This window comes from Stenella coeruleoalba (genome assembly GCF_951394435.1).
Source record: "Stenella coeruleoalba genome assembly, chromosome: 6".
Taxonomy (NCBI): domain Eukaryota; kingdom Metazoa; phylum Chordata; class Mammalia; order Artiodactyla; family Delphinidae; genus Stenella; species Stenella coeruleoalba.
The window spans coordinates 125148824-125215555 of record NC_137151.1 but is presented as its reverse complement, the minus strand read 5'-3'; the positions used below and the strand labels follow the sequence as shown (position 1 = coordinate 125215555).

The following is a 66732-nucleotide window of genomic DNA, read 5'->3' as shown; positions in this document are numbered from 1 at the left end:
AAATAAGATCCCGCACGCTGAGTGGTGAGGCAAAAAAAAAAAGAAAAAAAAACATATCGGACAGAAACTATAATAATTGAGGTTTAGGGCTTCCCTGATAGCGCAGTGGTTAAGAATTCTCCTGCCAATGCAGGGGACACGGTTTCGAGCCCTGGTCTGGGAAGATGCCACATGCCGTGGAGCAACTAAGCTCGTGTGCCACAACTACTGAGCCTGCGCTCTAGAGCCCGTGAGACACAACTACTGAGCCCACATGCCACAACTACTGAAGCCCATACACCTAGAGCGCATGCTCCACAACAAGAGAAGCCACCGCCATGAGAAGCCCACACACCGCAATGAAGAGCAGCCCCCGCTCGCCGCAACCAGAGAAAGCCCGTGCGCAGCAACGAAGACCCAACGCAGCCAAAAATAACTTAAATAAATAAATAAAATAATTGAGGTTTAAAAACAATAGAGTTGCCAGGGATTGGGGGGAAGGGAAGGATGGATAGGTAGAGCACAGGGGATTTTTAGGGCAGTGAAACCATTTTGAATGATACTATAATAGACAGATGTAATTATACAGTTGTGAAAACTCATGTACAACACCAAGAGTGAACCCCAATGTAACATGTGGGTGACAATGATGTGTCCACGTAGGTTCATTCGTTGTAACAAATGTTACCTTTGTGTGATCTCGGTAGTAGACAAGGTTAGACATATAGGGACAGGGTTATATGGGAACTCTGTTCTGCTCAGTTTTCCTGAGAACCTAAAACCGCTCTGAAAAATAAAGTCTGTTTTTTAAAAAATCAATAGAGGGACTTCCCTGGTGGTCCAGTGGTAAAGAATCCACCTTCCAATTCAGGGGACGCGGGTTCAACCCCTGGTCAGGGAACTAAGATCCGTGCCGTGGGGCAACCTAGCCTACGTGCCACAACTACTGAGCCCGCACGCCTCAACAAGAGAGCCCACATGCCACACACCACAGAGTCCACACGCTCTGGAGCCTGCACACAACAACTAAAGAAGAGAAAACCCGCACGCCACAACTACAGAAGCCCACACGTCGCAATGGAGGATCCCACATGCCGCAACGAAGACCCAACGCAGCCAAATACATAAATAAATATTTTTTAAAAATCAATAGATGGGCTGAATAAAATAGGCATAAAAAGTGAATTAATGCCCTAAATGCCTGAGCATAGGAATTCCCTCAGATTATTGCTCAAAAGCATAAAGAGATGAAAAATATGAAAGAAAAGAAACATCCATCTAATAGTGATTCTCAAGTGGGAGTGGCTTTCCCACCAGGGGACATTTGACAATGTGACAATGTTAGCCGTTGTAACTGAGGGTTGGCGCTTCCGGGATCTAGTGAGTAGAGGCCATGTATGCTGCCAACCACCCTACGATGCACTGGGTAGCCCAATTTGGGGCCAAATCTGGCCCCCAACGTCAAGAGTGCTGTGGTTGACAAACCCTGTTGTGGTTCCATATTTCCACTTGGTATCATTTCCTTCTGCCTGAGGACTTTGTTCAAGGTTTCTAGCAGGGCTAGTCTGCTGGTATGACTTTCAGCTTTTGTACATATGAGAAAAATCTTTATTTAGCCTTCATCTTTGATATCGTCCCTAGATATAGAATTCTAGCTTGAGTTTTTTCTTTCAATAAAGATTTTTCTCCACTGTTTTCTCGCTCACATTGTTTCCAACAAGAAATGTGCGATCACCCTTTATAAATTATGTGTCTTTATTTCTCGACTGCTTTTAATATTTTTGCTCTGTCACTGATTTTAAGCAACTTAGAATGTGATTTGATGTAATTCTCTTCATGTCATTGTGCTTTGAAGCTGGTATCCGTGAGTTTGTAGTGTTTATCAAGTTGGAAATTTGTCAGTAATTATATCTTCAAATAATTTTCTCTCTCCCCTGCTCCTTTGGGAAACTCTAATTACAAGTTGATTGGGCTGTATGAAGTTTTCCCACAGCTCACTGAAGTTCTGAGGGTTTTCTTCCCAGATCCCACCCCGTTTTTCCTTTTGTTTTTATAGTTGCTATGTCTTCAAGTTCACGAATCTTTTCTTCATCAGCATGTGATCTGTTGTTAAACCCATCCACCCAGTGTGCTTTCCACCACACATTTGTGTTTTTCTTCAGGAGGCTTATTTTGTGTCTTATATTTTCCATCTCTTTACTTAACATGAATTATCTTTTCTCTACCTTACGGCACTGTTTTAATGCTCTGGTCTCTAACATATTTGTCATTTCTGGGTCTGTTCTGACTGATTTTCTTCCCCTCTAGGCGTGGCTCTTGTTTTCTTGCCTCTTTGCATACATTGAAAATTTGTATTGATTACTAGGTATTGTCAGTTTTATCAATACCTTCTAGGGTGCTGGGTATATAGTTTAATTTAAAATTTAAATGAGATCCTTGTAGGTTTAATGCAGTTGTAAGAATGATACAGAGTCCCTCACCCAGTTTTCCACAATGGTAACACCTCCCCACACTATAGTAACCCACTCTGTAAGTCTTCGTCTTTGGGTGTATTAGACCATTTACATATAATCATTAAATGGTAATACATCTTAAATCTACCATTTTATGATTTGCTTTCTATCTGTTTCATCTGGTTCTCAACTCTGTTTCCTTTTGCTTGCCTTCCTGTGGGTAATTGAACATTTTTTAGTTTTCCATCTTAATTTCTCAATAATGTTTAAAAACAGATATAATTCACATACCATAAATTTCACTCTTAAAGTGTAAAACTTAGCATTCACAAGGTTATGCAACTACCACCATCTAATCCCACAACATTTTCATCACCCCAAAAAGAAACACTGCACTCGTTAGCATTCAGTCCCCTCTTCCTCACCACAACCGCTATCAACAAGCCACTTTCTATCTCTATAGACTTGCCTTTTCTGGGTGCTTCATACAAATGGAATCATACAGCACGTGGCCTTTTGTGTCTAGCTTCTTTCAGTCAGGAAAATGTTCTCAAGGTTTCAGTCCAGGTTGTAGCATGTATCAGTAATTCCTTTTTGCTGACGATTACTACTCCTTTGCCTGGCTACACCACATTCCGCTTTTCCATTCATCACTTGATGGGCATTTGGATTGTCTCCAGTTTTTGACTATTATAAAGGACGCTGCTCTGAGCATTCATGGACAGGTTTTCACGTGGAGATGTATTTTCAGGTCTCTTGCTTATATAATTAGGAGTGGAATTGCTGGGTGATATGGTAACTTTATATTTAACCTGAGGATTCCAATTTCTCAGCATCCTCAGCAACATTTGATGCCTGGTTGTTTTGATTTTAATTAAAAAAACTTTTTTTAAAAATTGTAGCCATCTTTGTGGGTGTGAAGTGATCTTGATTTGCATTTCGCTAATGACTAATCGTGATATTGCAATTTACAGTACATATAGTTCACCTTTGTCCCTGTTCCTAGTACACAGAGGAGATTAATCCAGTCCTGTTGCTACATCTTAGCCACAAGCACGAGCCCCCTCTGTCCTGTACTCCTCTGTCTGCAGACGGCTTTTGTCTCTGTTGTCCTCGTCTGCGTTCTGGGAGAATTAATCAAGTTTGTCTCCACGTCATTGCTCTGTTTTCCCAGGATCGGTCCTGCCTGTGCTGTTGTGCATTTATTATTATGGTTATAGTTTCATTCTCTTGCCATTTCATCTTAGCCTGTAGTCTCCTTATGAATTTTTGATTCCGGGTCAAAGGTGCCATTTACTGCATTTTCCTAAACATGTGGACTTCTTTTCCCCTGCAAAAGTTTCTTTAAATCCTACACTTCATTCCCAGCGTCATGTTTATCCTGAGTCTGCTGGATACCGTTCCTTCTTTTTCTGCAGGATTTTCCGCGGAGCCGTTTACGCAAGCTAAGCAAGCAGTTCAGACGTGGCGTCTGTCAGCTGAAGGGCAGGTGGTCTCCCGGCCCGTGTGGCCCGGGCCTGCCGGCGTGCCCCGTCTCCGGGCAGGGGCCTGTCCTGAGCAGGCCTGCCTCTGGTGGACTCATGGTCTTAAGCTCCTGCTACATCTACTCAGCGTTAGGTCATCACATCGTAAGAACCTACTCAGTTACTGCCGGATGACTGAGGTGAGGCCGTGGGCTCCAGATGCTGACCGACGCCCGGGACAGGCAGAAATACATGTGAGCCCGCGTGGACCACTTCCTTGGTGCTTCTGGAAGCCTGGGCGAGATGAGGACACTCCAGGAACTGCCCATCTGCCTGTGAGACAGGCTCCACGGGGGGCACCACCTGAACTGAATCCTGAAAGGAGCCCCAGGAGGGAAGCTCAGAGTCTGGGGAGAGTGGGCCTCACCACAAGGTGGGAAAGCACTGCTCTGAGGCCAGGGTCCCCGGCACAGTGGCTGGCAGGGTGGACAGGCCCAGTCACAGTGGGCTCCGTGTGCCAGGCCAGGTGCTTCTTCTGGATACGTGGGAAGACATGGCACGGGACGGGCTGCTGTAGGAAGCCCTCCGGCAGCACGTGAGGCGGCCGCCCCACGTGTGCTTTGGTCTCGGCCGGCTGTGGCCGTGCCTTCCTCCGCTGCTGCTCTCCTGCAGAGACTGTGGTCCGTGTCACACCCGGTCACTGGCCTGGTGAGACACCAGCGACCACACTGGCTCCACAGTCACAGCACTCGCCCGGGACACAGGCTTTCTCTGCTCCGACTCTAACCTGAGGCTGAAACTGCTTCGGAACAGGTTGCAGCAAGGCTCTCTGTCCCCAGCGCTGCCCCCGGCTGTGGCTCCCAACTCCATCCTGGCTGCGGGAAGGGAGGACGCAGGTGAACAGGGGTACTGAGGGTGGAACAAATTTTTAAAAAGAGCTGTTTGGTAATGACTGGCTTAAGAGACAAAACAGTCTTTGGCCATCAAGCACCACGCATCTCCTGGGAACGATGCGTCATGCGGAAGGTGAGGGCTGACACCGAGGCAGTGAGGATCCAGCACCAAAAAATACAATACAGACGAGTGAGTCCTGCCAGGCGGACAGGAGACCCAACAGGCCTCACTCGGGTACCAGAGCAGGGGGAGCATCCCTGGATGTGACCTGTGGGGGGCCACGCGAGGTGCCGGCCCACGCGCAGTCAGTGCTAACCCTCTCTCCAGGCCCCTGGCCCCGGCCCAGCATTTGTCCTGGACTGCAGTGCACGGGGCCTGTGCGTAGTCTCCCCTCCAGCGCCGGGAACTCTTGGGACGTGGATTATTTCTTCCAACTGGCCATAAGTTAAAAACCAAACCAAACCAAAAGGAACAGTGAATTTACCGGGAGGGCCCTGGCCCAGTGCATTTGGTAATGAAAGTGAATGAGACCTAAGATGGATATTTAAAAAGAGATTAGAATTCAGTTTATACAGCTTGACATGAATAAACAGACATTCTTAACAATGCAAGGTCCCCAAAGGCCTCTATCACGGAGTTTTTTGAAGAATTTTTTCAAACTACAATTCTTTCAATAAATCAATTTTGGTAACCCATAGAACCCCAGGGCATGAGCGGTAACTTCAGCAGGTGATACGAACCCCTCTGCAATGGCCCCTCCAACCTGCTGGATTCGCTTGAGGCAGGCCATGGGAGCACGGGGAAGAAGGGTGTGACAGGTTTTCTCATTTTCCGAGTTCTTCTTTGGCAAAGGAAAACATTATTTTACTAAAACTATGTATTAGCATCTTACTAGACACTTTATGAAGAATAATGAACTTGTAACAAACCTGACTTCCCATTTTTAAGTGGATGGAAGTGAAACAACCCCGGAACAGATGGCAGCGCCTGGGAAAGGGTCTCCTTAAAGCTGCCATTGGTGGTTAACGTCTTATTTATTTATTTATTTATTTATTTATGCCTGTGTTGGCTCTTCATTGCTGTGCGCGGGCGTCTCATTGCGGTGGCTTCTCTTGTTGCGGACACGGGCTCTAGGCTTGCGGGCTCTAGAGCGCAGGATCAGGAGTTATGGCGCACGGGCTTAGTTGCTCCACAGCATGTGGGATCGTCGCAGACCAGGGCTCGAACCTGCATCCCCTGTGGTGGCTAACATCTTGTTGGACTTTTTTTTTTTTTTTTGCGGTACACAGGCCTCTCACCGCTGTGGCCTCTCCTGTTGCGGAGCACAGGCTCTGGACGCGCAGGCTCAGCGGCCATGGCTCACAGGCCCAGCTGCTCTGCGGCATGTGGGATCTTCCCGGACCGGGGCACGAACCCGTGTCCCCCGCGTCGGCAGGCGGACTCCCAGCCACTGCGCCACCAGGGAAGCCCCTGGGCTTTTTATATGAAGAGAATTCTGCTTGATCTGATAATCAAATCAGCAGAAAGTCCAATGGTAACAGGAATTTGGTTTTTTTCACAGCTGTTCTTTAAAGAAAGAAGGGCGGGGCTCACGGAGCAACCCAGGGAACAGTGGGATTTGTCCCCTGAAGACATGTAACACATTGTGGTGATCACCACTGCCTGGGAGCTTGCCCTCCGAGATTACTTTGCTAAAGCTCCAGCATCTGGCAGGACTGCTGAATCAGCTTCTGCTGCCCTAAGACAGAGACACGCTGCCTCCGCCCCCAGACGTCCTGAGAGCGGCCTGGCTGTGGCCAAGCCACGGGGAAGGGCGCTGGCGCCTCCCAAAGTTGTGAAGTCTTCCTAGACGAGTGTGCAAGCCCCGGGTAACGAAGGGCAGAAGAAGACGTGCACGGACACTTTGGAGCACTGAAACCGGCAAACACAAAGGGACACGTTCCTCTCAAAGACTACATTCAAAATAGTTTAGCTACTGCAAATGGTCTGAATAGGGGAACGTTTTAACATGAAGTTTGTACTGCAGGCTTCTCCAGCCACGTGCAAGGCCTGACTTATCTGAGGTCGGTCGATCAGACAAGCAGGCCTCTGAGGCCCTCAGTGCTTGGAGGTGAGGGCAGGTAAAGCAGGGCGTCTTGTGAAGCTACCCATAACCCACGACACACCGCTCCCTGGGGCCAGCGTTCTGCAACAACGCACAGTGGCTGAAAAGAACACACAGGAGGTGCGAAGACCAGGACTGCAGGGAAAGAGGAGACACAAAGCCGGGAGGTCAGTGCTCAACACCCAGGTTACACTCGGCCCAGCTCCTTAGAAAGGCTGCAGAGGAGGTAGCCTGCAGGTGGTGTGTTTGAGGGAAGGGGAGAGGCGAGATGTGAGCCTTCTCCTTCTGAGAGGGCTACTCTGGGGAGCTGTTTCCTTCTAAGTGTTCCTGAAAAACACGCAGCTGACATACCCCATTTTAAAGAGTAGAGTCGTGGGGATCCACCTGACCTTCAGAGTCAGAGCTGTGCCACAGCGTCATGCCCCAGGCCTGCCCCACCCCACCCAGCCCCAGGGCTAGTCTGGCTGGCCAGACGCTAGCATCCCACCCCAACCCCCGCAAGTTAGAAATCATCAACTGTCTCTGGGCTGGTGGGGCACATGGACGGCAGCCAGAAATGTTACTTTGGCCTAAGAGTGGGAAAAAGACCCCAGGAAAGCAAAAGTCCTGGAGGTCAATGTCCCGCAGCCACCAAAAGGTGCCACGGGCCCCGCTGGCCAAGCACCCAGCACAGTACCACTGGCCCACGGAGATGGGCCAAGCTGGGTGGGCTCCTTAACAAGATGGGAGGGGGCAGGGAGGTAAAACGCCTCTGAGATCGCCACTGGACAGAAAGGGATGATCGTGACGTGGAAATGTCATTTTTGAAGAACTGCTTGACCATGTATTTTTCTATACTGTGTGAGGTCAGAATTAACAAGGGATCCTCTCCCTTGTTTTCTATATTGTGTGAGGTCAGAATTAACAAGGGATCCTCTCCCTTTCAGTCTGGCCCAGAGGGCAAAGTCTTCACCTGCATCACACACGTTTCCATTTCACTACGGGCGCTGCCATCATTTCTTCCACCTCTGTCCGCACCACCAGGGGAGGGTGCCGCCGGGAGAGCTGGGGGTTGTGAAATGACTCGGGCTAGAGCTGGCAGAGAGCAGCACGCCCTGGGTCACAGGGGCACCAATCAGGCGTGTCGATGGCCAGCTGCTACCCTCCTGACCCCCTAGCAGAGGATGGCTCTGAAGCCAGTTGGTGAGTTGAAGTATGTGAACTGGAGCGCCCCTCCCAGGGTGACTGTGCCTGACAGGCTCTGGGCCACAGAGACGCCACCATGCCCTTAACCAGCCCCATCCTTCCTGCTCTGCACACCCGACGGAGTGGCCCGTCAGCCAGGGTCACCCTCCGGTCTAATGGGCATGATTGCTGGTTACAAATGGGAAGCATGGCCCGAATTCCTCCCCCGCTGATCTCCAGGACAGACTGATCTCATAATCTGGGATCACGTCATAAATTAAGAAAAACGAGCCAGACTGGTTAGCTGGTAGACGGGGGAATCCAGAGGCCTAAGGAGGCTGGCTGTCAGGTACACTGGAGCGTGTTAGGTGAGCGGCAGACAAAACCATACAGATAGTTATTCTGCATTTGATTCCAAGGGTTCAGATGTCGAACGCTGTAATAAAGCCGCTCTCCTCTCCTCGGTGTTCTGACTCTGAAGTGCACTGCCTGACCCAGGAATGGCTGAGTGACGCCACTGATTCCTGGCCCTCCAAGGCCTGGGAGACTCAACCCTGAGACGGGGCCCAGAATCAGAGAACTCGGAAGGCCACATGGGTGGTCTCAGTGGCATCAGACATTGTTTGGGCCGATTCCTGAGGTATCTCTCCTGTCCCCAGAACACGAGGGTCTGGCTCTCTTGCGCAGTGGCTCACAGACACATGACGGCAGAAACACCAAGCCCCTGGCGGGGCTGCGCTCCAGCCAGTTTCCTCTGGGCAGCATGTGAGAAAGGGCTCCCTGCTATTATTATTATTATTTTTTAGTTCATCCAGATCTAGCTTCAAAGGGTCCCTAAACTTCTTTGCCCCATCTGGACCTGAAAACAGGAGCTGATTTTCACAAGCCAAATTCTCGTTGCATTTGGACAGAACGAATACTGTGTCTTTTATATTTTCTTTGTATTTCTCTTCAATAGTTGCTTGACCCAACATCTTTCTGTCTGCTCTATACAATGAAAATACAAACTAAATGAGAATAGAAAAAAATAATTAAAGCATTAAATTGTACAAATTACAAATCTGTTCCAAAATATACTTACATTAAATAAAATACGCATTTCAGTAAGAGATCTACAGTGAACGACCATATGCATTCTGGGAAGCTTCACGACACCTGGGCAGGGCCAACATTCGTGGAAGGAGCGAAGGGAATTCGCATCCAATCACGGTTTGCAGCGGGTTCTGACCGCCGTCTGCGAGCTACACTGAGCACATCATTAGCATCGCCTGGGCAGGGACTGACTGGGGAAAGGGGAGAAGCAAGCTCTAGCCTCAATGCTGAGTTCATCACAACTTCTCGAGAATCTCATTAACAGCCTATACAGTACAGTTTCAAAAAAGTAAACATGTTAAGGTAAGCAGACAACTCTTTAGGACCCGAAGCACATTTTCTGGCTGTATTTATGCGGAACTCTCTGTCTACAATGGGCGGTCGTGAAGAGGTGCTTCCTCGGGACGGCATGGTCGCGGGACTGGGGCGGCCCAGCAGGACTGAGGGGAGCCAGGGACGGGAGGAGACTCCCTTCTCGTTTCAGCTGGAGACAAGCTGGTAGCGCACAGTCCACGGCCCCGCAGCCCTCTCCTCCTGTCATCTGGCGTAGCGCTTAATGTAATCTTCAACTTTATTCCGGAAGTCCTCCTGTGGGGCAGAGGGGAGGAAGGGGGGGTGAGTCAGCGCAGGGCGACACTTCAGGGACAAGCTGCGTGCCCCCGAGCCAAGGGCCCCCGCCAGCTCTCGGGAGGGCGTTAAGGGTCCGGCCTCCAATCCTCCAGTCGCCAAGGTGGCAGGAGACTCAGAGACCCACGGGGCTGAGTGCCACCTCCCTGTCACTCTGGGTGCCGGGAGGGGACACAAACAAGCTTTGGGTGGACGGGAACCGAAGACCCTGCGTTGTGCGGACGGGGAGAGTGAGATCCACCAGTGTGGTCAAGGTCACGATGCGGGTCCGGCCGGGACTCTGGACCACAAATGGGCATGAGCCTTGGCTGCAGCTCTCAGGAAGACCCTTGTGTCCTGATCTGTCTCCCCAGGACCCTGCTACCTATGGCCCAAGTGCAGCCCGCCATCAGGGTGACCACCCTGCCTGAGACGAGAGGTGGGCTTGCTACAGAGGGCGCTCCTTGGGCATCAAGCAGAGGCCACCTGGGGGCCTGGGCTGATCCCTCAGGGGTAAAAACGCTGTATGGATGCAGGTATCTCCCAGGCTAGCGCGAGAGGGAAAGCCACCTCAGATCTGAGCCAACGCCCCAAGTGTGTCCCCAGGTCTTTTCTCTCTAAGGTCAGGAGCAAAATTCCCTGGCCTTACAGGACTGGGAAGGGCCCCTGGGACTGTCTGAGCCACGAGTGACTTGGAGCCTGTCCACCTCAGAACACCCGTCCGCATTTGGTGGCGGGACGGCCTGTGACCTGAAGGCGGGCTCTCAACCCTCTCACCCCCACCCACAGCTGCACACAGGGTCCCAGGCTTCAGTCCCATCCAGCAAGAGGCACAGCCCCGGGCCCTGCCTGCTGCAGGGGCCACCTGGGAGGCATGGGTGGAACGGGCCTGCTCTCCTCGGCCACGCTGCAGTCACTCTTTCAGGGTGGGGCGGGTTCAAGGAAAGGGGAGAAGGGGACCCCTGTGGTCGCCACCAGGCGGCCCAGGACTGTGCTCAGAGGCTCCCTCACAGCTGTCTGCCCGCAGCCAACACGGGCTGCACAGAAGCCCTGGCTGTCTTCAGCAAAACTCTCACAAGGTCACCTCCACGGTACCCAGCTGCCGACACACCATCGGCTCCCAGGCAGCCGCGGCCAAAGCTCCCGGGATGTGGAGTGACGATCCCACAGACACCCAGGACCACAGGTGCCTCAGCTCAGCCTTAATCACCTTTGCTCTCGTCAGTGAGAAGACCACGAACCCTGGGGCCAAACCGCCTGGGTTCAAATCTTGGGGTCCGCCCCTTCCCGGCAAGTCTTTCACTTCCTGGTGGCCCTGCTCCCTCAGCAGCAAATCAGGGGCAAGAGTCCCTCCCTCGTGGGTTGTCAGGGAAACAAGTGTGTCTGGGAGCAGGTATGACACTGCCTGGCACCTGGAGGGCCACGCAGGGCTGCTGCTACACCATGTCACCACTGCCCTCCTGCTGCCCTGCCCCAGTCACACGGGGCCTCTGAAGCATGGCTGAACACCAGGAGCGCAGTCCTGCCTCAGGGCCTTTGCGCTGCTGCTGAGGCCTCTGGAACGCTCCCGCCTGAGGTCCACTTGGTTCACAACCGGCCTCTACTCACATCTTACCAGAAGGGCTTTCCCTGAGAACCCGACATAAAGCAGCAACACCCATATCTGCGAAGCACAATAAAATGGTCTGCCTGTAAGCTGCAAGTCTCTTCCTATTTCATACAAAGAGCAGGAAACACCCTTCCGAGAACAATAAAAAATAAACAATCGTAACATGTTTTTTCTCCTCCTGGCTCTATAAGGGTGTTCCCTCCCGACAAGGTTTAGTCTACAGGGGCTACAACTGTTAGTGCTGAGTGGGGACATCCTTGTTGGGCACAATGACAATGACAGGTGGAGTTAGAACTTGAACAGAGCCTCCTGGGGGCCCGCCAGCAAGGCTTGTCAGCACAGCAGACAAACAAAGGCTCCTCCCCGCCAGGGCCGCCCCGAGGGTGTAGATGGCTGACTGCCAAAGGCCGGCGAGGCGAGACTGAAGACCTCGGCCACCTCCCGGCCTGCTCAGCAGGACGTGGCCTCCTCTGCCTGCCCGACCAGAGGCACCCGCCGACCCTCCGGGGCCACCGCCTGGCTCTCTGCTCCCCGCGTGCCGGGACACGTGCCGGGGGCCCTCCTGCCTGCCCTTCGGGGCCCTGCTAAGGCCGGCTGTGGTGAACACCACACGTGGCACATTTAAAACGCCCGCGCGCTCTGGCACACGGTAGGTCTTACATGTACAGAAGCAGCTGACCTCAACATTAAGCACGGTATTTAGAACCAGCTTGATGGCCTTTAGAACGTCCTACGTTCAGAGCCACGTCAGCTGATCCAACAGCGTTAGGTGGCTGACTCCTGGGCAGGGCAAGGATTCACAGGGAATGTGGCTCAGAAAACGAAACGTGAGGTCCTGTGACTAAACGGAGTCAGCGCCGCAGAGCTGTCTGCTTAGGCCCGACCAGCTCCGAACAACCTCCAGCAGCCTCACCTCGGCCACACTCGGCCGCCTCCCGGACCCTGTGCCTTGTGCCCGCACACTGTAAGGATGTGTGTACGAAGGGCATTTACTGCAGCGCTGTCTGTAGCTGGAAAATAATCCCGTGGAAAAACCTGAGTGCCCAGCCATAAGAGAATGGTTGAGAAAAGTACGGTAGAGCCACACCACGGGATATTATTCGACAGCTCCTAAAATGAACGAGTGAGAGTTTATGCACTGACTTGGAGGGAAAAAGCGAAAATACACGAACAACGACAACAAAACAAACACGACCCCATCGCTGTGGGCTCGCGTGCGCCTGCACTCTGGGAAGGTGTGGAGGACGGTCAGCCCGCTGGGTGGCGGCAGAGGTGGCGGGGGTGGGGGGGTGGGGGGCGGTAACACCCTTGGTTCGGTCTCCCTTCTGTGCTCCTACGCCATCACGCGGTAAAGCGACGGCCGCCTGCTGTAGGTCATCATACTGAACTCTACCAGGAAACCACACCTAAAAACACTTCTGTCTGACCTCGGGTCAAACACTTTTCTGAGACCACTCACATTTATTATAATACATCATTCATACATTGCTTTAAATTCTAGTCCCATTTAATTCAATGAAGGATTTAATTCTAGTTAAATTCTAGTCACCATTCTCAGTTTCATACTTATTTAATCAAGGGGCAGTAATTATCTTTTCACCAAATACATCAACCTAGAATATTCCTGTTACTAGCTTACCTTGTCCCGCAAATGATGTTCTGCAGCTTCAATATTCAGTGGGTCATCAAAATTCAAAAGATCCTTAAAAAGAGAGAAACTCAAAGTAAGCAATGGAAAGAATCTGTTTTTCTGCTGTTGCACGTCTTCATTTTATGAAGCAGGCAACAGAAACCTAATCAGCAAATGACAGAACGACCCAGAGCTGAAAAAACTCCCGAGAACTAAAGTTCCTTTTGATGTAGGAGCACTGAACGTGAGATACTTTTTTCAGATGGTGATTAACGGTCCACTGAAAGAAGGCAGGGATATGTTTACCCACGATTATCCAACGTTTGGTGAGGAAAGAGTGACCACACTAATTTCTAATGCTAGTTTTGATACTTGGGGAATGACAAACCACTCTTATTATGAGCATTTCTAAATAAAAAATCCTGTTAATTTTTCCTTAAAAATTCATTTTCTCCTTTATTTTGTGATTAACAACTCTGTCTTCTAAGTCTATGTTTCTATTCTGACTTTGCCTAGATTCTCCCTTCACCTTTAACTCACCTCCACAAGCACGGCACTCACAATCCAGTAGGAAGGACGTCTGCAACCCGACCTAACAACGTAGGATGGTGCCACTGTGGCCAGGGCTCCCTGGCCCCAGGGAACCAGCACCAGACCCTTTCCACCTTAGAAGAGCCCTGGAATGCTACTCCCCCCACCCCCAAGAATGACGACAGATTTTAGATTGAAGACCGTGTCTTTCCTTTATACTACCTAGTCCTCTTCTTAAAGGTCAGGGTAGAAACATTTGTTATGTTGAGTCACTGCTTTCCAAAGCCACTGATGGATCATTGTAAAGACAACTGTTATTTCTCCTGAGGAGCAATGTTTAATCTGGGGATTGTATTCCTGATTTGGAAATAAATATGGGTGTGACCAATATGTCACAAATACAGCCAGGAAAAATTCTAAATCTCTATGATCATTAACAGCTGGGAAATTAGTTCCAAGTCCCAGAAATAGGCAAAAATATAAAGCACGTATTATATGAGAATCCCGGTGCATATAAAGACTCACACCAGACATACAGAATTCTTCATCTTCTTTACCATGTATTTTACCTAAAATGAATATGTGAGTTGGAATAAACGTTATAGACTTCATTAGCAAGTTTGATGGGCTCTTTAGAATTTGGAAGGTTTGGAGTGCTTGGAGAGATGGGGACCCATCAGATGTCCTTCAAAAGAGAAGCAGCACAACTGCCAGGCAGGTTTTAAATCACACTCCAGCCTCTGCATCTCCAGAAGTAAAACTTCATTCACGTCAATGGAGAAGCCAAAAACAATCACAACAGAACAGCTGAGACCAGCAGAAACCTGTCCAGATGGCCCGGTACCCCTTGGGTATTGCCTTCTCCTGGAGATTACAGCAGGTCCCGAAATCAGGAGGTGTTACCGGACCACCCGGTGACATCAGCCGAGAAGGCAGGGGGGGCAGGCACTTAGGGGTCTCCTCTGGGCTCTGCTCTGCTGTCTTTCACTGGCTGAGGACGGCAGGGTGAGGGAGCAGTCCCGTCGTCCTGGGGGCTGTCCAGGATGGCTCGTTTTCATGGGGGGACTTAGGTTTTACCAAAAGTAGCAGAGATTTTTTTTTTTTTGCCCAGAGACAGATCCCTGAAGCTTATTTCTTTCAAAGCTTCTTTATGATCAAAAAGCCAAAACTCAAAGTAACGAATAATACTATATAAAACTCCAAATACCAGCTTTCCCCCTTTCCCCTTCTCCTACACCTCTTCCCGCCCTCCAGCCCCTGCCTGAGAGGTGCTGTTCTCTGAGGACAGCAAACTTCACTGATTAAGAGAATAATTCTAAGGTTCTGGGTTTGTGAAAAGCCCAAAGGTTGGTGACTACACACTCCTTCTCCCAAACCGGGCCCCTGGGAGCGAAGGAAGCTGTGGACTGGCTGCCGGTGAGAGCGGACGGTGTGAGGTGGGCCAGGCGCTCCCAGAGGGGCCTGCGTGGAGGAGACCACAGCGAGCGGAACTGGCCCACGCCGGCCCCCGGGAGCGAGGCGGCCACGACAGCAGGGCGGAAGTGGGGACGCTCTGCTCCCGCCCCTCCCAGCCCCAGGACCTCCCAGAGTGTCACTCCAAAGCCCCCTCAGTTCTTGTCTCACTGCTCCTCTGATTCACAAAAGTGCCAAAGAAAAGGGGGTTTTAGTGCGCCCACACCGCTGGTTTTGATCCCCTCATGTTATCCTTGATGCGATCTTTAAAACCAGGAGGCAGAGGAATCAAGAAAAACTTGGGATTCTGGTCAGCATACTTACAGTAAACAAAGAGTTTAATCCCCAAACAACATCCTGAAATGAGAAAGAAAGACAAAAACAAGTTTCAGGTGGGGATGGTCTCTAAGAGATGAACCAGTTAAGTCAGCATATAGTGGAAGAGGTTAGTTTTCTGCAGGAGTTATTTTAAAAGGTAGGGCCTAGGGCTTCCCTGGTGGCGCAGTGGTTGAGAGTCGCCTGCTGATGCAGGGGACGCGGGTTTGTGCCCCGGTCTGGGAAGATCCCACATGCTGCGGATCCTGTGCTCCGCAACGGGAGAGGCCACAACAGTGAGAGGCCCGCGTACCGCAAAAAAAAAAAAAAAAAAAAACGTAGGGCCTAGAAAGTTAATCTCAGGCTCCCCCTTGCAACCTGGGGGACAGCATCCAGCGCAGCAGCTGTTACCAGCCATTGCTCGCTTTTTGTGCACTTGGCACAGACTGAGACCTACGAGTGGTTTTAGGTGGGACAGCGTTTGTAATCCATGCCTGACTGAGCCAAAGTGGACGTGTGTGGAAAAACGTTACGAGAGAGAGAGGCAGGGAGACGGCACGTGTGATATGCCACACGGCTCTCAGAGCTTCACAAACAGGCTGACTGGAGGCCCACGGCCCTTTCAAGTTGAAAGGTGGGACCATCAGTGTCAGAGCAGCAGGACGGTCACCAGGGAAGACGGTGACTGGCTCAGAAGACCATGCCTTTGTGCTGAAGTGCAGGCTGGGAACACGGCTGCCCCTAAACCCAGTCCCAGGCGATCGCTCTTCTGGGCAGGATCGATCCCTCAGCAGACAGGCAGAGGCTACAACCGTGTGGGACCAGTTCACTACTCAGGCAAAGAAGATGGCAAAAGTCAGGTAGCTGCTTACTACTAGGTGAACACTGCCCAAAAGTCCTGACTCCTTCTGATAAAAGGTCAGGCATGGGGAGAAACTGCAGGTGCCTACGGACAGCACCATGGAAAAGCCCTGAGGCGAAGCACAGCCGGCGGCCTCACGTGGGTACCCACGACACGCACCCCCGAAACCCACTCAAGCCATGTTGGAGAAGCAACTGGGGCCACTTATTTAGTCCCTGTGGCTCCCCTTTCCACCCCCTGCCCCAGCAGAGGGGCCCCCGTGCAGCACACCTGGCTGCACCCTGCCACCCCTCCTCTGTCCAGTGTAACTCAGAGCAGACACAGAACATCCAGCCTTTCCTTCCTCCGTCTCTACCCACGCCTGGCGAGTCTCCACTGCTTAAAGGGGGAGACAACTATCAAAGACTGGGGCGAATAGCAAGACGAGGGTAGAAACAGTAAACCACCGAAGCACAAACCGTAAACGGTAAAGGGAAGAGGGGAGAGGAGATGACTCGACACCCTAATCCCCGCCCCCAACCGAAGAGAAGTGGGGGCAGAGGAGCTGAGCAGGGCCAGCGCCTGGCCAGCAGCCCCAGGCAGGCGGTGGCGGGTGGGCAGCGTGGGCCCGTCCACCCATGCAGATGGGACAGCGTGGACATCGCTGTCCTTACAGGAGGCTGGCTGCCGATGGAGGGGCATCCGGGGAGTTGTGGGCAAAGGACACGCTACCTTCAGTGTCCTCGTGGGGGCCCAGCCGGTGCCGTCAATCGAATGTTCTCTCAGTAAACTGAAACAGACACAGAAAGGCACAGCGGTCAGCAGGGAGCAGGCTCCAGTCCCGCGAGCTGCTCAGCGTGATTTCTGTCGGAACGGAGGTGCACGTCTCATGCAGTCCGTCTCTCCTCTGTGGCTCCACAGTTTCCTGTGTCGCCACAGAAGGCCTTCTCTGCCTCACGCCTGTATGGGTCCTCCAGTCTAATCGCGAGTGTTATTTTTATGTATTGTACACTCAGCAGGGGAAAAGCATGCTTAAATCAGAACATACAGAGCGCATCTGTCGATTTAACATTCAGAAAAGGATGGTGACAACAATGACAGCGGAGCTTCCTGCTTGTGTGTCAGCAGGACCCAACACTCACCCAGTGCCCCAAGACCAAAGAGGGAGGGGTCCCGTGCTACGGAGGAGAAACCAAGGCGCAGGGCAGCACCCGCCCCAGGGCACGCGCCCCCAGCTGGAGCTGCAGACTCACCCACGTGAGCACCCAGCACATGATTTTAATAGCTGTGTAAAAAATAAAAGCAGAGGAACACAACATTCTGGAAGGTGCTCACCCCGGGTGGGAGGACCACGCTCAGGGAAGGTCACGTGGGCTCCAGGGGTACGTGATGTGAGCTGACCGAAGAGTCATTTTCATGACTGTCCTACCAACGGCAAACGCACAGCATGTACTCGCATATAAATAAGCATCCCACACTTTGAAAAGTTACCACTTACTGCCTAGTTTCCTTCTGGTGAAAAAAGGAGCCTGGCATTGTTGAATTACATCACACTGCTGCTTTCACCTGAACCTAACAGCTCCTAAGCTAACACGTCAGTGTCAGGCTTTCCAGGTCATACTTGTTACTGTTAAGAAAATTTTTGAATCAGAACACGTTCAAATTCACAAAAATCAATGACGATCAGGAGAAAACACAAATATGCAGAATTTGAATCAATGCCATAATCTTAATTGCCCATGAAGATCAGTTAGAGTAAATAAAACTAACCTACAGCTTACTTCGAGCACCAAAAAGAAAACTCCCATCATGCACCCTAATCCTATCTGCCCGGGGCACGTCCTTCCACCCTGCAGAGGCATCAGTGAGTTGTTGAGATAAAATCTCTACAACTTTTGAATAACTTTTTGGAACCAACCGCCCAATCCTGGTGCTTTATATGATCCAACGAGAGACTTCTTTACTAAGACGGGGAAAGAATTATTTCTGATCTAGCTTATCCTTTTCATTTATAGACCTTATTGCAATTTTAGCTATACCCTTGTTTACTTGTTTAGTGCCTGTCTCCCCACCAGCTGGCAGACCCCATAAAGCAGAGATCGCAAACTGCTCCCCACTGTGTCTGGGCTCAGCCAACATTAGCTGATGGAAGGCAGGCGGGCAGACTGGGCGACCAGTCAGCGCCCTCTGAGCTTCCCCGTCAACAAGCACAGACAGAGCAGGACTGCCCCTGGAGGCCAGGTGTGCCCATGTCTGGGGGCCGCAGATCTGAGCAGGGTGACACCACGGAGGTTCAGGCCCAGCCTGAGCAGATGGCAGTCCCGAGGGAGCTCAGGTGACAGCCACGTGGCCATCAGAGAGGGTACAGGCAAGGGGACAGAGGATGCCCCAGGGACTACACTGGAAACTCAGGTTCTAGGAGAACAAAAATCTGAAGTGCAACTGCCGGGTTCATGGCCCTGGTCCCTCCAATCCCACAGACATAGCACTGCTGGCCCTGAGCCAAGAGCAGGGTGTGGGCCCTTGGTGGGAGCAGGGCAAGTCTCACTAAGAGAAGCAAAAAGCACCCCTGTGACTAGACCAGACCCCATGGAGCGCCAGGCACATCATTTCCTTTATTCAGGAGATGCCATGTCCAAAACCATCGCTGGACACTGTCTAGTTTTTCACAAAGAGGTAGTCTTTGTACATAAACCTGGCACACTACTTCCCTCAGTTAAATTCCCAGAGGTGCAGCTGACAGGTCCGAGGGTATATACAAGTTAAATGTAGGCCTTATGGCTGAAGGACCAATGAAAGGTGTACAGGTACACGCACTCTCCAGTGGAACGAGGGAGCCTGTTCTCACACACCCTTTGCTTTTGTATCTGCCAGTCTGAGAAGTGGTGAGCGGCGTCCCCTTGCTTCCACGTGTCCTCTGATCACCAAGGAGACTGAGCATCAAGCAGACGCTCACCACCCGCTGTGTTTCTCCTATGAATCACCTACTTGTAGGCAATGCTCATTTTCCGGTGGATATGTCCCATCGTTTTCATATTGATTGAAAGGACTGTTTACATACAAAGGATGTAATCTTGCTGATCTTTTCTCTTTCAATTTTGTGCTTTTGTATTTTTAATTTTAATGTGGCTAAACCTATCAATGATTTTCCTTTAAAGTTTCTGTCTTTTGTAGCAGGCTACAAATTTAACCAAATTTAACTACAAATTTAGCCAAATTTACATTTAACCATCTGTTAAATTCCTATTATACTTTGCTAATAATCTGATTTCTCAGAAGACTGCAAGAGTAGAGAAATGCCCTCTCTGGACCTAATTCTGACCGGAGAAGGGGACGTGACAGGAAGTGGAGTGTGGGGAGCCCCCAGGAGAGTGGGCACAGGTGAAAAGCCTGGGGAGACAAGGCCGGACCAGAAACCACTTACAATCTGGACCTGAAGATCATAGATTTTTAAAGTTTCAATATTTAAAGGACAGATACTTAAAAGGGAGGATGACTGACTTATAAAGTGTATTTTTAACTTTTTTTTTTTTTTTTTTGGCGGGATCGTGGTTCCCCAACCAGGGACTGAACCTGGGTCCTTGGCAGTGAGAGCGTGGAGACCTAACCACTGGACCACCAGGGAATTCCCGTTAACTTGCTATTAAAAAATGAAGCTGATATGAAAGAACAGGGGGCTCCACATACAAACTAAAATGGGGAGATGAATCCTAGTGGTTGTCCTCGCAGGGAGGAGCGGTCACAGTGCACGTGTGGGGAGAAGAGGGTAAAAGGACAGGACACAGAGGCAGGGCCTGCGGAGGGACTAGCTCACAGTAAGAAAGCAAAGGACACACCGGAGAAACCCTGTCTGCCTGCCTTCCAGGTTCCCGCAGTCCCGAAGCTGGCAGTGGTGGGGCTGGGGCTTGGCCCGGGGGTCCAGCACCAGAGCCTCTACAAGTTAACCTCACTGCCCTACCAGAGAAAGCGCAAGACGCAGAAAAATAAAGCCCACAAGCTAAATTTACTAAAAAACGACAACAACCAACACTCTACGCAACTCCTCCAGTTCTCTACGTTAGTGACCAGCAAGCTTAGGCGGCAGGAAGTCACTGACCCCTGACCATCTGCCATTGGAAGGGTGGGGACCCAGGCACGACTGGGAAAGCGTATCCTGCTACGAAAGTGCTCCTATGCGCATCCAGACGATTTGGGAAAGAGGACATTTAAATACAAGTGCTTGGGTCTTCTGAAGCCTCCCGTCCACATCCCCCCACCCTGGATTCCATTACTCATATTCTCCCCTCTTAGCTAAAATCAGCCAGACGGAGGGAAAAGGGTAAGGGCCCTCGAGGGGGGCACCTGGGTGGACCGCAGAGTGCAGCCGAAGCCTCCCTAACATCGGCCCAGCCTCAAGATCTCCTCTCCGGGGAGATACCGTGTAGAAAGCCCATCACTCACACACGGTGCTCACAACACGGAAGACGGGAACGCAGATAAACTCACCTGAGACATATCTCGCCTGTCTCTGTGATGTTGGGGTGCCAGATCCTGGTCAGGCATCTCACTTTAGGAGGCTGCAACACAGAAGGAAGAGATCACAGGCTCTCCAGAGCCTTCCACGTACCCCGCCCAGGGCCTTGTCTCACCACTCACGTGGCTCAGCAGGCACCGGCTCCGCCACCCCCGCAGCAGTGTGTGCACACTGCATGCACCGCGCCGCTCGCACGGGTAAAGCCTGCCCGCGCCCCGAACAGGACCCCTCTGCAGGCCCCGGGGCTGCCGGCGGCTGGTGCCGGCGGCCGGGCTTCTGCGTCCTCTGACCCTGCCTGTGCAGGAGGAGCCACGGCGCCCTCCGGGAGGAGCTCTGCAGCCTCCAGGCCCCACTGACGCTACGTAGCTGGGCTACGGCTGAAATACTGCCCCTCACGGCGGCACTGGCCCCCTCTGTGCGTGTCTCTGAAGGCGCTGTTGTCATTTACTTTCTTCTCGGTGCAAGTCCTAGCCCACTTTACACTTAAAGGAGGAGACAACGCACACAAGCATGGGAATGAGGCACATCAGCAGTACTCAGGGTGAAGCATGTTTGCATAAAACTGTTCTTTTACTATTACTCTGTTTTAAAAGCAATCCATACTCACCTAAGAAAACAACAAAAAGGAAAGCTATCTGCACATCTACAGATATAGAGAATATAAAACTCTCCCCAGAAATAACCTCTAGTAACACCTGATGCACATGTTGGAGCCTCTGTTCTAGGCGACACACAGGTGCGTGTGATGCACATTCATTTTTCTTTACGGAAGTAGGGAAATGTGCTATACGTTTCTTTTCCACGTTTATTTTTGTCACCATTTCAGATGACTTTGGGCTTTTGTGCATTCCACGGTACAAACACTAGTATTTAACAAGCCAGTTCCCTATCACTGGACGTTTCGGTTGCTTCCCACTTCCACTACAAACCTGCTGGATCAACGCTGTCTTCATTCGCATCCATGAGATATGTCCCCAGGATGAAGGCCAGGAAGGGGAGGGGCTGCCAGAGAGCAGGCTGCGCACTCAGCGCCAAGTGCCCTCGCCTCCAGAGAGGCCGCGAGCCCACCCACTGCAGCGGGTGCGCCTCCTCCCCAGGCCCAGTTCCACCGCGAGGTGGCCTTGCTTTGAGGAGCTTGACAGTCGTCTCACAGAATCTCACCAGACAGCTCATCTCACAGATACGAAGCCTTCGTCATCAAATTTTTATCCTTGATACCAATCTAGAAAATCTTTCACCATCCAGATCTCCTCCTGTACTATTTCTAGTACTCTAATAGTTTCAGCTCCTTATTTGTATAAAACAAACATATTTTTCAGTACCCTCGTAAGTTTTCTTCCTGATTTCAAAACACCATGACATCAGAATGTCAAATATGTCATGTCACCTAGACTCCCCAAAACGATTAATCCAACCATGCAGATGTAGGCGTCTGAGGATTACAGAATTTAGGTTCACAGTGAGCTGAAATCAACTGAATACGCTCATTTGCTTTCCTGCAAGTAAACAGGAATGCATTCGACAGAAGGAATGCTAGCACAGCCTGCACTTTCAGCAGGGCCTTCAGGCTGAAGAGGGAAGGTCAGCGTCACTGGCGCTGTACATATTGGTAAATCTCTCTAATGAACACTGAACGCAGGTAACCTACTGGGTAGAGCGCATCACCAACTCAGGATCTGAAGGGACTGAAGGCTCACCCCCTCCCTCCTCTGAGGCCCCAACACACAGTCACCCCGCCGAGTGTCCACGCGGCTCCAAGGGTCCGACTGCACTTGCCCCTCTCCTCCTTGTCCCTTCACACCGTCCACAGTTAGATGTTGGTGCAGCCGCCCCCGCGGCCAATGGCCCTCGTAACAGCGGTACCCCACAAAGAGAGCAAACCTCTGCACCAGAACTGTGGTCCTGGATTCTGACACACACTTTCTAAACTGAACCATTCTTGTAGACCCTTACCGCCCCCAAAGCAAGACCAAGAAATACCAGCTCCACCTCCTACCTCAGTGGTGGCATGACCAGCCATCCCATCACACAGCTAAGGGTTTAGTATATGACAAAGACTGCAGTGCAAATCAATGGGAAAGCAGGGATTCTTCAGTGGACAACTGGCTAACCATTCGGAAAAGTACAGTTAGATATTCACTTAGAGCTTTATTCCACATAAGCGACACAGAACTCTAAGAGGACTAGAAGGAAACGTGGATGAGTTATCTTGGGGTCTGAGGCCTGATTTAAGCATTTCACAACATGAAAAATTCAAGAAGGAAAAGTAGACTTGACTGCAGTGGTGAAAAAAAACACAAACTTTTATAGAACAACAAAAAAACTGAAAAACAGGAAAATGTTTACAGCACAGCTAAGTAAACTAAGAAAAAGTTTCATATAATTTCTATATAAGAACTCTTATAATAAAAAAAAAATACCTCCAAGGAAAAAAAGGGCTAAGCACATAACAACAGCTCATAAAAGACATAAAGAGCTAATAAGTAGGAAAAAAATTTAGCATCCTACTTATTTAAGAAATGAAAATTCAAATGACATTTAGATACCACTTATTTCCTCCCAAAATAGCAAAAAGAAAAAAAATAATGAAAATATCCCACGTTGGTAAGGGTTTAGGAAAAAGGGAATTTTCAAACACTGATGGTGGGGATGTCAACTGGAAAAACTCTCTGGAGGGTAACTGGATAGTACTGATAAAAAGCCTTAAAATTAGCATCAGTTACTCAGTACCTGTAATTCCACTTCTAAGAATTTATCCAAAGACAGCGGCAGGCATGCACAAGCTGCTGTCTAGGACATGTATCACAGCACTGCTTATTCCAGGGGTCAGTAAACTACAGCCTATGGACCAAATAAGGCCAGGCCTGTTTTCACGTGGTCTATAATCTAAGCATGGCCTTTACAGTTTTAAAAGGTTGTTTTAAAAAAAGAATATACGACAGAGACCATATATGGTCCACAAGGCCTAAAATATTTACTATTTTGCCCCTTACATAAAGTCTGGTTCACATAATCAAAATATTGGTCAGCCAGTGATTGACTATAAAGGATTAGTTTAAAACCATGATACATCATACAATTAAGTGTTCTTACTAATGATGATGTCATTATATATTAAGTGACGTGACAACATACGTTCTCACGCTATGATGACATACTGTCCTATCTACGATGTTACCAAGCTACGTGCAGCGTGACCCCACTCGTCTGTGTGATTATACATTGTGCACACCATACATCAAAAAGCTAACGGTGATCATCTCTGGATGGAGAGATAACAGGTGACTAACATTCTACTTTTGCATAGTGGTATTTTCTCAATTTTCCACAGAGTATAATAAATTACATAAAAAGAAGAGGGGTGACTGGGTATTCAAGTGTTACTTGTGGTACCTCCGGTTCTCCTCCTTCTGGAAACGTGGCAGGGCAGCCCTTCCTGACCCCTCTCAGGGCTGGTCACGGTCACATTACTCGATTTGGTTGCATCACATAACCTCACTTCCAGGGGGAGAGAAAAGCCGCATTCCTTTCTCCTGCTTCAGCACACGGTTTCCTCTGACCACTCACAGCAAAATGCCATGGGAGCGTCGTGAGGCCTGGGACATCACAGCCAAGCTGCCATCTGCACTCAGGCCTCCTCCGGGCATCCCCATCACATTGGTTCGTCACTGTTTCTGTGTCCAGAGACTGAGCTTCGTCAAAGGCCGCTCGACTCTCATCTCCAGCCTACAGTGTCTGACACAGAACCCAGCGCATTTCAGGAGCTCATTAAACGCCAGTCAATCATTGCAGCCTACTTCTAGGACTGAGAGAGATTACGAGGCAGCTGGAGACTGCGAGATAAAGTTCAGGGAAAAAAGGACAAAGATCCCGAGGAAATCTGCCTTTCAGCTGCTGGGGCGGAGGGGTGTGAGGGGTGAGGGGGCACCAAACAGGTGTATTCTTTCTGTTCTAAAAAAGTTTATTCTAAAATAATGATCTACTTTACTGCTTAAAAGGTTTTCATTCACAACCTTAATAACTGACCTTAATTATAGGAACTATAAGTGTTAGGGGTTAAAAACAAATTCCTCATGAAGTAGAGAAATCATGTAAATTACGGCATTAGAGCAAATGAATCCTGAGAAAGCTCCGCAAAGCCCTTTCAGGCTGACTTGCTAAAAACTGGCTGCATCTCCTCATCCAGATGGAACATGAATTCCTTCAAGTCTGCCCTCATAATCTCTACCCATTTGCCTGTAACCTTTCATATGCTGGTTTAATCTGCAACGCCATAAACGTGTTGGGGGGCAGAGAGCATGCCAAGCACTGGATGCCTGGTGTGGCAGCCCCCGCCCAGCACTGGAAATACAGTGAGATTAAGACACCTCCAGACTCCTCCTTCAGGGAGCAGATGGTCTAGTGAAGAAAGACGCTAAGAAGAATTCTGTAGATAAAGCTTAACCGCAGAAAAGGTGAACAGAGCTACCTCTGTATCACTGCAGAACCTTACCTCACGCACCCTGGAGGCAGGGCAGCCCTGTGCACCCTGCGTGAGCTTGTGACCCTCACTGGCCTGCTGGTAAGGCAGCTGCACCACCTCTGCCTGGATGAGAGGCAGAGAGGCCCTCACGGCAGCAGGGTGGCGTCTGGACACAGCCCCGAGGGCCTGGCCTCCCAGGGCTTCCTGGCTGGAGAACATGGGTCTCCTTCCCGATGAAACAGGACTAGCCCATCATTTAGAAATTTTCCAAAGGAGACAGAAACTAAAACCTAGAAATGTAAGGTCTTTATATGCCACCAGTTAATACAGGAAAAGTGTCTTGGAGGCTCAGCGGCTTTCTATCCTCTGTTTATTTCATTTCCTACTCCTCTGCTTCTTAAACGGGGAGTATGACAAACATTTTCTCACTACCAAGCGGCCACCAGGTGCGGTGGGAAGGACACACATTAGGAAGCCGGGCAGCTCTGGACAAGAATCAGCTTTGGCAGTTGAGCCACCTAGACCGGCAAAGCCAACAAGTTCTTAACTTTACCTTTCTGAGCCCTAACTTCCTGATGGGAAAGATATGAACATTAATGTCACCGAGAGAACTACTGGAGAGTGACATAAGGTAAAACTGAGTGGAGGCACCTGACACACAGAAGCCCTCGACAAACTCTGTTCCTTCCTTGACGTTTCTGAGGTTTTGCTTTCTCCTCACTTGGAAAAAGACACTCTGCCACTAAATGATGCCAGTGCACCCGAACCACGGTTCTCAGCCCCGCCAAATTCACTGCTTTTCTGAAGACTGTCACAAACTCACCGCCCTTTAATTTTAACATTCTCTAGGTGAGTAACCCACGGATATGGCATATGTCCAGAAGGTTAGAGAGTCTAGAGTTTTAAGTACCGCACGTCGGGCTGTTTCCAGAAACCATTAAAACAGCCCCAAATCCTTAATATGTGCGCACTTAAACCAAGTTCTCAAACTGCTCTCACCTGAGGGAGTGCAGTGCTCTGTCAGGCCAGGTTCCCCTGTTGGTGATCAGGGAAATAGGGGAAGTCTCAGCGGGTGGCTGGTTGGCTGGATTGACAAAGACCTGAAATGCATATTTTCCTGTCTTCACTTAAAAATTAAATTTATTTTTTGTTTTTCTTGGACTGCTAACTCTTCCATCCTCATAAATTACATTTCCAAAAGAACTTTTAATACAGTAGCCCAGTAAAGATCAATTTCCATAGATAAAAGTTTGGCTTTAAACAAACAAGTGTTAGAGCCACTGAACTAGACTTGGGCGGTGGAGATGGGCCGAGGTCGCGGGGAGCAGGTGATTCCCCCTGTCAGAAAAGGAGGGAGCAGTTACTGCAGGGAAAGCAACGGGACACACGCTGTGCCCGATTCCCACAGCCTCAGGTTAACAGGAGACTGAACTTTACCATCAGATTTTTCTTTCCTAGTCGACAGGCCAGAGAAGGCTGAGGAACATCACGGGGGGAAAGATGTATATCACATCGGCAGAGCTGGCCACGTGCCAACCTCGGCAGCTCAGGGATGGAGAGGGCCCGCGTACCACGCCCACTCCGGCGCCCGACTCAGGGGTGTGCGGTGCTGTTCCGAACCTTCAATGATTTCTCACAGCCACAGTGAAAATGCCCCCAAAACCCCAAATCTGAGTTTTCTCACCTCTCCACTATTCCCCAAGCCTGATTCTTCATTCAAGTAGACCTGGTCAACTTGACCTGTACACAGGTTGCCAGTTCTCATTTCCATACCCACTGACACAGTTGCAGAGACGTCCTCGTCACCTAGAACACCCGCCCCAGTTGTGCATGAGCCAACCCGAGACAGGACGACTCCAATTCTAGTTCTCCTCAGAAGCTTAACTGGCCCCGACCACTTTCCAAAAGGGACCCTCTCTCTTCCTTCTCTGAATTCCTCTAAAGCATTCTCCTATTATTAACCAATATCACTGTCTGCTACTTACCACTTTTATCATTTTATGATAACTTCCTACACTTTCTCTCACCTTCCTAATGGGTCGGCATGTTCCTTAAAAGCAAAGACAGATGTGACAGCACTTGGCACGGTTATTACTGGGAGGGTCCTGGAGGGATCAACACGTAGCTAGGGGTGTAAATCACTCATAATTTGAAACTACAGGTCATTGTTCTTTTCCAAAATTCTAAAACGCACATTTTATACACTTCTGGAATTGTGCTGTTATACCATAAACAGAACTACAGTTTAAACTAAAATGCTCTTTTCTCCAGTGCCAGAATCTAACAAGATTTGCGTGAACTACCCAGGCAGCCCCTGCGGAGGCGCCAGCCTCGGGGGGGTAATTCCAGCCCCGGCAGAGCTGCGCCCCAGCACACACCGGCACACGGGACTCGCAAGCACTTGCTGAGAAAGGGAGCCTCTCCGCTAACACTCTCAAGAATGCTGATGAGGGGCATTAACCACACAAGTGTCAGCCATCTCGTGCTCAGTCCCAGGACTGGGTGGGCTGCACTCGGACACAACGCGGGGGGACTGCCGGGCCCGGTGACGGCCACCCGCCACAAGAAGGGGGAACAGCGGCTCAAGCGCGGGCTACTCACCACCATGTTGTATGCATCAGGAACTTCAGTTTCAAACTGAAATTTTCCACCCTGGTAGTAACCCTCATCTATCAAAAAACACAAAACAAAACAAAAAAATCCTTTAAATTAAAAAAAAAAAAGGAAACAAAAGGCAAACACTATGTTAGCATATGGCAAATACAGAGAATTAAGAGTTGAAAAAGAGGACTGCAGGGCTCCTTTGTTACTCCACCAGCCTCACCCCTGACCTGACGGTTACAAGTCAGCCCACACTGACTGGCGCCTGCAGCGCTCTCCTCACTGGCCACGCGCCCTCGGGGAAAAGGGAGGCCTCCCCTGGGAGACTGGCCCCCTCCCTGCGCTCAGCTCCTCGGTCCCGGCCCGCGGCACCCAGTGCCTCCCCTCAATGACACGTGACCACCTTGCTTCAGCGCTCGGTCACCTGTGTGCCGCTGGTCTCCCCACGAGAATCAGCTCCACGGGGGAGGCAGGCTTGTGCTGACTGCTTTTCCCCGGTGCCCGGCATGTGGCTTCCAGTCACTCGGCAAACACTGACTGAGCATGGACCCTCTGCCAGGCCCTGCTCCAGACCCTGGTCGGGGACACGGCAGTGAACCAGCCAGACAAAATCACCGTCTCAGCGACTGTGCCCGGTCAGCACTCGTGGGCTGGCTGGCCGAGCGCTTGGTACAGCCTTCAGAACAGAGCAGGCCCTCTGGAAAGGGGCTGGAGGGTACGCAGAAGAATGTCCAGGGTCAGAGCGGCACCGCCGTGTCCCCCCCGCCGCCCCAGGTCTGCAGACCCCACAGCTCAGTCCCAACTCCCTCGCTGCGCCGCCCACCTCTCTGCCTCTCCTGGAGTCCGCCGGCGGTGGGCTCGGCTGAGTTGCAAGCGCTGCTGGTGTGGCTGCCAACAGAGGGCGCTCCAGCACGAATGCCCCCCACAGGAGTTAAATTACTCTGAACTTCACAATTTGATAAAATTACCACCATCTTTAAAACGAATGTTCAACTTCCTCTAAAATATTATCATCGTGAACAAATCAGCAATATTACATTTTATCACTTCCCTCAGCTTTTTATATAAAATGAACATTTAATAGGAAGTTGTTGGTCTCAAACCAGCCACTAAAAAACCATTTTTCTTCTTTAAGGGCGTTGAGATTGTGTCAACATTTATGTCTGTCCCGCAGTTAGAACTCGCCTTATCTCGCTGTGTTACACAGGGAGCCCTCTGTGCCCTGGAGCCTACTCCCTCCTTCCTGCCAGGAACCATACGCTAGTGTCTTCCAGCCAGGGTACGGGTACTGCGGGGAGGACACACTGTCCACGGGGTATGTGGGCACTGACAGCTTTAACAGAATCCACTTCTAGATGGCCAGTGTCCACGAGTGCCCTATCATGAAATCAATCTGCCCAACAGTACTTGTGAGGCCAAGGAGTCATGCCAGCTGCCCCTTCCCACCTCCCCTTTCACTGTCTTTCTCCCACTTGTAACAGAAGGCCTCCTGCTCATCTAGCCTCTCCCTGTGATGCACTGCACCAAGGTGTGATGCACTGGTCACAGTAAAGCTCCTTGAATCGAGGCACTATGCAGGGTTGTGCCTTTCCCTATCTTACACCCATTTCTGTAAAGGGCAAAGCATGGCGTTAAAGATAAGATGTCCCAGTTCAAGTTGGAATGTCTTGAAGTTAGACACACGTGGAGCCTGATGGCAGGGATGATTAGATTTCATTTAGTAATGTCAATCACGGGACTACTGGAAAAGAATGCCTCACCCCCATGAGAAGCAAGCGAAGAGGGTGCCAAGAAGCAAGAGGCCCGTGCCTTCCCCCGCGCGGTGCCAGCCCCGCACCTCACCTCTCCACTAGGGGTTAAACTCGGAAGTCAGGCAGCTGTTGGAGACACATCTTAATTTAGAGGCTTCGCCAGAGAGAGAGTCTTGGCAGTTAGAACTGGTCCTGCCTACTGATGCACACGGCAGAAATTTCTGATACGCTGAATGAGCTAAATCTGCAGCCACGAGTCTTTGTAAACCCTAAGTGTTTAATATATATTGGTAGGGGTGAGATGACATTAATATCACAGTTTTCTCAATGCTTTCTGAATATTTCAGGTAACATGAGAGGCCGTCAAGTGAAGAATGATGGGTATGATTAGCGGTCGGTTGGCAGGTCTTAGGAAAGTGGTTTTGGTGCGCACCTCGGAAAATGCAACACAAAGGGATCCTAATGACTGGGTTTGTAAAGCCATTTCCAGCCAGGTGGTTCCCAACTCTTTGCTTTCAACAAAATAGAAGAAGGAACCTAATCTAGTAATCAGCTGAAAGACCACAGTAAAATACCTTGTATGATTTTTGGTCCCTAACTTTGAAGTCCAGGGACACAAAGACGTAGTGACAACAAACACCTTCCGTGCCTGCCTACTTATTTATATGAACAAGCAGTTCTCAGTGTCTATACCTACAAAGACAAAAGGAAGGAATAAAACTGATATTGACCCCTTCTTTCTGGCATTAAGTAACATCGTTCACAAGCACATCAACTAAATCAGAAAAATGCTAAGAGCAGCCTCTCGCTCTCAGATACATCTCCGATGAAACGCTACTGTGTTTAGTAACCATCACTATTTATCCAACAAACATTTGGTGAGTGTTACTATGTGTCAGGCACTGTTCTAGGCACCACCAGCAAGAGACCTTCCTGCCCTCATGAAGCTTACATTCTAGTGGGAAGAAACAAAGTAAGTAAGTTAATCATATAACAGAAAGTGAAAAAGAGCTGAGGGGCCAGGAGGTGGGAGGAGCTGCAATTTTAAATAGAGAGGTCTGAGAGTGAAGGCTGGAAAACGGAGGGTATCCGGGAGAAGAACACTCCAGGTATGGAAGAGTGGTGAGAGACCCATGAGAGCGCCTGATGCATTCAGGGCACATGCAGAGGCCAGAAGGTGAGGCAAGGGAAGGGGAAGCTGCGGCTGCGGAGGTAGCAGGCCTGGCCTCGCAGGCCACTGCTAAGTGCACTGGCTCTTATTCAGCAAGGCAGGGAGCCACAAGAGGGGCCTGAGCAGAGGAGGGGCAGGACCACAGAAACATCATGCTGGTTAGGAGCAGGGTAGGAGCAGCTGGAGTAGAGATACTCTGATGGTAGCAACAGCAGGATTTGCTGGCAGATTAGGGGTGGGGTGGGGAAGAAAGGAGTCGAAGCGCTGCGCTGTTTGACCCTGCAATGGAGAAGGGCAGAGCCGTCACCTCGAAGATAAAAAGACTGCAGAGGGCACAGGTGCGCCAAGTCCAACATCAGATTTGAGATTGAGATTTCATGTCAACAACCAAGCGGAGACACTGACCGCAGCTGGCAGATCTTTCTGGACAGATCTTTCTGGAGTGTAGGGGAGAGGTCAGGGCTGCATGCGAGGTTTGGGAGCTGTGTATAAGAGCATCCAGATTTCATGAGCTGGCGAGGTCCCCAAGGGCCTGACTATGGAGGTCCAAGGACAGTACAAAGCCTTGAGGCATCCCCGACTTGGGTCAGGAGACGGGACAGGAGGGGCAGTGGCAGCAACAGAAGAAAACCAGGAGCCAGGAGCTGGTACAAACAACAACTGTAACAATCGTTCAAAAGAAGATGCTCAACACCCAGGAGTCTCACAGTGATAGGAACTTCTTAAATAAATATAAATATATAGTTACAAAACAGTATGACAGGGTGAAAAAATTCTTATAGGCAGAGGAATGTTTGTATTAGGATAAAATTCTGTGAGACGAGTGAAATAAAAATATATGAGTGCAAGGAGAAAAGGCAGCCACGAACATTTTCCAACCATTAAAGTGGAGCCTGTTCATATACATATGTTTTTTTTTAATGCATGATGGTGGGTGTAGCCATGGTATTTAGATCCTACTGGAAACATTTTAAAGAGTAAAATAATACTTTCCCCTTTAAATGTCAATATTTACAGCACACTGGAAATTACACTCTATGCAAATTTTAAACTTAAGGGCAGGAAAAACACAATTCCTGCCAAGATAACCTTGTAGATCAGGGGTCGGCAAACTCTCTGAAAAGGGCCAGGCGCTACGTACCTGGGGCTTTGGGCTACAGGTCTCTGTCATGTACTGTTTTGTTTTATTTTTTATCTTTTTAAATAGCCCTTTGAAAATGTAGAAACCATTCTCGGCTCGAGGGCTGCACAACTGGCCCGGGATGGGCTTTGGCTCACAGGCCTGGCTTGCCCACACTCAGGTGAAAATATAGCAAAAGAAAACCGCGGCGCCAAGCTGAGCGACACTGAGCGCCCGTGCAGCGGGCTCACTGAAGAGGGAGAGCCTGTGGGGCGGGCGTTACGGAAGACCTGAAGACAAGCACCGCCAGCAGCACAGCAACAAGCACGCTGACACGTGGAGCGTGGACCACGCGCAGCCGCCGGAAGCTCTGCTCACGTACCCAGTCCGCCACACTGCGGCTGCTTTAAAGGAGCCACTGAGGCACATGGACTGAGTACCAGCTGCTCCACAGCTGGCAGGCCGCTTCACATCAGGCGGTGTCACAGGGACCGGGGGATGAGCGGGTCAAGGGAAAGGAGACAGAGTGGGGGTGGGGGGGCGCGAGGGGAGCAGAGAGAGGAAGGCCGCTGGGAGCAGAGGAGGAGCCAGGCCGGGCGGAGCTGCAGACAGACCCCGAGTCAGCTGTGAGAGAGGGGTGCTGAGATTCAGAGGAAACCGCGAACATGAGGAAAGAAATGGAGAAGACATTTTAGATGTAGTAAACAGAATATCAAGAGCTAAAAAACATAATATCTGAAACGAACACTTCACTGGATGAGCCTCAGAGTCAATCAAGCGCTGCAGGGATTTGCCTGGCGTCCCGTGGTTAGCACTCGGCACTCTCACTGCCAAGGGCACAGGTTCAATCCCTGGTCAGGAAACTAAGATTCCACAAGCCGTGCAGTGTGGCCAAAAACAAAACAAACAAAACTCAGCAGAAATAGAAACGATCCACAGTGAGGCACAGAGAGAAAAGTGAACAAAACCTTCTGACCCCAATGGAAGTCTAGTTTATATGTATAGGGAATATACAGGTAAGCGATATATATTTTGGGGGGGCTTCCCTGGTGGCGCAGTGGTTGAGAGTCCGCCTGCCGATGCAGGGGACACGGGTTCGTGCCCCGGTCCGGGAAGATCCCACATGCCGTGGAGCAGCTGGGCACGTGAGCCATGGCCACTGAGCGTGCGCGTCTGGAGCCTGTGCTCTGCAACGGGAGAGGCCACAACAGTGAGAGGCACGCGTACCGCAAAAAAAAAAAAAAAAAAAAAAAGAGAGATATCTTTTTTAAAGTTTTACTTGGGGATATGCATACTTTTTAAATATTTATTTTATTTATTTTTTTATTTTATTTTTTTTTTGGCTGTGTCGGGTGTTAGTTGCGTGTGGGCTCTTCGTTGTGGCGCTCGGGCTTCTCTCTAGTTCCGGCGTGCAGGTTTTCTCTTCTCCAGCTGTGGCACACGGGCTCCAGAGCATGTGGGCTCTGTAGTTTGTGGCACACAGGCTCTCTAGTTGAAGTGCTTGAGCTCAGCAGTTGTGGCATGGGGGCTTAGATGCCCCGCAGTATGTGGGATCTTAGTTCCCGGACCAGGGATCGAACCCGCTTCCCTGCATTGGAAGGTGGATTCTTTACCACTGGACCACCAGAGAAGTCCCTAGGTAAGAGATATTAACATTCGTATATCTAACTGGAGTCCCATAAAGGGGTTATAGATAAAATATTGAAAGAAATGTTGGTCAGTTATTTCTATATATGCTTTTTTCTTTTTTTCTTTTCTTTTCTTTTTTTTTTTGCCGTACGCGGGCCTCTCACTGTTGTGGCCTCTCCCGTTGTGGAGCACAGGCTCCGGACGCGCAGGCTCAGCGGCCACGGCTCACGGGCTCAGCCACTCCACAGCATGTGGGATCTTCTCGAACCGGGGCACGAACCCGTGTCCCCTGCATCAGCAGGTGGACTCTCAACCACTGTGCCACCAGGGAAGCCCCGGTCAGTTATTTCTAAATTTGATGAAAACTGTAACTCACAGATCCAAAAAGGTCAATAAATCCCAAGTGAGATAAACAGAAAGAAAACCACATCAAAGCACATCATAATAAAACTGCTAAAAACTGTGACAAAGAGAGAACATTAAAAACAGCCAGAGAATAAAATGCATATCACATAAAATGAAACAAAGAATCACCACTAACTTCTTTTTTTTTTTTTTTTTTTGCGGCACATGGGCCTCTCAGTGCTGTGGCTTCTCCCGTTGCGGAACACAGGCTCCAGACGCGCAGGCTCAGTGGCCATGGCTCACGGGCCCAGCCGCTCCGCGGCATGTGGGATCTTCCCGGACCGGGGCACGAACCCGTGTCCCCTGCATCGGCAGGCGGACTCTCAACCACTGTGCCACCAGGGAAGCCCACCACTAACTTCTTATAAGAAAAAAAAATGTCAGAAGGCAGTAGAATGATATCCTTAAAATGCTGAAATTGTCAACTTAAGAATTCAACATTCAGCAAAGCTGGCAGAATTCATCATTCAGCAAATCTGCACTACAAAAAAAAAATCCAAGGACGTTCTTCAGGCAGAAGAAAAATAACAGATGGGACCTCAGATCTACAAAAAGGAATGAACGCTGTTAAGTGGTAAATATGTTGATAAATATATGAAGAAAATATAATTATCTAAAACAAAAGTAGTAACGTATTGTGGGTTATAACAAATGTACAGTAAATGAGACTACGTGATAAAGGCTCGGATGGGAAGTGGAAGCAGAGCAACATAAGCCTAAGCTTCCTCCTTCAGAACTAAAGAAAGACGAGCAAATTAAACTGAAGACGAGCAAATACGAGAAACCAAAAAATATATTCGAGGAAAATCAATGAAACCGAAAACTGGTTCCTTGCAGAGACCAATAAAATTGATAACCTCTAGCTAACCTGATCAAGAATACAGAAAACGGACATTTTCAATGGCAGGAATTAAAGAGGGGATTATCAACACAGACTCTACAGAACTTAAAAGGGTCAGAAGATGTTAAGAGCAACCTTATACCAATAAATGTGAAAATGTCAATGGTATGAACAAATTCTTTGAAACATACAAATCACCAAAGCTCACTCAAAAATAAGAAGCCCAAGTTAACCCCTATCTAAGAAATTTTATTCATACAGTACTTAAACTCTTACCACAAAAACAAAACAATAAAATACTAGACCTAGGTGGCTTTACTGGCGAATTCTATCATTTAATAAAGAATTAATAGTAATTCTACATAAAACTCTTCCAGGAAACAGAAGGGAACACTTCCCCATTCATCCCAGGAAGAGTAAGGAGGGGAGGGGAAGGAAAGAAACTAGAGCCTTATCTTGCACCATATGCAAAAATTAACTCAAAATGGCTCACAGACCTAACTTTAAAACCTAAAGCTATAAAACTCCTTAAAAAAAAAAAAAAGGAAATCTTTGCATTTCTTAGGACACAAAAAGCACTGTATTAGTTTTGTATTGGTTGCTGTAATAAATTACCACAAACGTAGCAGCTTAAACAATAAAAAATTACTATCTTTTGTAGGTCATTTGTCCAAAATGAATCTCACTGGGCTAACGTAAGAGCTGGCAGGGCTGCATTTCTTTCTGGTGGCTCTAGGAAAAATCCACTTCCTTCTCTTTCCAGCTTTAAGCAGCCACCTGTACTCCTTCCTCCACCTTCAAAGTCACTGGTGGCCAGTGGAAATCGTAACACATGCACCAACATGGATGACTCTCACAAGCACTGTGCTCAGTGCAAGAAGCCATGGACAAAATGCTACACACTGGCTGGGGCCATTTACATGACATTCCGGAAAAGGTAAAGCAACAGGGCAGAAATCAGATCAATGATTGCCAGGGGCTGGGGGTGGGGAGAGGAAACTGACTACAAAGGGGCCCAACTTTTGAGCTGATGGAAACATTTTATGTGTATCTTGATTGTGTTGGTGTCTACACAACTGTATGTGTCTGTCAAAATGTAGAGAACAGTACACCTAAGAACAGTGGCTCTACTGTCTGTAAATTATACCTTACTAAACATGATTTTTAAAAAAGATACAGGTAAATCCTGCTACATAAAAGGCACCATCAGGTGGTCCAGGAAAATGAAGGGGCGCTGGCGATTTTACAATGCCAAAAAGCTCAACATTTAAACAGCACGTCATTTTAAAATACTTTATATAATTATACACATTTTTACTGGTAACCATAAGAATATATATTTAACCATGGTAACGAATGGCTTCTAAAACAGTACGTCAGACATTTAATTGCACACCCACTCCTAGAAACCTGAGCATCCCAAGAGAGAATTTGCCTCAGTTTTACGTGCGAGGCAGAGGGCAGAAATCAGTATACATCGGACAATCAGAAAACAGTATATATCGGACAACATGTCACCTACTCAGCAGTAAGCAGAGACATATTGCATCAACACAGTTCTTGCAAGCAGCAAGGAAAAGAGCAGTGAATGTTTCCTTAACAAAAGTTAGCTGATGTGAAGGCAGATAACCGACTGTCTCAAGAGCAATCACCACGTATCTATTATATATGAAGGGGGGAGAACTGCCACCTGCATTTCCAGGATGATTTGAAAGAAAAGACTCCATCAGGGAAAAGTCTGTCCCTCATGATGGGTATCCCTATAAAGCTAAAATCACCCTAGAAAGCACCAGGGCTGAGAGCACACATTCTGTGTCGAAACCGCGACACATTAACAGTAAGCTACACACACACTACTGTGAGACTGGGGTGGTGGTCAAGCCAAAGGCCTGCTTCAGTGCTCTGACCCATTTCCGCATCTTTTAACACGTCCATGATTATTTAAATGTTGTTCCAAATGTTCATGTGTGGAACCAAACCTGTGTTTCAGGTTTACTAACCGTATTTCTTTGCTCAGAAACTGGGAATCTTACTTTATTTCATACTAAGAAATTTTTCCTTCTATAACTCCAAAGCTCTGAAACAAAGCTTAGAATAACTAAGAACCAAACATAATGGGGATAACAGATAAAACAATTTAAATTTCATGACTCAGTGTAAGGCGCACTTTTATTATCATGCTCATCAGTTAGGGAGTTTTTATAAATTAAATGTTAAAATTAAGAAAACATGACAAATCTAATAACCAACACATTTAAAAACATACTTACGTGAATATACACATAAATATACAAGATTTACAATGTAGCTATAGAATTCCCCAATCAGAATTTTTAATATATGTAACAATAATAAAAAGGATGTTATTAACCATTAAAAAACCCACTTCCCTGGTGGCACAGTGGTTAAGAATCCGCCTGTCAATGCAGGGGAAACAGGTTCGATCCCTGGTTGGGCAAGATCCCACATGCCACGGAGCAACTAAGCCCGTGTGCCACAACTACTGAGCCTGCACGCCTAGAGCCTGTGCTCCGCAACAAGTCACCACAATGAGAAGCCCGCGCACCACACTGAAGAGTAGCCCGTGCTCACCGCAACTAGAGAAAGCCCACGCACAGCAACGAAGATCCAACGCAGACAAAAATAAATAAAATTAAAAAACAAAGAAACAACCTCCCACATATCTAATAAAGAACTTACACCAGGTATATAAAACTTACAACTCAGTAATGAGACAAGCAATACAATTTTTAAATGGGTAAAATTATTTGAATAGACACTTGAACAAAGGAGATAGAGAGTAAACAAGCTTGGGAAATGATGCCCAACATCTTTAGTCACTAGGGAAATGCAAATTAAAGTCACAATGAGACACATACCTAACAGAATAGCTAAAATTGAAAAGACTGATAATACTAGCTATTGGCAAGAATGTAGGGTAACTGGAATTCTCATTCATTGCTAGCAGGAATGCAAAACAGTACTTTCATTTTGGAAAAGAGCATGGCAGTGTTTTATGCAGTTAAACTTACTCGTATCACATAACCTAGTAATTGCACTGCCAGGAGAAATAAAAAACGTTGGCAAACGAAGACCTGCCCACAAAGGTTTACAGGAGCTTTATTCACAACAGCCCAGAAGTGGAAATAACACAAAGGTTCATCAATAGCCTGTTATAACCTGTTACAAATAAAACCCATACAATAGAATACAGCCCACCAATAAAGATACAAAATACCACATAGATGAAACTCAGAAGCATTACGCTGACTAAAATAATGTAACTTATAGCTCAATCAACATTGCTTGAAAATTTTTTTTTAAATCAATCTAAGTTTCCACCTTAGGAAAGCAGAAAAAGAAAAGCAAATTAAACCCAAGGTATAAGGAAGGAAATAATAAAGAAAACAGCAGAAACCAATAAAATGGATAAACAACTGAGAAAAACAAAAGCTTGCTCTTTGTAAGAGATCAACTGGATAAACCTCAAGCTAACATGATCAAGGAAAAAAATAGAAGATCCAAATAAATCAACATCAGGAATGAAAACAGGGACATGAGTGCAGATCCCACAGACATCAGTAGACTAATGAGAAAATATTCCAAACAACTTTGGATGGTATGAGAATGCTAAGAGCAGTCTTACTCATCACGGCCAAAAGCTGGAAAGAATTCAAGTGCCCATCAATAGGTAAATAATTAGGTCATATTCATACAACCAATACTGTCGCCCACAACAATACATATGAATTTAAAAACATGTTACATGAAAGAAGCCAGAGAGTAAGAATATATAATATGATTCCATTTATATGAAATTCAAGAACTGACACAACTAATTTATGATAAGAGAAATCAGAAAGCAATTTTGGGTGGGTAGCAGGGGGTGAGGAATTGACTGCAAAGGGGAAGAAGGGAACTTTGGGAATGCTGGAAAGATGTTTACTGGGATTGTGGTTACACAGGGATGTGTATCCATTCTGCAAAACTTATTACACTCTACAGTTCAAGTTAGTACATTTTATTGTTTGTAATTTTATACCTCAGCAAAATTTATTTAAAAAGTAAAAACTAAAATTAAAAAAAAAAGGGTCCATGGTCCCCTCTGCCTACAAGCCACCATGTCACAGTGGGGGCAGGCTGAGGGGACCTCCACAAGTCAACTGGGCAACTCTGACCTGGCCCGGTTTTTCAAATCATCCCTCTAACTTCACAGAAGACTCCGGTGGTATTTCAGCCAGTCTTTAGATTTTTGCTTTGTTTTGTTTCATTTTACTTTCTAGTATTGTTTCTTGTTTTGTGAGTTGATGTGGGGATTTTTTTCTTCTAAGTTCATTTCTTTTCTTTTCCTCTATCACCAAATTACATTTCCATCTTTTCTCTGAAGAATACATTTATTCCCAAGCATGAGGGACATTCCAAAAACAAACAAAACTATAAAAATGTTACCAAGTACGAACAGGAACTATCTTGCCAGGAGCCAGATAAAGAAGAGCTTTGAGCTTCAAGTGCAGATGCAATTCTTCCACCCTGACCACCTAAATATCTAGATCTTCTATATTATTGAGTTTTCAGACTCAGCCCCAGTATTACTGGCTGCAAATGAGCCAGTTTCAATACCATCTGCTCCATATACTGTTAAAACTTTACTACTCAGACCTATTTTTCTTTAATAACTAAGAAGAGCATGACTCCAAAAAGTTTTTTAAAAAACCAGGATGTTGGGCAAGTTTTTAGTGTTGGCGGATCTCTGCCACGCTTCACTTAATAACAAAGGACAAGAACCACAGCAGCTTTCTGAGTCACTGACACCACACAACATGGGCACACACACAGCACCTGAAGAGCACGCCACGCAAAACTCCATGTGCGCACTTCCACAAATATAAATGCTCAAGTACTAAGCAGTTACAGGCATCAAAACACAAATTCCTTCTTTACTTGATGGAAGAGCGAACACAAAAACTGTAACAAACAATCGTGCTGCAGTTTCAAGAATAATATCAAAGATGGCGTCATAGACATAATCTCAATAAGAACAACATCCATGTAATTTAGTAAAAAAAATTCAGTTAAAAAACAAACAAAAGACCTATCCAGAGGCTGGTTGGACTCCACACAAACTCACTCATGTAAGCCAGTAACAAGCCCGGCAAAAGCAAACACGGTTCTGAATAGCTGAGAATCACAAAGCTCTCACAAATGCCCCAAAAAGGCAGAGAGAAGAAAATATCTTTACTACAAACCCTCAAGTGTGAGACTACTTAGTAAACAGAGAACCGATCTTAATTGCCACAATTTCTGAAAACACCCTGCAATGCTTAACAGTAAGAGTAACTGACATTCATAATGGTGACCTCTGGTCACCTGGAAACAGTGTGCTCAGTATCCCTCACTAAAAAGGGCAGAGCTTGCAATGTGTTTATGAAGGTGGTCAAAGAATGGTTAGAACCTCCATCACTTCACAGTTACAAGTCCTGAGCTTCAGTCCTCTCTCCAGGTCAGGCTTGTGGAACGCCTGTTTCTGACAACGATGTTCTGATGTTAGTATCTCTACCCTAGTGCTCACTCATCTTAGAAATGGAAATGGTACCAGACTGAATTTATGGATACGCCCCAGAGTCGTCTGTAGAACCACCACACAAACTAAATGAATTTTTTTAAGTTTTCAAGCACATTTTGAAAATGGGATTTCTCCTGTTCTAATACAACATCTTCCATGGGAAAAAACCATCCTACCTGCGGGGAGACAATGCCAGGGGTTATTTGTGGGTTCATTACCACCTACTGAAATTCTGCATTCTTTCACTTTTTAATTAAATTAGCTAGTGACTCATTATTCTCAGTTTCTCACTCCCTTTCCCTCCCCCAAATAAAATAACACCCTCCACTTCCTCCACAACACTGCTTCCCCTCTTGTTAATTCCCTCTGTCCTGCTTTCTTCCTTCACCAGCCAGCCCACAGCAGCTCCACTGGCCATGACACCCACTGTCAACATAAAGCCAGAGGGCTGCACTGTTGAAACGTGCAACTCCCAGAGCTGCACTGTAACCAGGAAAAACCCAAGCCCTCCCTCTAGCTGCGCAGCGTGACCAAGGAGAAATACCTACCAGCTCGGAGCACTTGGAGCTTGGACACTTGATCAGTGCTAACAAGGACAGCTGGTAATCTGCTTCCTTCCTGGTGCCTGTAACAGGCCGGGCTGAAGTGCTTCACACCCATTATCTATTTAATCCTCCAAACGGTCCCATGAGATAGGTTCTATATGATCCCCACTCTGTAGCTGGTAGGCTGCAGCTGAGAGGTTATTAAGCAATTTAACCATGGCCACACTGTTGCTAAATGGCAGAGCAGGATCTGAATCCAGTTATGTCCTCAGAGCTCATACTCTCCACCCTACACCAGGAGCCTTCGGCGTCATTCGCTGGGGGCGTTAATGTCTGCACCTAGTTCCTGGGTACACGCCACATGCCTCAGAGCACTTCCCTATGCTTTATTGGACTACAGCATGTATCCTGTCTTCATATGGAATGGTCATTACCGTCATAACTTTCAAAAAGTTGGAGGACAAATCAAACCAAATATTATAGATTTCAAAAGCCTTTGGAATTTGCTGTTTGAAAATACTTACACATGTAAGAATATTACCTGGGGTGACAGTTAGCTGAAAGCAATGAAGCTTGTTTGGATCAGGAAAATACACTTTACACGTACCTGCAAAAGAAACAGGCCGTCAGGAAGGTCTGACAGTTAGCAGCAGTCTTTATGTTGAGGCAAACTTTGAAACACATGGGAAAGTTTAACGGTGCTGAGTCTATAGACTAAACCGGTATATTTCCCCTATTTGTTTAATAATAATTATGCCAATGTGCTGAAGTTGCAAACCAGTGATATTTGCTATGTGTTTTCCTCCTTACAGTTTTTTATTAGTTAGTTCCAAATTGGGATGTTATCTTTAACCCTTTAAATGATCCCTAAAATAGAGATTTTTCCATTAATTTCAAGAATGATGCTACTTTACTTTGAAAAGAAGAAACCGTACCTCAAGGAGATTAATGTATGTGGGTAAAGGCTAACTAAACATAGAAAAACCAGAAAAAGAGCCCAGGCCGAACTTCTGGTCTGTTCACCCAGCACCACAGTCATCTGTACCCACCACAGCAAAGAGAAGTTAAAAGTAACTGTACCAGCTAAGGTAGCTCACACCCAGACCACGGCTTTTCTTTTTTCTTTCTTTTCTTTTCTTTTTTTTTTTTTTTTGCGGTACGCGGGCCTCTCACTGTTGTGGCCTCTCCCGTTGTGGACCACCAGGCTCCAGACATGCAGGCTCAGCGGCCATGGCTCACGGGCCCAGCCGCTCCGCGGCATGTGGGATCTTCCCGGACCGGGGCACAAACCCGTGTCCCCTGCATCACTGCGCCACCAGGGAAGCCCTCTTTTTTTTTTTTTTTTTAATGTCTTCACAACCCGACCGATAATTCAGATTGGTTTGCTGGTGACAGGATGCTCTGCTGACTTGGACGGCAACACTCTAATCGCATGTGCACTGAACCAGAACGGTCTGGATCAGGAGACCCAAGTAGTTCCACTGGAGAAGAGCTACTGCAAAGGTGCAGACAGGGAAGACATCCTACATCTGCCTCCTTCAGACAAACGATGCAGAAGAGGGGTAAACACCCAAGGGATAAATACTGAAGGAATGTGGAGGGAATATACGTAGAAATTGTCTGTATTTTATAAACCTGGAAAATATTATGCTAGATTCCTTGGGTCGTCTGCTATTTCTTACAAGTCCTGATGAAAATATTTGCCTAGTTTTACATGGTATGAATTTTCATCAAAAATAGGACAATTCAAATTTAGCCTTGGAAACAGCCTTAGAGACCATCTAATCTAACATCATCAATTGTGAGAGATGACATGAAGGTCCAGAGAAGTTCAGTGACCAGCCCAAGACCACACAGGTTATCAAGAGAAGGAAGTTTAGTTCCCAAATTAAAAACTAGTTCATGGGCTTCCCTGGTGGCGCAGTAGCTGAGAGTCTGCCTGCCGATGCAGGGGACACGGGTTCGTGCCCCGGTCCGGGAAGATCCCACATGCCACGGAGCGGCTGGGACCGTGAGCCATGGCTGCTGAGCCTGCGCTCCGCAATGGGAGAGGCCACAACAGTGAGAGGCCCGCGTACTGCAAAAAAATAAAATAAAAAAACTAGTTCATGCCTCATTTCATTACTTCATGAACATGCCAGAGATGACACATAAAAACAATGCAAAACTGTTAGTGGGGTTTCTTTTTTTGACTGATCCCTCAGAAAATAGTTGCAGAGTGAAAGGTAACTCCATCTAGAAGAACAGGAAAGGGTCTCAGAGATCACATTGTCATTTTCCTTGTTTTCAAAATAAAGAAACCAGGGGCCAAAGAGTTCAAGGCTTTCACCCAAACCACACATTTGAACTGTGTGGAATAATTTAAATGGCATTCATTTTTCCTAATCTTAACTTGGAAAGAGAAACACCATTTTTCTAGTGAAATATATGTAACAAAAACATATGACAAGGGCTTAGGAAATGTTTCATTGATTAAAGTTGGCAGCATCCATTTGTTTTTAATGTCTAGCATTCTCCTTTGTTTTAATAAAAGTGCAGATGTAGAAATCAATCCTTCTAATATAGACTGGCCCACCAAGAATAAAGAAATTATCGAGATGGATTAAAAATAACAATAAAACTTCTAAAAAGAACCAAACATTTTAAAGCTAAGAAGAAGTCTTAGGTTCTAACATGACAACAAAAGGTTAAAAGTCAGCCTGTTTAGTTCAGTGCAGCAGCTTTACTAAAACTCCAGAACTAAGCTTTTCCTCTCTGCAAGCACAGGCTAAGGCTCTCACGGTATCTCCGTCCATCTGAAAGAGATGTCTTCTACTTTTTGCAAACAGAAACCTCTACAAACTTACATGAACAGAGCTCCTGAACTAGTTCTGAATCATTACTAAGCAGCACTGCTATATGGCAAGTTATTTTGTTTGCCTTAATATTTTAGAAAGATTATTAATCAGATAGTAAAGATCTATTCTTTGGTGGTTTCTTGTTTCCTCTTTGGTGAGTTGCATACTTTTGGAAAGCCTGGCTTACTTGTATAAACTGATTTATATGTCCCCCCACTTTGAGAGAATAGGCAGGGAGAAGAAGAGAAAGGAAGCATATAGCATGTAGTTTTTAAAATCTGACATCTTAGCTATAAAGGCAAGGAAGATGGGGCATGCCTTTTCCAAACCTAAGGTTTTTAGTTAAAGTCCTGGTTTGAAAGCCAATTATAGTTTTATTGTTTTTAAACCAAACATTTAGATAAAGCTAAACTATATTAGTTACAAACCAACAATCTCTGTAAGATTAACATACAAGGACAAAATAAACTGGGTGTAAGTTGGAAGTTTTTTATGGTCTTTGATTAAATGTCTGCATGTGTATATATGTTCAAGATGGAGGGCCAGTGGGAAGATATGATGGGCGTGGAAAATAGAAGGATTACTTCATTTTCTTTTTTAATTGGACCTTATTAGATTATTATATAATCTGAAAAGAATAGAGAAAAAAAGAGAAAACAGTATAATGAACCCATCACCCAGCTTCGGTATTTTACTAATCTTGCTTCGTCTGTCCTACCCACACATACAGTCATTTGTTTTCCTGGAACATTTTAAAGCAAATCAGTTGTAAATACTTCAGTAGGTGGAAAGATAACCTTTTAATAGAAATCCAAGATATTTCCTTCTAGTTCTGACTAGAAGAAAACTTTGAAGTCAAGCAACTTTGAAGTCAAAAATCCAGACATTTTTGACTTACACTAAAATATATTTTATAGCACAACCCACTATACTCATATATAAATACTATATATTAAAAATAATTTTTCAAGGAACAATATGTACTTACCCTTACACACTGATTACACAACCACTTAAGGGTTGCACCCCACAATTATCTTTCCAACTTTAGGTGGAGGTTGGGATGGGCCCTCTCTCACCCTGTATCAGATGGCCTCCGTATCAAACTCTCTCGAGCATTCGCCCAGACTAGGAGACCCACGTATAAAATAGTTCACTCATATTGATAAATATATTCAGCCTTAACCAAGTATAATGATAAAAAGTTCTAATTTCAAAAAATACTAAAATGGTCGAAGCTTTCAGACTTTGATGGTCTTACAAAATATAATGGCTTGGGAAGGCATCAATGATAGGGGAAAAGAGAAACACTGACACGTTATCACAGGAGTTAACTGGCTGGTAAGCAAGCCCGCTGACGAATGAGGCCCGCAGTCAGTCCCTGTGTGCTGGGGCACGAGGACCTAGCAAGGTGAGGCGACCTGGAGACATCAAGGCAGCACAGCTGTCCTACCTTGGGCACAATGATAAATTACAAATAAGCACTTTTCGGGCCAAAAACATGGTACTGTCACTAACAAAAATAGGACTGTCCACCATTGATTTATATGCCTTTTCACTAAAAGAGGACGTGGGACAGAATGCTGTGTAAGAGGAACAAACCCTAACCAAACGCACCTCTGCAACAAACAGTAAGGAGAGGAAGTACTGCCGTGCTACATTCTCCTCCTTATCAGAGCCTCGAAAATCCTCCTGTCTATTCCTAACATACATAGAAAACGGGCTTTTTGCTACGCAAAGTTATCAAAGCATAAAACAAGCTTCTCCATGCAATTATTTCACAGCAGTTAATGTGTGGGGATGCTATACTTACAAGGTAAATTAGCTTCAAGTTCTGCAACCTCTGTAGAAACAAAGAGATTATTGTTAATATTAGTCAATTGCTCCACATAAAATCACCAGCTCTAAACTGGCAATTCCCTCCAGAACAATGAAGAAAACAAACAAACAAACAAACAAAACTGAATTAACAGAAATCTACACTTGGTCTAAAGGTTAGACTTTAAGCCAGGAAGTTGCTTTCAAAGATACAAAGTGACTTGCAGGATGCCAGCAAGTGCAGTCGAGGGCCCTTGAAATTTTACTTCCGCGAGAATGAGAACTACTCAAAATTAACATAGAAATTATCTATAGGTAAACAGTCACTAAAGCGTTTTTGAAAATCTTGTTCCCCCAAGTAGTGGAACTACTGCCCTCAAAATCTGATTTATATTTATATCTCCGCCTCTTCCAGTTTTTCCGGATTTGTCTTCCCGTGAGGGCTTGCCCAGTTTGCGCTAGAACTTTTCCAGGGAGAGAAAACTCTCTACCTCCTGCTGGGCTCCTGTGCTGCCCCGCCATCTGTGGGCAAGCTGATACCCAAGGAAGCCTCCTCCTTGGAGCTGCATTCCTTCGCCCTAGTGCTCTCCTCTGGGGCCTCTTCTGTCCGTCACTCATTCAGCATTCAAGCCCAGCACCCCTCTGCCAGGACAAAGCTGCAGAGCTCCCACCAAACCTGCTATTCCCGAGCTGAGGTCTGGGGGAGCACCCAGAAGAAACCGGGCAGGCAAGTCGCCTGCGCCTCTGACATAACATAACGTGCTCTGGTGACTCTCCAGCTGCGGAGACTGAAGGAAGGAGGAGGTTTTCAATCTGGGCGTTAAAGAACCAGTAGAATTCAGTCCCACAGAGGTGGGGAAAAGGTATTTCAAGGAGATAAGTTAGCAATGTGCAAAAGCACAGAACTCAGACAAGCACAGAAACCAGACGGTACGCAGTGCAGCCAGAGCAATGGGAAACAAGGTGGGAAACCAGGGCCAGGATGGTGGAGGGCGCAGAATTCTCCACTTTATTCTGCAGCAACAGGAGCCAGGGGAGGTTTCTGAACAAAAGTTCCTAAGCTTTGCCTCAAGAGGACACCTAAGCGGAGGCCAGGTGACCTGGGAGGTGGGTGCTCTGAGAGGCGGCAAGGACTCAGCAGAGGTGGGGAGAGCCAGCGTGCCTAACAGCAAAGAGGACAGAAGGCTCTGCCAACTGTCGTGTGTGTGTGTGTGTGTGTGTGTGTGTGTGTGTGTGTGTGTGTGTGTGTGTGTGTGTGTGTGTGTGTGTGTGTGAGTGTGTGTGGCAATCAGAGATGGCACCGAGGCTTGAGGGCTGAGAAGCTGAGGGGGGCGGGTGGGAGAGTTGAAGTCTGGGTGCACGACCAGGGCCAGGGCTGGGGAGCCCCTGCAGAGTGATGCCACCTGACGTCATGAGACCAACGAAGGGGAGAGACTGGTGAGAAGAAAGAACTTTGGCAGAAAGCAGAGGACAGGAGCAGGGAAAGTCACCGATGAGAGACAGGAGGAACAGTAGGAATGATTCAGTAGAGAGGACAGACTGGTCCGAGGGGAATGAGGCCTGAGGCAAGCCTGGGATGTGGATCTCTGACCGGTGTGAGATGATACCTCATTGTAGTTTTGATTTGCATTTCTCTAATGATTAACGATGTTGAACATTCTTTCATGTGTTTGTTGGCAGTAAGGTAGATAGCTGGTGGGAAGCAACCGCATAGCACAGGGAGATCAGCTCAGTGCTTTGTGACCGCCTGGAGGGGTGGGATAGGGAGGGTGGGAGGGAGGGAGACGCAAGAGGGAAGAGATATGGGAACATGTGTATATGTACAACTGATTCACTTTGTTATAAGGCAGAAACTAACACACCATTGTAAAGCAACTATATTCCAAAAAAGATGTAAAAAACAACAACAACAACAACAGGAAGGTAAGTGGAAAGATGAAACCAGTCTACAAAACACTAAGAAGCAAATGACTCCTTCAAGTGCAGAGCAGGGGGTGGAGAGGGGGAGAATGGGTGGGAAGGGAGAGGCCACAATGTTTGTAAAGCTGAGTGCGTTAGTGGGGAGACTGGCAGATGGCTATTTTGAGGCTAAAGGTTTAGGAAAGGCACAGGCTCTGACCTCAGCTAGCTGAGAATCTCGGTAGAGACGGGTGGCCCACTAAATGTATTAGGTCTGGGTTCCAGGCACTCGGGATGGGTATCCAGACAAGTGAGGTGAGGCAGAGGAGGGAGGAAGTAAGGACTGCAGTCCTGGCAGTCTTGTGCTATGGTATACTAGAATATATGCACTTAAAACAAAATGATGAAGATCCTATGGAAGGTTCACTAGCATCATACTTATAACGACCATGGTGATCTTTAGTTTCGCCTTTCACTCTAGCAGGGCATGGGGTAAAGAAACACTCTGAGGCCACCCACCCCGGCCCTCCGACCAGGATGGGGTTCGAGCCAGGCTCTGCTCCAACAGCCCACACAGGGCACTCATTTTATCAAAAAAGCACACCTCTTATCAAATGAGTCATGCATATTAATCACTTTTAAATATATGCTATCCATATAATTAAATCTAGATGGTTTTAAGGTGAATACTATTTACATATTTATTACACTATTACTTAACTTTTTGTTGATAAGTATTCACAAGAAACTCTTCTTGAGGACCCTTCTTTTGAGAGATTGATGCTGGCCACTGGAACCTGGTTTTCTCTGGCGGGCCTATCCTGACTCCTGTCATGAGAACTCTTGTCATTCAGTTTTACAAAAACCCAGAGAAATAGAAAACATGCCCAGAGGATGTGAAATGGGGCAACATGACAGAAGTGAAAAATTTGAGAAGACAGTCTACTGCCAAGGAACAGGGAAAAGGTGAGGCCCGGACACAGGAGGGCAGGGATGCACTGACCAGGGTGTCGTGATGACTGAGCAACAGAACCGGATGCTGCATTACAGGGACCTAGTGTGGGGATGAGAGGCTCTGGGCCAGAGGACGCCTCACTGTAGGACAGGGGTTCTCCGCCCTGGCTGCACACAATCATCTGGGGAATTTTTTTGTTTTTTTTGTTTGTTTGTTTAATAAACAGCCTTGGTGAGGTACAATTTACATACTATAAAATAGACCAACTTTAAGTGTATAATTCAATGATTTTTAGTAAAATTTGGAGCTGTGTACCCATCCCCACAACCTAGCACCTGCTGAGCAAACCCTGCCACCCCACCCTATCCAGACCAATTACACCAAAAGTCCTAGCTGGGGCCTAGGCCTCTGAATGTTTTATTCCTCCAGGTATAGGAACTGCTGTAGGCTACTTTGCCAAGCTAAACTATTTACACACAGCTAATTTACACAGACGGATTCAATAATTTCACATTGTGGTCTAGAATTCAACTCCAAAGACGAGAGCCCTCAGACCTAGTCCAGTGATGACCCCCACCACAGTCAGGGCCTCTGCAGACTTCTGGTCCAAGAACCAGAGTGGGCAAGGAATATGACCTTGGAGGCAGAAGGATTTCATTAAAGATGCCTGGCATTTTAGTCCAGCCCAGTATGGAAGATAAACGAACTACAACGCAGTGTTCCTCTCAGGGAGTTGTCACAGATGACAAGTAGTTTGATGATGGCAAATAATAATTCACTGACATCGATAGTAATAACCTCAGAACCCACCTACAAGCAGACTATGGCCAAAGAAGCCAGGGATTTGCTTTACACGCTCAAGAGGCCTCTTGGCAAAGCAGCAGTCCTCCCCTGGATAACCTCACTGCCCAAAGGACACCACCCCACCTGGAAGGTAACAAGAAGTTCAGATATTTTTAAACTGCTGAAGTCGCGCCTGTTGCAAAGATGCTAACACCTCTCCGGCTCACAGGCCCACCTCTGGGGAGGCACCTGGCACCTGGCACAAGTAAGTGGCTGCACAACTTCCTCCTGAGAAATTAGACGCTTTTCCTGTCTAACTACACATCAAACCACAGAGCCCACTTGAAGCACGACTGACTGCCCTGAAATGTCAGACTACAAAATCCGCCCCATTACCACAATGGCCCCCACACAGCACGCACTCAGCCCCTTCTGCGGTAGGCTGCCCACAACACAGTGCTCTAGCTGTTTCCGCACCACCTGCCACTTGAACCTGTGCCTTTTTGGTGGTGGGGACTGTAGATCCTGACCCAGCCCTGGGACCCCAGTGCCTGGGCCTGAGCTTGGCACACTTGGAGTGCTCAGGAAATGCTCGACAAACAAGCACACTTGCCAGCAGGGTGGCAGTACTCTCAGTGTGAAAATCCTGAGACACGAGGAGCCTTTCTCCTCAGACAGCTGGGGACTGAGGCATTCCAAAGGTGCTGAGGACTGAACCGTGTCCCCCGCCCAAGTTCTTATGCTGAAGCCCTAAACCCCTACCCACCATGTAATGGTATGAGGTGGGGCCTTTGGGAGGTAATTAGGGTCAAATGAGGTCAGGAGGGTGGGGCCCTCATGACGAGATTCATGCCCTTATGGGAAAAGACACCAGGTGCTTACAAGCCAGGAAGAGGGCCCTCACCAGGAACTGAATCTGCCGATGCCTTGATCTTGGACTTTCCAACCTCCAGACCCATGAGAAATAAATGTGTATTGGTTAAGCCCCCCAGTCTATGCTCTTTTATTATGGTAGCCTGAGCTGACTAAGACAAAGGCCAATCATAGATGCAGATGGTTCTTAGCAAGAGCCAGCTCCGAGCCCCATCAGGTAACACGAGGCAGGGCAGCTGAGCCCTTTGACCCAGGAAGAGCTGGCAGCTATGTCCCATGAGACTTGATTACCTCTTTCCACCTGAACCACTACCTCTTCGATTTCTTGAACTACAACTTTATCTCTTAGCCTCCCGTCTGTCTTTATGCCTTGAGCACCTCTTCTGCATCACCAGCATCCATGCACAGTGCCCTTATGGGGGAGACACTTGCCCCAGCAGCACCATCCTATTCCCAGAGATGGCATGGCTACTGCCCAAGAGCCCCACCAAGCCCCACATCAGCCCTTCCACTCAGTCCAAGGGCCTTCTAGCAGCACACTGCAGAGTGCAGGCCCAGAGTACTCACGGCCCCCTCCCTCCACACTCTGGGGAAGCTAGGATGTAACCCCCAAAACCAGCACAGCCCCCGTAGCAGTCTCTGGGAATGGATCCCCAAAGCCTCATTATCACCCACTTTCAACATGAGCAGACAAAGCTGACTTGAGCCCTCACGTGTCTTCTACAGATCCTCCCTGCCCACCCCCATTCCTGGGCTATCCGGCACACCTGAGGGCCACCAAATTCCCTGGGCAGTTTCAGTGGTGTTTAACCCTGCAGCCAAGCATTTAAAGGTTAGGCTTGGGCCAGCTGCCTTACTCCACGTTAGCAGGACTCCTCCTCTTTGGGCCACTGCCCTCGTCTTTAGAACACATATTGGAACACACAGCCACAGCTTCAAATGCTGCTAAATGCTCTGAATACCCTGCCAACATGACAAGCCAACCCTGAGCCCACCTCCAGAGTCCTGGGCAGGGCCTGGCATGGAGAGAGCAGCTCTGGAGAACAATAAATGGTTCTCTTTTGCCCACTCTTCCAGGAAGCGCCCTGAACCGGAGCCGTTCCTATACCACGTGACCAGACCGCTCATGTGGACACAGAAGCGCTCAGCCAAAGGAGGCCCCGTGTGGCACCTCGTGGAGACACCTGCACCTTGGATGCTGGGAAGCCCATGCAGGAGGGCAGCCAGGCCTCTCTGCTCTGCAGAGTAGGCTCAGAGTATGGAGAGCCGCCACAGCTGCTAAAACAAGAGAACACCAGGAGCCACATGGAGCACAGGGGCTGATGGGACAATGGCTATAGATTCATTCCCAACTCCAGCCCTGGCCCTGAACTCAGTCAGCTCAATTCCAAATCTCCACATTTAGCAAAAGCTTCCTGCCAGCCTGCCTGGAGCCCCTTGAGGTCTTCAGGGGCCACTAACAGGAGGCTGGCACACACCAGGCACTAAAATCTTTGTCACGTGAACAAGTCAAAGGACAGGGAGACACACAATCACGTTCCCATTATATGAAAAGTGCCAAGCTTCAGACAGAAAAAAAAGTAGGTCATTCTGCCCAGAGGCTTTTTTGGAAGGTGGGGAGCATCATCAGACTCAGAAATTGACGGACTTGGAGGAACCACAAGGGTCCACCGGAAACGCAGTGCCCTCTGCCCTGTGGCTGAAAGCACCGGTGATGGCTCCCAGAGAGGCCCAGACCTGAGCTGGGGCCAAAAGGAAATGCGCAGATCTGAAACGCTCTCTCCCCAGTGTCCCCAACTCCCAGGATTCAGGGCAGACAGCAGCCCTCAGTCCTCGCCCAGAAACACCTGATTGTTCTATACCCTCCAGGGACTGCTGCTGCAAGCATCTCTCCGGTTGCAGCCTGGAGGATATCCTTGAGAATGACCCCAGGGGTGCAAATGAAAAGCTGGTATGGCCAAGGTGCCAGTGTGGTAGAGCCTCACACTGGCCAGCGGCTCCGAGGCAGGCCACAGTATTCCAGGGACAGCTGACTCCACCTGTCACCTTCAGAACGGGGCCCACTAGCCCAAGAAAAAGAACAGAAGCTTCAGTTTTGTAGCTACCACTGGCCCTCACCACTAGGGACAAGTGTCCCTGTCAACCTCCGATCTCCCACGTTAACCTTACAGCCACCCGCACCAAGCCAGATCTCCCCCGTGCATGGTCAAGCATGGCAGCGGACCAGCTAAAAACATATTTTTGCCTCTAAGTGTCTGTGGTCTTTCCTCTGGGCGATGGACGCATGGCCCAGATGTCCTCTCAGCGAGGGCTCTCAGCAGATGGCCTTCAGCTCTCAACCCTTCCAGGGACTGTGTGGGCTGCCCAGAGTCCCACCTCAGGCCAGACCCATCTGACGACTGGTCGAGCAGAGCAGGAAGGCCTGACCATCTCCCCTGACTGGGGACAGCTGTGAAGGGCCACGCCTGCTCTGGAGCAGAGGCTGTCATGGGGCCTCCGTCAGAGCTCTCCCTCTCCCTCTGCCCGCTCCTGCTTCCTCCACCACCCTCCACAGGCATCAGTCCCAAGGATACCCTTTAATAACTACACCGCACGCCAAATTCCCCACTCCCGGGAACCCAGCCCGTGGCACCGAGTCCCAAAGGCGCATGAATACACTGTTCTGCTACTCAGGGATCCTCAGGAGCAACATCCTCACGTGAGCCACAGCCACAGCCCCAGATGACAGTCCTGACTGCAGCCATCTCACTGAACCCGGACAACTGACTTTTCTCAAAGTCCCCAAGGGGAGTTTCAGCTAGGAGGGGCTCTCACAGTAACCACCCCTCCAAGTGCCTCACCAGGCCCACGACAGCCATGGACTCCGCCGGGCTCCACCTGACCATCAGAAACCCCCAGAATGGAGGTGCTGCCGCATTCTGAAGGAGCGCTCTAGGTGCAGCCCGAACAGTCATCAGCCATGAGAGCGTTCTTTATTACAGCCTCCTCTCTCAGGTCGGGCCCACCCTTCCTCTCCACCTACCCTCCACCACGAGCCCAAACTACTCACCACTCAGTCAGCCGGCCCACACTGGGCTGGCCACCCCGAGGCAGATGGAGAGCAGGCCACATGAGGGGCGTGTTACACTGAAGCTTGGTACAACCACCGCCAACTGCAAGTGCTCTGGGCCCGGAAACCTAATAACCCCCAGTGTCTCTGGGAGAATGGAAACAGGTGGCCTCTCGAGGAGGTTTTGCACCTCTCCTCGATAAGCCCCACAAAATCAAAGGACCTCAGCTGGGTCCTGTAAACCCAGCCAAAGACATCTCCTGTCCTAGGAGCTGGGGCAGAGTCCAGCTCCATGGGCCTCAGGGGGCTCCCCTGGGCTGCGTCAGGGCCTCGAGTCATTTGAGAGCTCTCAGGGAATCCCTGAGCGGGAGGGCGTGTGGTGGAGCCTCTGTGCCTCCCTGAGTTCTCTCTTCTGGGGACTCACACTTCTGTTCTGCTCCTTCGGGTTCTGCTTGCTGGGTCTGTTCCCCAAGTGCCTGCCCTACCCCAAAATGTGGGTCTGGCTGTCTTGCTGCAATAAAGCTGTGACCTGGGCAAGCTTTTGAACCTCTGAGTCTCAGTTCTTGAGCTGTAAAATGAACCACCCACCTGGCAAGGCTTAGCAAAAGTCAAACAAGAGCTGCCCCTATAAAGCACCCAACAGAGGGCCTGGCCGCAGGCGCTCAGCAGACAAGTGCTGCTGTCCGCCGTGACAGGAGGCGGGAAAGAAGATGGCGCCGTCCATTTGCCAGCTTCCCCCCCGCTCCTCCTCAGCTGCAACCCCCTTCTCACCGCAACTCCCTGGCATTAGAACACCCTCCCCTCGAAGGACTTTGACCCACGCGTCAAACCCCTTCCCTGGCTTGCTTGGCTCCTGGCTTCCTCTGCAGATGGAACCCTTGAGCCAGCACCCAGGAAAGAGACTCAAGTCCTATCAGGCCACCCAAGTGAGGGGCTGCAGCCCAGGCCACAGCCCCAAACCCCGCAGGGTAAACCTTCCTGTGTTGTAACAAACTAAATACCGTCTAACGCTCTCCCTGACACAGAAGGTATTTTGCCAAAATGTCAAAAACGATTCTGACTCCATCTTTAACCTATCACCCATCAGGCTGGGAAAGCCAGAGCTCAGTCACGATCCAGGGGCAGAGGGAGAACAGGGGAGAGTACACCAGTGACGCGTCCCGGAACCCGGCATCTCCTGTGCCCACCCCTTCCCAAACGCAGCTGTGCTTTGCTTCTGAGAAGGCCCAACACGGGGCATTCATAAACGCCAGGTCTCCCACCAGCAGATCTGTTCCCGGACATGCAGATGGCAGCCACCCCCACCATGTCCACCTAACACAACATGAAAACAGACAGTTCTAACAAATCATTTAACCCTCTGTGCTTCCTAGCTCCTTACACTTAAAAATGTAAACATGTGTCATAAAGTAGAGTGCTCCTTCAAGGCAGAAACTGTTTGATCTTTCGTGGTCCTCATGACCCTAGGAAACTGCCTTTGCACTCAATAGTTGTAAATCTGTTCAACGGATACATGCAAAAGTTCCACACAAACACTCGCATAGTCACACACATACATCACGTAACCCTTCTCCAAAGACTACTGCTAGGACACTCTATTATTAATTCTGGGACAAGAACCAATTTTGCACAAGGCTGTCCTCAGGCTGTGAATAAATAAAAGAGAGAAGGATCCTAAGAGATTACCGATCTCCAGTCCCTCCCTCTACAGGTCAGACACTCTGCTGCTGAGGAGTCCAGAAAGGAAGAACCTCCCCGACTCCCCACCCCCACACACACACCAGCCGGATAATGACAGCACTGAGACCAGAGTCGTCAGTCTGCTGAAGGAGTACCTTACTCCTTCTCCTAGCATTCTGGCAGCCCCTGCAGAGAATATCCCAAGGGCATAAGACACACCAGTTTTAATACCGTTTTCTTGCCATCAGCATTCCCATAGTGTGTGCAGAGTACAAAGTTCTTCTGTTGTATGTGACAGCAATTATATTTCAAAATATTTTCAAACAGGTACTTCTATTCAACAACAGGCTGCTTCGTATCCCAGAAGAGCCTCCAGGCAGACTTCATTTTGTTATGGGATAGAAAAACAGCTCACACGGATGGTCATTACCTTTGACAAGCAGCCTGTCTCTCACAGAAACCCGCCGAGTGGAGTCGGAGGCTGTGGCTGACGCCCGGGACCCTTTGAGACCGTCATCCCGCTTCAGTTTGCTTGCCAGTGTCAGCATCACTGCTACCTTTATCCTGAAAGGCCAAAAGCAGGTTAAGACAGTGACTGGACAGTGAAGACAATGATGTAAGGTGCTTTTTAATATTTTTCCCATAATTTAGTTACAGAAAAATTTAGCATGTAAGATACAATAACACTGCATTCCTTCATAATGAATGTGGATAATCTCTATGCCTCTCTAAATCTGATGTTTTAAAGTATGAATGAAAATTCAACAAGGGTGAGCCAAGCATTTAACACTCACTGGGCGCCAGGCCCCGGGATGTAGCAGTGGCAATGCTCCTGGGCGCTCATGGTCTAGGGCAACCTCCGCTGACGGGCCTCACGTAGGCCCACCGCTGTCCACTGGTAAGTCTGCCCATCCCTGCTGTGTGGACCATGCACCTGAGGGTATGGCCCCAGGGCCTGGCCCAGCACAGACTGAAGGGAGTGTCCACCTCTGGTGAGGAGGGAGCACCGCAATGCTTTCTTTCCTCCTTCCTTTAATAAAGGTGTGGCTAGAACCTTAATAAGCATCTTCACATTTATTTACGTTGTACTGTATTTATATTGTTAGGCAATAGCAACATAATTAAGTTATAATTAATGTTCCAAACTAGATTATTTTCACTTGGCTACTTCCAACCCACCTATGTTTCAGGTTCCCTCACTGACAGCTCACTGGGAAGGATAATAAAGACCAAAAATAGGTGATGCACCTGACTGCTTCGGAGAAAGGACTAAAGATGTCAACGATGTTTACAGATAGAACTGTCCTCTAGAATCTGCCTTCTGTTTCTAACATAAACCGCCATTCATCTGACAGGCCTCCTAACTCTTCTTGCTTGCTTTACCAGTTGGAGAGGAATTCTGGAACTTTTTTTTTTTTTTAATTTTTAAATTTTATTTTTTATTTTTGGCTGTGTTGGGTCTTCGTTCCTGCGCATGGGCTTTCTCTAGCTGCAGCGAGCGGGGGCTACTCTTCATTGTGGTGCGTAGGCTTCTCACTGTGGTGGCTTCTCTTGTTGCAGAGCACGGGCTCTAGGCGCAGGAGGTCAGTAGTTGTGGGTCACGGGCTCTAGAGTGCAGGGTCAGTAGTTGTGGTGCACGGGCTTAGCTGCTCCGTGCCATGTGGGATCTTCCCGGACCAGGGCTCGAACCCGTGTCCCCTGCATTGGCAGGCAGATGCTTAACCACTGCGCCACCAGGGAAGCCCTGGAACTTCTTTTGATTGAGGACAAAAATTGGTCACCAGCTCAATATTTTCATAATTTCCTTTGTTGCTTTAATGTAATTTCCTTTCAGTACCACTCTGATCATTTTCAAAAGAAAATGATCTAAAAACTTCCAGATGAAAAACATGACCTAAGCACAGAACTTTTAGTTTGAAGCCAAGATCTTGTTTGTTTGTTTGTTTGTTTTTACGAATGAGCATCATTTGTTCTGATGCTGCTTCTTGGCGGCTGTCACCTGTCCAGCGATTCTGTCCAGATCTCTCTGTCCCTGAGGTGTTAGTTTGTGGCCCCCATCTTGGTCCTTTTCCACCATTTTCAGCCCCTCCAGGGCTTGGAGGACCCGACGGGCCACGCTCTTGGAGCCTCTGCTTAAGTGGCTGGGCATGACGCCATGTCTCTGACGCCCCCCCATAGATCTTGGTCATGGCACCAACCCCAGCGCCGCCCGGAGGTACAGGTGCCGTGCTGTGGAAGCAGCTCGTGTGTAGAACCAGTTCTCATCGTAGGGAGTGAGCCCTTTATGCTTGGCCAGCTTGACAGTGTCCACCCATTCAGGGACTTTCAGCTTCCGGACTTTCTGAGGAAGGCTGCCAGAGCTCTGACGAACTCCCGCTGGTTCACGTCTTTTACAGGAAACTCCAGGCATCGTGCAGCCTCTGCACTGCCAGCCAGGGGCTGAAGCCAAGATCCCGAAAGCCAAGCTATAAGAATAACTCTCCCCCCATCAGTATTTTTAACCATTTTAACCCAGGTCCCTCACATAGCTTTTCACACCATCTTCTGTGTATTCCCCCACCCCACAAAGACTGTAAGATTTAATTTTCTATTGTTTGTACCATGAAAACAACATATTGAATATGACCTTCTGAACTGTACAGGACCTATGCACAAACACACACACATCTAATCCCTTTAAGAGTCACTGGTCTAGGGACTTCCCTGGAGGCACAGTGGTTAAGAATCCGCCTGCCAATGCAGGGGACACGGGCTCAAGCCCTGGTCCGGGAAGATCCCACATGCCGCAGAGCAACTAAGCCCACGCGCTACAAATACCAAACCTGCACTCTAGAGCCCATGAGCCACAACTACTGAGCCCATGTGCCACAACTACTGAGCCCGCGTGCCACAACTACTGAAGCCCGCGTGCCTAGAGCCCGTGCTCTGCAATGAGAAGCCACGGCAATGAAAAGCCCACGCACCACAGCGAAGAGGAGCCCCCCCTTGCCGCAACTAGAGAAATCCCACGCGCGGCAATGAAGACCCAATGCAGCCTAAATAAATAAATAAACAAACAAATAAATAAACAATTTTTAAGAGGAGTCACTGGTCTAAATGCTTCAAGAGATAGTTCTATTACACACAAGCACTCACAAGCTCCTAGAATTTCAAACCTGCGAAGGACTTCTCCCCTGACTCCCACTCTATTTTATGGATGTGGACTCTGGGACAACCAGGGCCCAGGAACTGGGTTGTCTGAGGCCACTCAGCTGCTAGAAGAGGTCACCACGAAACACTAGTTTCCCTCGTGTAGATGATGGGATGTTTTTATCTCGAATGTGGTGATGGTTTCAGGGGTATATCCGTACGTCAAGACTGATCAAATTGCATAGTTTAAGTATGTACAGTTTAGTGTACTTCAGTTATACCTCAATAAAATTGAAAAAAAATGTGAAACCAAACCATTGCTAGTTTCTTTACTCCCACTCTACCTCAGCTGGACCCACGGAGAGGACCATCACCGATGGACACACACCTTCCCAGCTTCACCCAGGGCAGGGACTACCGGTTCCGTTTACCAAGCCCCCTCACAAGGGAGGGCGGGGCGGGGGGAGCGGGGCAAGGAGTCGGGAACTCCTGTGGAGGCTCCAGCCCACAAGCTACCAGACACAGCAGCACCAGCTAGAGCCAGCACCCCCCTGCTCAGCGGCCCCCGAACGATCCTGCCAGGAATCCCTCAAGCAGATCTGGATCCCAAAGCAGGGTCTGCCTCCCCAGCAAGCCCACTGCCAGGCACCCACACCTGAACACATCACTCTCACCACATCGACAGGGTCGCCTGATGGTGGGCCAAGATATGCGTCTATCACGAAGTCCCCTTGGTTTCTATCCTCTAGCTGACCTTGGTAATAAAAACACGTCAAGCAATAAAAGCACAGCGTGTGTAAAGAGAGTTCTGTAGGCAGCACCCTAGGAAAGCCATAATAAAGAGCCCAACAGAAAGGGGAGTCCTAGGGCACATGATTGGTCCGCACCCAGCTCCCTGCAGACCCGCACTGAAGGAGCTGCTCAGAGGGTCCTGGCAAGACCCACTCATACAAAGGAAGGCTCACACCAAGACACTCTTCTGTGTGGCTGCAGTCTGAGGACTCTGCTTAATTCTCTTATACTCCTACCCCACACCGAATTCTTCTCTGTGGGCAGAGTATGCCCCATACTCAATTCCATTTAGAGTCAGATTCCTGGTTTCCAATCGTCAACACGTTTGTGGCCCTTAATAAAATACACAGGACTGACTATGCAAGATATCAAAGAAAACACTGGCGTCTGTTTCCTGTAGAAGACAAAACTTAGTTTCCTAACATTCTATGAAATCTAAGTATATAACGACCATCTATTTCTCCATCATCTGTATCATTTTCACACACCACTTTAGGGATAAAGCAAAGGCCTAATCGGGGGTTGCTACATAGCTGCTAATTTAACTCTGTACAAAGAGATCTGAACGAAAATAATCATTCAAGCTGTCAGGTTAGCTGAACACCTGCAGTTTGCTGCAGAATTCTCTCGTCTTTCTTCAGTATGCTTCACCCCTTGAAGACCTGATTTAAAACTAAACTTCCCCTTTACTGCAAATTACACTTTGACTAGGGCAGCATTTTCGGTAACAGCACCCTCAGTCTCTAAATTCCACAAGTTGTAATTGGCCCATTTAAGTTCTTCCTCTGGGTGGGACTTGCTTGCAGACTGTTCAGAGAAGATTCTGATGTACCGTATTTACTAGGCTCATCATCGAGCAGTACTGACTCAGTGTTCCTGCTTATAGTGGCAAAATCAGGCCCTGTCACCCGTGCAGGGGCCAGTCAGCTCACGGGGTGAGGACCTCATTTACGATTCTTCCTGCCCTAGACAAGTCCCAATCTAAGTGTAAAAGGTGGAACTGCAGGTCACTAGGGGACAACCAACTTCTCCAGCCAAAGAGGCCCAGATCAGGACACAAAAAAGCCCACACCCCACCCTTCTCCTTTAGAACGCCAGGGCCCAAGGAACCTCCCACCTGGCTCCATGGCTGGCTGACTGATGACCTTTGGAGCCCAACCCTTTTACCTGAGCAGTAAACCTGCCTCCTCCTGCACTGCCCTGCCTACTACCTGAGCAGCAGGTATGTCCAGCCCTGCACCACCTAGCCTGGTGATGATTTCTGTCTCTGAACATCTCCCCCACCCGTGCCCTTCCCCTACCTTCATCCCCTTACTCAGCCATGAATCCTCTACACAAGGTAGGTGGGCCTCCTCCCTGTTCCTCAACAACACCCCGCTCGTTTCTGGAAGCTTCTGCTCACCCTGACATCCAGGTCTGGAATGCCCTCCCTCCCTTCACCACCTAAACCTGCTGCTTCTTTAGGATAACAGATGACCACCCAGATTCCTACCTCTCCTCCAAGAAGCCTTCTCCGGCCACTCCAGTCCATCCTGACCCCACTCCGGCGCTGGAGGGAAGGCAGAAGGGCGGACCCGATCCCCTCGTGGGACGGATGAGGGAACTGAGACCCAGGGAGGGTGGGGCCACACCCAAGATTACACACCAAACTTGGCCGTACGGATCGGTCCAAGATGTCCTCCCAGCTCCTCTGGCCCGGGAAGACCCTCCAAACCAGCCGTGGTCTCCCCCGGTTGTGGGGAAGCCGCAGGCAAGTTGGCGAGGCGGCAGCCGGGCTCCCCCTCACCCTCAGCGTCCCCCTGGCCTAGCCCGATTCACAGATGATCAGGAGTCCGGCTGCCTAAGACCGAGCCCCGTTGCCTCCGGCGACGTCGGGCCGGTGACCTTGGGCCCACTCGGCGCTGCGTTTCCTCCTGGACAATGCGGCTAGCAGCTCCCCCGCGACGGCGGGCGCGAACGAGGCCGTGTGTGCGCCCGGCACAGGTCCGGGCTCGGGGCGCACTGCCCCTGGAGCCCGGCCGCGGCCAGCGCCCCGGACCCAGCCCCGCGCCCCCCGGCCCACGCCCCGCAGCGTCCGCCCGCCCTCCAGCCCCCGACGCCCGGCCGTGAGGACCCGCACGGCCTGTGGCGGCCCCGGCGCCGCCCGCCCTCCGGCCCGCCCGCCGGGTGCAGCGGCGCCGCGGGAGCCGAGCCACCCTCCAGCCCGTGACAGCCCCTCGCCCACCGCACGGCCGCGCGCTCCTCACCTGGGCACCCCGAGACAGGCGAGGCGGGCCCGGCGCCCAACACCATGCCCGGCCGGCCGGCGGCGGCGAAACGCAGCCCCTCACAGCCGCACCGGCTCCGGGCGGCGAGACCGGAAGTGGCGGGGCGGGGACTCGGCCGCTCTCGCCCGCGGCTGCCGAGACTGCAGAGGGCGCTTTAAAAAAAAAATTCAAAGCCCCGAAGAACTTTATTTGGAGCCTGACAGGCGAACAGCAGAGTGCGCCGGCCGGGGCTGGGCTCGGCGGCCGGCCTCTCGGGCCTCTCTCATTGGCTGACGGCACGGCCTGGGGCGGGCACGGATCTAGCGGCCCGCGCTGATTGGTCAGCGGCGACCGGGGGCGAGGTCGCCCAGTCAGTTTCCGAGCCTGCGCGCGGAAGGGCCGGGCTCTCTGCGCGGTGTTCCTGCCTACATTCGTTTGGCCGTGTGCTAAGTCTGGGCCTGCGGCTGAGAGGATCCCCGCGCAGCGTGGCCTGCAGGGGCTGCTAGGCCGGTACTGACTGCCTCGGTGGATGGGGCGCCCGCTGTGTGCCCATCACAGTGCTCAGGATGCAGAGGAGCGGCCGCCCCACAGCCCGCAGTGTCGGGAGTGAGCGGGGCCGGGCGGTGAGCCGTGCAGCCACCAACCCCCCCGGGTGCTCCGGGAGACTGCAGTGGAATGGGTGGGCGCTTTCCTGTTGTCTTACGGTTTTCATGCCTTGTTTTAGCTCTAACACTTTTGCAAAGTACTTACTTTAAAAAATCTGTTTCAAATTGTTCTAATTTCTAGCTCGTTGAATACAAATTATTCTCACGTCCATTCGCGTCCTGGTGTGGTTGGTAATAGGCGCTCTGGCAGGGTCAGGTAGGGCTCCTGGAGGAGTGAGCCATCTGAGAGAGGAGGTTCACCTCGTGGACAGGGACAAAAGAGCCAAGGAGTTAGAATTTTCTTTCCAGAAGCCCCACTGATAGGTTTTAAACGGTGGAGTGACAATATCAAGTTTCCTTGACCCGAGTGAGGAAGACCAGTCACGGACAAAATTCACGGTATTCCTTCTGTCTGGGAACAGTTTCCTCCTTCTTCACCTGGCTAACTCCTAAATTTTCCTAAGCTTAGACACCACTTGCTCAGAGAGCGCCCAAGGTCTGGGAGAGGCAGGTGCCCCTCTGTGACTTTGCTGAAGCCCAGTGCTTCCGCATTCCTGGTGCTCAAGACGCCGTCAATGCCTGTTTCCCCGAGCTCAGCTCCTCAGGTCCTCTTCTGTGTTTCCCATAACACTCCTCCCCGATCCTGGCGACAGGTGGTCAAAACACATCTGCCGGATAAGTATTGCATGAGCTTGTAGCAGCAGTCCTGGCGAGAGAAGATAAGGCCTGAAGCAAGGCAGCAAATTAAGGTACAGGGCATTGGCTTGAGTATTTGTCTTGCTAAGGAACACTGTCTGTAGGACAGCCTGAGCGCACATGGGCCCGCGGTGGCCCAAATCTCACCACTGTGGATAAATGAAGCTTCATTTCATGAGGCTGCCTCATGCCTTCACCTGAGCCTTATTTAGGGTTTACTAAGTTATTGACTCATGTAATCCTCACAACAACCTCATGAAACAGGTGTTTTATTATCTCCATTTTACAGATGAGGACACCGAGGCACAGGCGTTAAGTAGTCTGCCTGATAAGGCAGAGCTGGGATTTGCCCTCAACCAATGCGCCATGTCCAATAGGTGGCAGGAGAGGGGCAAAGCTGGCCCTCCTGCTTCCTGGAGAAGCAATTTGTGTTCATCTGCGGCTCCTTCAGAACTGAACTTTCACTAGCTTAAGCACAAAACATTTAGAAGACAAGATATGCTCATAGGATATAAGGAGACAACTGGGAGCCCGGCCTCCAGCTCGCGGTGGCTCCGTCTGAGTCCTGGCCTCTGGGGGTGGCCTTGTCCTCCCAGATGCCTCAGTGGAGCTGGGGCCTGGCCTCATATATCTTTACAATCCAGGCCACAGAGGGGGCTGTCCCTTCCCTCCCAATTTCACATTTTCCGGGAGAGGATGGCTGGGCTCAGATCATGTGCCCATCCTGTGTGTGTTTGTGTGTGTGTGTGTGTGTGTGTGTGTGTGCGCGTACCCGAACATATAAGAGGAAGGGGTAGAGGACCAATTGTGAGCCTCTAATAGGGAAGAACCTTTGTATTTTATTACAAGTTAATCACGAAAGGGATGTTGCCTAGAAGCTTAAATTATACATAATGGTCCATCGCTGGGAACCCTGCCTCCCAGGTAATGAGCATTAAGCTACAATGCCTATGTTTAGCTCACAGGAAACATCCTGACCGGGCCCACCCGTGAATGGCTGCAAAAAGGAAGAAATTAGCACATCCCTTTGGGAGGCTGACCAGAACCAGGACCTTACCCCCTCCCCTTTGAGTATAAAAGAAGCCTGAATTCTAGCTTGGGTGAGATGATTCTTTGGGACACTGGTCCATCACCTTCTCAGTTTGCTGGCTTTCTGAATAAAGTCACTATTCCTTTCCCCAACAACTTGTCTCTTGATTTATTGGCCTGTCGTGCAGTGAGAGCATGAGCTTGGACACGGCAATAAGCCTCCCAGGATAGTACTGGTGCCAGGGGACGAGCCGGTGGACACAACTCATTAGGTGTCCTTCCCACCTCCTTCACCCCTACCCTGAGAAGCGCAGCCCAGGGCTTCTGGCTGGAACAGGGAAGGGGAGATGGCCCCTAGCTTTTCAGCCATTCCTGTCTCTGGACATAGCTTCACAGGCTGTCCCAGAAGCTGTCCCAGCCTGGTCTGGGACTGACCTGGGTGACACGCTACCACCAAGCCAGGGTTCTGGGCACTCTTCAGCCTGGGGCAGCCTGCCAGCTGGTTAACATCGTCTGGTGCGAGGGCCTGGGTGCCTGCTGGGTTAGGGCAGGGCTTCCTAGGCAGGAAAAGCCTAGGGAAGCCCTAAGGGGCGAGCCTTCCTTAGTCATTCCCTCCACTCTTCCCTCCTGCACACGCTGTGGACAGAGCAGAGCTCTCCCACACCAGTGGCACCCGATCGGGGTAGATGTTCCTGGCTCCATGTTTCAGTGGAAGACTGCTCTGCCCCACACCGTCCTATGGACTCGAAGCCTTTGCCAGGGCAAGACCTCAGCGATGTTCCAAACGCAGCCCCTTGCGTGGATTGGGAAACTGCACTGGCAACACTAGGTGTGGAGTAGACGTGGATGGAAGGGTCCAGCTCAACCCTCAGCTGGTACCTGCTCCAACCTGTTCTGTGTTGTTCCAGGTTATTCCACGGCGCGCATCCTACCCTCCAACCAGGCCCTATTCTCCTAAGGAGTAAGGCCCAGGGCACTGAAGAGCAGCCTGGAGACACACAGGCCCGTGTCCCTACAGGTTCTTCTGAAATATATGTCAGTAAGTCAAGAACTGTATCATGAGCATCTACCAAGTGCTGAGTGCTGGGAGGGGACAGAATGTATACAGCACAGACCCTGCCCTCCAAAACCACGAGCTCCTTGGAGAACTAGTACTGGTAAATCATGATAGAATGAGGGATACAACTGGGACTCAAGGTTTGCTCTGCACACAGCAGATCAGCGACTCCGCAGTCCCACTTGAGTTTAGAGACTGTTGGGGGAAGGAGGGAGGGAGGATAGCTATGCCTTAGGGTCCAGCTGGGGAGGCTGAAGACGAATGTACAAAACCCAAGGTTCTCCTGGTGCTTTCTGTTGCTAAAAGTAGAGATGGTACGTTATTGTTAGGAAAAGCTTTATTGGGCCTTTTATGGTGAAAGGCAGTGCCCTGGGTCTAATTTGGAGAGGAGAGGATGAAGCAAAGACGACACCAGACAAACAGTGGCTGGCAGTGGTTGTGGGGTACCGGGAGAGCTTGTCAACCAAGACGCATGAGCATCCTTGTTCAACCAGTTCTGGGATCGTTTGTAACATGAGGGAGGGGCAAGCCCCTTATAGTTGGGCCAGATCGGGGCTTGAATGATGGTGATGACGATGATGATGGTGGAAGCAGCTATCATCCAGGCAGCAGACAATTGGATTCGAAGTAGTATGACTCTAACCACACATCTAGTATAATTAACTTTTGACTGCTCCTTAACTGGCCTCCAGGGAAAGCATCATGTTTCCTTTTATTCCTTTAAAAAATAATAAATGGGCTGTGACAGCTTTCCTGAAAAGGGACTGAATCAAAGCAGTGTTTTAAATATTACAGGACTGAGATTTTCTCACTCACCCTAAAGCCACACTGGGCACATTTTAACAAGGGCTGTGCGTTGTAACTGGAATGGAGACATCGTACAATCAGCTCCCCGTGGTCCCTGCTGCCCCTTCCTGCAGACTGCACTTCTGTGATTCTTCCCCTTCAGGTCACCCCGTCAGATCAGGCCCCTACGTGGAAAAGCCCTGGGAACATTACACAAGAGAGAAGCTGCCTTTCTCTGAGGATTTTGCTTTTACTTTCTCAGGAAAATATATTAAAATCATCTGCCTTTGTCACACTCTCTCCTGTTTTGCGTTGCATATTCTTTTGTATTAGTCACTGACTGAAGTCTGTTCATGTTTTCAGGTATTTTTATGCTGCTGATGAAAAGTTTTTATAGTTTAGTTCTGGTAGGGGACATGAATAGTAGGGGTGTGTGTGTGTGTGTGTGTGTGTGTGTGTGTGTGTGTGTGTGTGTGTGTGTGTGTGTGTGTGTGTGACCATACATGCTAAGCTGAATTAATAGCCCCCTGAAGGTGTCCTTGAACTAATTACTAGAACATGTGAAGATGTTACTTTACATGGTAAAATGGACTTTGCAGTTATGATTAAGTTAAGGATTTTGAGATGGGGAGTGCTACACATGCTACACATGGAATGTTTATGTCCCCCCCAAATTCATATGTTGAAATCCTAGCCCCCAAGGTGATGATATTAGGAGGTGAGGACTTTGCGAGGTGATTAGGTCATGAGGGTGGAGCCCTCATGAATGGGATTAGTGACTTTATAAAAAAAAAAGTCAGAGAGTTCCCTTGTCCCTCCTGCCATGTGGGGACACAGAGAGAAGGTGGCCATCTATGAATCAGAAAGTGGAACCTCCCCTGTTACCAAATCTGCCGACACCTTGATCTTGGACTTCCAGCCTCCAGAACCATGAGAAGTAAATTTCTGTTGTTTATAACCACCCAGTTTGTGGTATTTTGTTATAGTAGCCTAAATGGACTAAAATGGGGATTATCCAGGTGGGCCCATCATAATCACAAGGTCCTTACAGGAGAGAGTCAGGACATCAGTCACTAGTAGAGGATGTGACAGTGGAAGCAGAGGTGGGGGTGATTGGAGGAAGAGGCCTGAGCCAAGGAGTACAAGTGGCCTCTAGAAGCTGAAAAAGGCAAGAACATGTCTCCCCTGAATCCTCTGGAAGGAACAGGGACCTGTAGACACCCTGATTTTGCATTTCTGAGTTTCAGGACCGCTAGAGAATAAACACGTGTTTTAAACCACTGTTGGTTATGGTACCCATGGGAAGCTCATGCACAGTATCTCCAGGAATCGTGCCAAGAATGGTGGTTGGTGGCTTCAAGGGCAGCCTGGGATCTGGGTATTAAGGAGACTCCCTGGAGGACTGGGCAGGTACCATCAGCCCAGGGCTCATCCTGACACATTCATAGGGATTCAGGATGCTCAGACCACTCCTGCAGTGAGGTGCTGCTGCCTGGGTTTTATATTTTGTATAATACCTATAGTTTTTGTTGTTCTAAGTATCTGGCATTGTCTGTTTCGGTGAGTGATATGGGAAGAATGCCACAAAACCTGTTTTCCCTTTAAAAAAAAAAAAGAACCCTGTAGTTGAAAATGTATATCCATGAGAGTTTATGTAAACACCCGAGGGAAGAAGGTAGGAACAGGATCGGGAGCAACCATCCTGTGTTCTGAGCAACTGTAACA

General features: G+C 48.9%; 1 protein-coding gene and 1 pseudogene across 3 annotated transcripts; both read right to left on the bottom strand.

The window, feature by feature from the left end:
- Nucleotides 1-7238: 7238 nt before the first annotated feature.
- Nucleotides 7239-60907, bottom strand: UBE2F (ubiquitin conjugating enzyme E2 F (putative)). Of its 2 annotated transcripts, none has more exons than XM_079925457.1 (10): nucleotides 60796-60907; nucleotides 55059-55192; nucleotides 45385-45414; nucleotides 41276-41341; nucleotides 27710-27777; nucleotides 20619-20689; nucleotides 16866-16923; nucleotides 15302-15334; nucleotides 13004-13066; nucleotides 7239-9737 (listed from the first exon to the last, which is right to left on the bottom strand). In XM_079925457.1, the coding sequence occupies exons 2-10, from the start codon at nucleotides 55174-55176 to the stop codon at nucleotides 9687-9689; spliced, it is 558 nt and encodes a 185-aa protein (XP_079781583.1). In that variant the 5' UTR covers nucleotides 55177-55192; nucleotides 60796-60907; the 3' UTR covers nucleotides 7239-9686. The 2 variants fall into 2 exon arrangements, with proteins under 2 accessions (XP_079781583.1, XP_079781584.1); XM_079925458.1 differs by lacking the exon at nucleotides 60796-60907 and adding an exon at nucleotides 55877-56194.
- Nucleotides 56592-57038, bottom strand: LOC307187923 (small ribosomal subunit protein eS19-like; annotated as a pseudogene). The gene has a single exon. The product of its transcript is annotated as a small ribosomal subunit protein eS19-like (transcript).
- Nucleotides 60908-66732: the final 5825 nt, after the last annotated feature.

What these genes read in the sequence shown, in the direction of transcription:
- UBE2F (XM_079925457.1), bottom strand. Translation starts at nt 55,176, where the DNA reads ATGCTGACACTGGCAAGCAAACTGAAGCGGGATGACGGTCTCAAAGGG. An exon ending in TCAGCTAACTGTCACCCCAG is followed by an intron (nt 27,778 to 41,275) that starts GTAATATTCTTA and finishes GTTTTTTGATAG; the next exon opens with ATGAGGGTTACTACCAGGGT. An exon ending in GATTAAACTCTTTGTTTACT is followed by an intron (nt 13,067 to 15,301) that starts GTAAGTATGCTG and finishes TCTCTTTTTAAG; the next exon opens with GATCTTTTGAATTTTGATGA.